Raw genomic sequence first — 72,089 nt, 5'->3', positions numbered from 1 at the left:
AATCCAGCTCATGTCTGTCTTATGCCCCTATTGTGAGTTGGAAGAGGAGGATACGACACACGTGCTATTCCGGTGTCCACTGGCATCAAAGGTATGGGAATATGTAGGTCATTGGTGCAACATTCCACATCTCCAATTTCAGAATGTTGAGGAAATGGTGAAATATGTAACACAATGGGGTACATGTTCAAAGAAAAGAAAAACTCTAACCAGCATATGCTATGGGACTGCATGGAGTATTTGGAAAGCTAGGTGTGATTGGATCTTTAAAAAACAAAGAACAACGCCACCCAGACTAGCAGATTCGGTGAAATCCATTGTGTTTACATGGATTAAGCATAGGAGAGACCGATGCAACATTAGTTGGATAGAGTGGTGTGTTAGTCCTTTTACAATTATGTAATTTTTCTTCTCTCTTGTATTGTACTCTCTCCCTCCTAGCACCTTGCTGGAGTTGTTTGCTTGCTTTAATAAAATTATTTGCCAATTCCAAAAAAAAAACCTAAAAAATATCGTCATTACGGTGGTCTATTAGTGATCGCTTTATATAAAACATTTTAAAATGGAATTGCCGCTGCCTCCAATCCCATATTATTCAACATTGGAGTAACATTTCATTAAAAATATTGAGTATTCAAAGAAATATAAAAACATGTAGTTCTACGTTACTCTTATATTTTCTTTCTCTATGATAAACTATTTTCACTTGTCAATTGTCTTTCTTATATCTACATAACTTTTCTTCATATACAATGTTTGTTTCCTTTAATTGATTATTAGGAAAGCAATCCAACCAAATTAGACCACATAAAATATGTGAGTCATATCATAATACAAATTCTAAGTTAAAAATGTTTATTTCTTAATCACTTAGAAGTTGTTTGATAGTTGTTGATTGGGTTAGAGCTGACTAAGTTAGAAGCTGACTGGATTAGAAATACTGATTGAGTTTACATTTGACTGAGTTTATGTTGTTCGATTATTTATCTGACTGATTGTGCTGAATAATAAAAATGATCATATTATCCTTGTATTGTCCCTTGTGCAATAATTATAAAAATACAAATTATTACATAAAATCGAAATTAAACATACATCATTTAGAATCCAAATACAAAGTGTAATACAAAATCCAAATACACATTCTCATGCATAAAAAAAATACATTTATCGTGAACCCCACACACACACAGATATATATATATATATATATATATATATATATATATATATATATATATATATATATATATATATATATATATATATATATATATATATATATATATATATATATATATATATATATATATATATATATATATATATATATATATATATATATATATATATATATATATATATACTATCCTTTTGGTTTGTTTATTTTTCAGTTCTCATTGTTGATTTTAATTAGGTTTCAACCTACGCCAGACTAAAATGAAGTTAAAAAACCTCTATTTTCCCATCTAAGTCAAGTCATGGATGATTTCTTTTTAAATTAACCACTCATCACTTTCACAAATCTCTATCTTTAGTAAATCTTTAAAAACTATAATTATAATATTGTATTCAAATTTTATATGTAAAAGCAAATCGAATAAAGCATTATACTGTATCAATCATATGCATGTTGCATGCATACAAAAGACGTTTGCAGAACACGTTTGCATCCATTATTTTCTACTTCAAAGACTTGTATAATAATCAATTGTTAGAAACATTTATATAAAATTATTTGTGACAAAAAATCGTTTGCAGAAAAAATAAGGATAAAAAAAACCTTTGGTGTTGTTGTAGATCATGGTAGCAGTTGATATTAGTTGATATTGTTGCTGTTGATGACGGTTGCTCCACTGTTGCTTTTGATCGCCAATGAAAGTTTTCTTGCTTCGTCGATTGGAGGTTAACGGGGGAGGGGATGAAATCAAAACCTCAGTCGCAATGATATGTAGGGCAACGAGCTGTTTTTGGTTTTTTTTTCTCGGTCCATCAAGTAGAAATCAAGGACCGAGTCTTTACATCTAGAGGTGGCAAAAATTGACCCGACACGAAATAAACGGGTTTGGGTAAGATATTTCAACCCGTTTAAATAAACGAGTTGACACGACACGGCACGAAAATTAAACGGGTAAGGTTAGGGTTGAGAATTTCAACTCGGCTATGACTCAAAAATGACCCGTTTATTTATATGCAAGTTTTTTTAATTCTTTAAATAAAATAGAAAGATACAAAACCAAAACAATAGCTAAAAGAAAACCTTTTGATTGAGTTATTTTGTAACTAGGCGAATGTCCGCGCGTTGCGCAGAAATACCTATATAGTTGAAGTCTTTACAAATATATGATTTTTTAAATATACCAATAACGTTGTTGTTAAATTTGACATAATAATTTGTATATACTAAATTGATATAATTATTGATTATTTTGAATTATATGATAATATATGCATTTATTATAACTTCTTAACCTCAATCGTTTGAATGACTTCTACCCGCAAGTTACGCATGAATAAAATTAAATATAATATATGATTTGATGTTATTTATAGTTGTTTTTATTGTTAATTAATTTTTAAAATTTATTTGCTTAATGTTTTAATTTCTATCATTATAATTATTTAAAATATCAAACATTGTTTTTTATTTTAAAGCTAACAATATAATCCTTTATATAGAGTTGTTTTTAACTATTGTTATTATAAGTTATTTTAAGCTACTTATTTGGAAATTTTTAACGATTATAAAAATATATTTAAAAAATATTTTAGTTAAATTGAAATTACAATTTAGTTTTTGTTTTTATCACTACAATTTATCACTTTTAACTATTTATAAAATATTCTTTAGTGTTTTTAAATGGAACTAAAATTTATATTTGAGTTGACATTGTAATGCGCAGAAACACCTATATAGTTGAAGTCTTTACAAATATATAATTTTTAAAATATAACACTAACGTTGTTGTTAAATTTGATATGATAATTCGTATATTAATTTGATATAATATATTAACTATTTTGAATTATATGATAATATATAAATCTATTATAACGTCATAATCTCAATCGTTTAAATGATTTCTACTCGCGAGTTACACATCAATAAAACTAAATATTATATATGGTTTAATATTATTTATAGTTGCTATGTTTAACTAATTTTTTAAAATATATTTGCTTAATGTTTTAATTCCTATCATTATAATTATTTAAAACATCAAACATTATTTTTTGATTTTAAAGGTAACAATATAATCATTTATATAGAGTTATTTTTAACTATTGTTATTATAAGTTATTTTAAGCTACTTATTTGAAAATTTTTAACGATTATATAAATATATTTAGGAAATATTTTAGTTAAACTAATATTACAATTTAGTTTTTGCATTTATCACTATTATTTATCACTTTTAACTATTTACAAAATATTATTTGGTTTTTTTAGTGGAACTGAAATTTATATTTAAGTTGACACTGTAATGTTATATTTAAATTAACAATTTAAGTATTTTGTCCAGACTGTTCAAAAATTGTAGCTTTAAACTGATAATGGTTTACATGCAACAACATTTTAAATCTAATAAATTAAGTATAATATGTTAAAATTTAAAGACATAACTTTATAAATAGAAGTAAAAATATTATTTTAAAATTAAAATTTAGTCTATTTATCTTTACACTTTAGGTTTGATATTTATTTAACCTTATTAACCAACTTACAATTATTATTAGAAAGACACTACAATTTATCACTTTTAATTATTTATAAAATAATATTTGGGTTGTTTAAGTTAAATAAAATTTATATTTAAGTTGAGCCTATAATGTTATATTTTAATTAATAGTTTAAGTGTTTTATACAAATTGTTCAAAAATTATACCTTTAAAATGATAATGGTTTACATTCAACAATATATTAAAAGTAATAATTTAAGTATAATATGATAAAAGTTAACAAACATAATTTTATAAGTAGAATTAAATATATTATTTTAATATTGAAATTTAGTTTATATATGAATACACTTTAGATTTGATATTTATTTAACCCAATTACCAAATTATAATTATTATTATAAAGAAATTGAAAAGTCATGGGAGTTTCAAATGAATGTGGTGAAAGTAAAAAAGAATGGGGGTTTCAAATGCATGAGATTCAAGAAAAAATGTTAGCTTTATAAGTATGTATGATGTTGAACTGACTTAGTCATCTAGATTAAGATTTCAATTTCAGTTTTTTCATTATCTCTCAAATTATATAGTCCCTTTAATCACTCTCTCATCCTCATGATCTTGTCCTCCACCTCCCCAACTCATACTCTTTAAATTTTGTCATTTGAACTTGCTATGACTTCATCTATCCCTTTCAAACTATTAGCTTTTTCTTTCCACCTACCCAAATCCTACTTTTTCAACATGCTCAATCTTTTAACCTCACATGATACGACATATTTCAAGGTATACTTCTAACCCGAAACCTGACACGAACCCGACACGAAAATAAATGGGTTAACACGACACGACACGTTAATTAAACGGGTTGGGTTAGAGTCAAGCACTTTCAACTCGTTTAGCGTTTCGACCCGACACGACACGACACGATTGCCACCTCTATTTACATCTATAATCCCTATCAAACATGTTAATTGGTATTTTATGGACCCAATCTCTCTTTGGACCCAATTAGATACCATATCAAACGACACCTTAGATTGCATAAGATGTGTTTTTCGAACTCATAATGAGAATGATGGTATTTGAATTTGTCATCAATGCCACAGTTATTCAAAATCACTATGGACTAACACGAGATAACTATAAAAATAAAATGTTAATCTATTATAAGATTAGTAGCATATTAGAAAGAATATGAATTCTAAAAGGGTGTATAAGATGGCTTTGTGGAAACACTTCAAGGTGCCTAGATGAAAAAATTGTGAGCCTATTTTTTGGAGCCAACTCATAGATGAAGGACTGCAAAAATTAGAGACCAATTTTATTTTCCTTCTTTTAAAATATTGTCAAATCCGGAGGCGCTTTCCTTTATAAAAACTATTCCCACGCTCCTCAAAGGCGTTTTGTTTTCCCATGCGCCCGAATGGCATTATGTTATCCAGGGTGGGACGTAGTGGCCTAGTCTTGATTGGTTGTGGTTCTAACCATGACCGAGTAAAAGTATAGTAAGATGACATTGCGGTAGAATCAGATTTTTTTTTTTTGTTAAAGATAACACAAAAAATTTCGACATTCTATTCATACAAGCGATCTTAGGGAGGAGGGAGTCGTTTCCACTGAACCCACTAAACCCACTGTCACATCAGCTTTTTTCTCTTTGATTTTTCTTCATTTTTTCGAACTCACAACACACGGAAATCCTATCTTTTTCAACCCACTCAATTAAAAAAAATACTAAACAACTAAGGTACAAATCTTAAAACATATGGTACAAGAGAAAATGAGAGAGAGAAAGTAGAGAGAGAGGATGAAGTGGATTCGTGAAACCAATTAAACAACCTGTCGAAGAGGAAGTGGTACCGGCGGTAACTCTATTGTTAATTAAGATTTTACCTTGATTATTTTGTATATTTTTTTAATTGAGTGGGTTGAATGAGTTGAGAAAGATAAGATTTACGTGTGTTGTAGGTTCGGAAATATGAAGAAAAACCAAAGAGAAAAACTGATGTGGAAGTGGGTTCAGTGAGTTCGATGGGAACAACTCCCTCCTCCCTTATACAAATATGCAATTTTTAGCATATAGATGACAAATTTGTCAATTTACACCTTAGAACCACATACTATCTAGGCTATTGATTTTGAGCGGAATTTAAGAGTTAAGGACATATGATTTTGTGGCTTTATTTTCTACACTTCAATCATAAATATGGAAGCAAGCAAAGAATATGGAGTTTGAAAAGAAAAAAAAAAAAGTTACAACCGGGTTTGTCAATTTATGTTCTCACTATAAACATCACTTTCCATTGTTAATAACAAAGTTTGTAAGGTGAAATTTACAAGTTAAAGGCTAATATAATTTATCATTATTATACATTTATACTTGAATATATGGATTATTTATGGTGAAATTTAAAAGGCAAAAGGCCACCGGATGACTTCAAATTGAAAAAACAATAACATCAATTTTTTTTGGAAAGAGCAACAATAACATCAAATTTAACTCCAAATCAAAGTAATTTAATAGAAGATGGCATTAAACAAATAGACTCTGTTCATTACTTTGAACTACACAGTAAACAAATAAATCCGCATAAAGTTTGAATTGAAATTAAAGCAATTCAACAATCTTCTCTGTCCTTTACCCCAGAATATTTATTTTAATGTGGCACAACAACTTCATATGTCCTCAATGGGGAGCACGTGGAATACGATTATAACGTTCCAAATTCTATAATAAAATTTTAATTTTTAAAATAGAATAAACACTCATTTTTAAGTCAAACAAATGTTCTTAAACCATAAGTCCAAAATCATAATTATAAGGAAGACAATGTGGAATCTCGAATCATAAAATTGTTGATGCTATCCAGAGTGGGACCCATGGTCCAAGGCGTTTTGAGCGTTGTGAACATCACCCTGCTGACGATGTAGTCGACGTGGTCGTGGTTGGTTGTGGTTCGAACCATGACCGAGTAAATGTATAGTGAGTTGATGTAGTGTAACATCCCGTTTATTAAATAAATAAATAGATAAATTAATAAATGAATAGTAGCCCTAAATTTGGAAAAATTTAGCAAGGTATTGGTTTGGGGGGGGGGGGGGGGTTTAAATGATTTGATTTGGACGTTGGGGGTTAAAAGTGTAATTTTCGGACTAGTTTGTAAGGAACTTTGAAGGTTGAGGGTTGTTTGGTAAATTATGGATTGAATTTGAAAAGGATTTTAGAAGTCAGGGTATGATTGGTAATTGTTGGACTTATTATGAAATGAATTATAGGAGCAGGGGTATAATGAGTAAATATAGGAACTAATTCGAAAATACTTCAGAAAGGGGGGACCAATTGTGCCATTATACGATTTCATGAGTCGGGGTATATAACCTGTCACCTCCTGGTAATCCTAACCCTAACATTAAGATTCATCCACCACCTTCTTTCTCTACCTCCAGCCGCCGCTATCGGCTCTAACTACCTAGCACCATCGAACGACTCTTGTCACCGACAACAATGAAGACCGACAGGAAACGAGAGTGAAGCTACACCAGTTGGAGATCGGAGAAGCAGTGACGTCGTTAGGAGCCGCCATCCAGCACCGTTTCTACCCCTTTTCCCGACGACGACGAGGACCGCAGACGGATGTCCCTTCCTTTGTTGCTGTTGCTATAGCTCGCAGTCGCCGCCTCCTTTCTCCGTTCTTCGCTTGTTGCGCCTCAACCATGACCACCGCTGCTATTATCGGTTGAAGACGTGCCTCCTTCCTCTTCCGTGTCGCCGATAATCACACCACCGGTCCTACTACGTGTGTACGCCGTCGCCACCGCTAGCGTTGTTGTTCTGCCGTCCTCCAATCGTTGCGCCCCACCAGGTGGGTGGTGGTGTCTGTTCTTAGCGCATGAAGTAGAGTGCAACTGCTGCCAATGGTGTGTGCGAATTTTCTGTTGGCCGAAATCTGTAAGGGAACCACCATGGCGGCCAACCATGGTGGTTGCCACCTTGTACCACCGTCGGCCGCCACAAGGATGGTTGTATGTGTATGTGTGTGTGTTACATTGTATGTGTGTTTTATTTTGGATAAAATGTTGTATAATGCATTTGTATGGCTGGAAAATCCGAAGAAACCCACCACCACCACCATGAGGTGGTGGTTGTCGCCTTCTGCCGCCACCAGTTGCCATGTTGGATGGCGATGTGCATTGTGTGATTGGATTGCTAGTTTAGATGCTTGAACATGTTTTGGTTTAGAATCATAACAACCACCGTGAGGTGGTGGCGACCGTCGTGAGCCGCCATTAACCACCACTACCTGAGGTGGTAGTGGGTTGTACCCGACTTAATTAACAATTAATTAACCTAAAAGCTTAACAAATGGACTAATTGGAACGCGATTGGGTTGGAAACCCTAATTAGGGTTTAGAAAACCCTAATTTTTGGATATGCTAATTTGGAATTGTAGGGACCCGCATGGAATTGTAGGGACCCGCATGTTCGGACCATTGGATTGGAATTATGAATTAATCCCGACCACATTGTATGTTTGACCTACTAGAGTGATGGACTTATTGAATTAAGTCCTTAATGGGTTAAGTAAGAACACTTAACCCTAATCGTCATTTTATGTGAAAACCCTAATTTTGCTTGGGCCTTGAGTTGGGCCTTTCCATTGGGCTTTAAGGTAAGGCCCATGTGAGGGGTTTTGGCCTAATTTGGAAAATTAGGCCATGGATGGGCCATAACTAGGCCTTGATGATTATGAGACATTGGACCATCGGAATGCCAAGTGTTGGGACTAGAATAAATGGTTGGGCCTTAGGGTAAGACCATGTAAAGGTTTGGGCCCAATTTGGAAAATTGGGCCATATTTTGGGCTTTGGTTCATTGTTTGACTTTTGGGCCTTTCGATTGGGCCTTGGGATTGAATCAAGCTAAGTTGGGGGTAAAGTAGTATTTTACCCCAAGCATGGACTTATGGTTATGTGTTGGAACCCAATTATTAATTAGGTGTTATTTTGATGTTGACAGTTCGGGAATCTGTCATCTAGCAGCTAGAGTTTTGTCTACAGGACTTCAGCAGTGTGAGGTGAGTTACCTTCTAGTAGAAGTGGGTTGAAGGCACCAATGTCGGCCCACTGGTAGTTGTTTATAGTTGAGATGATTGTCTTTGTGATAATTGTCTGGTATGCCACTATCTGTTATGTTTTATGTGTTATATGATATTATGTGATAGTGGTAGGAAGGGTGAAATTGTCCCCGTTACCGGTTGAAAGAGACCGAAGGGGTAGGCCAACACCCAGATATGCTAGGCAGTATATGACTTATATGTTTATGTACTAGGATGATATGTGGTAGTGGTAGGGGTGAAATAGTCCTCGTTATCGGTTGAAAGAGACCGAAGGGGTAGGCCAACACCCAAATACGCTATACAGTTACTGGTTGAAAGAGGGCGAATGGGTAGGCCAACACTCATATATGCTAGGTGGTTACCGATTGAAAGAGACCGAATGGGTAGGCCAGCACCCAAATATGCTAGGCAGTATGTTATTGTATGGTATGTGGCAAGGTTGTAAAAAGCGCTCGGCGAACGCTCGATGGTTGACTGGTGCCAAGCGATTAATCGGTGTTGGCGGCGATTAATCAAGGATTAATCGGAGAGCCTTAATTATTAATTATTAATTATTAATTATTATTATTATTTTATCCATAAAAAAGGCATAATATACTATTTTAACATTCAAGAAATAAACCATCATAACATATGTTTTAGTTGCTCCTTTTTTTAGATAAACTTTGTAATGTTAGAAAAGCAGAAGCAAATCTCGTGACTCCTGGTCGAATAAATTTCCCTTTTCTTGGTGTAGTTTCTCATCATAGCCAAGGTTTTTTGGTGAAAATAAATGAATATGGTTAGTTTCTTTGCTTGATCTAGGACTTTCTTAAACCTTGGAAGTCCACCAATACCTTCAAGAAATAAACACGATTAAATAACAAATTAATGAATTATAGTATAAAATAAAACATGTTAAAACTAAAATACTAAATAATATAATAAACAAAATATAATACATTCGAGCATAAGGTTAATGGTGTGTGTCGCACATGACGACCAAAAAATAGTTGGTCTTTTCTCTTTTAGTAACTTCGCCGCTCCTATGTTATCTGTGACATTATCGTTCACAACTTGAACAACATACTCGAGACCAACTTGTTGAATGCAAGATTCCACATAATCATATATGCGTTGGATTTTATGTGCTTCGCTTGAACTTTCTTTTGATGATAAAAACACAATACCCATTTTTGAATTTACACATAAATTCGTAATGCTCCTTCTCTTCCTCTCGGACCAAGCATCCGTCATGATTGAGCATCCAATCTCTTACCATTCTTCTTCATTTCTTTTCAAAAAAAAATGTCTTTCAACCTCAAGCTTTAGAAGTGGGTCGCTCAAAGAATATATAGTAGGAGGTGGAAGCCCGGTTCCAAATTGGCCAACAACCTCCAACATCATTGTACAGCTATCATCTTCCAATGCATGAAACGGAATCGCAACTTTATATGCCCACCTACTAATGAATTTATGACATGCTAATACTCTATCTTTCCGAACAATATTGCTAAGATCAACTTTTTTTCCCTTTCCCTTCTTCAAAGCTTCTTCGGGGTTTATTTTGTTCGCAAAGTCATCCATGGGGCTTATAACATTTGGTGCTTTAGACCCCAAAAAATCTTCTATTTCATCCACGTCAACACTGTTATGTAATTCTTGCATCACCTCTGATCTTAAGGACTCATCATGTGTGCGTTTAGCTATCTTATTTAACTTCCCTTCATTAAGATAATTTCGAATTCTCAATTGATCATCTTTTGTAGAGTTTGGACATGAAGAAACATTTCCCGTCACATGAGCAATATGTTGTTTAATTCTAGAAATCCCTCCGCTAACGACTTTTCCACACAAGTTACATTTTACTTTATCCAACTTATTTTTATTCGGGCAAAAACCATATTCCCAACCAATATCATCATAATTCCGTTTATGAGTTGCGGTGGCTGTAGATTCCACCGATGGTGAAGTAGAATTTTTAGATGTCATTGGTTAATCCACAACTGTTATATATTGAAAAATAACATCAGAATTCAATTTTTAAACAATGATGGTGAAGTAGAATATGCTTCATGTTCAAAATACCAATCATCATGTTCACAGTTCAAAATATAATTGAAGTAAACACGAAACATTTGTTAATTGAATTCCTATCGTTATTTTTAAGATATATAAAAATGGGACGTTATATCTTACTGCACAAACCACTACTTGCATTTCACTATTTTTTTAAAAACTAGTTAGATATCATTGGTTAATCCACAACTGTTATCAGAATTCAATTTTTAAACAATGATGGTGAAGTAGAATATGCTTCCTGTTCAAAATACCAATCATCATGTTCACACTTCAAAATATAATTGTAGTAAACGTGAAACATTTGTTAATTGAATTCCTATCTTTATTTTTAAAATATATAAAAATGGGACGTTATATCTTACTGCACAAACCACTACTTGCATTTCACTACTTTTTTCAAAACTAGTTATACATAATTCTTCTTTCCATATCCTCGAAGGGACAGTAATCCAAAACAGTCACACATATATACCATATACAAAAATTAGTTAAATGCTTCATGGAGCTAGTTTATTTAATATCGAAACTAGTTGTAACATATAAACTTTATTATTTTCAATACTAAATGAGCTACTTCTTTGAAATTATAATCTTTATTATTTTTTTCATGGCGGACCTAACCACGAAGGCAGTATGTGGTATGATGGGGAACTCCCTAAGCTTTGTGGTTACGGTCTTCAGCTTTGGTTTCAGGTATTTCTTCTTCAAAGGAAAGGAGCCGACATGGTCGCAGCGCATCACACTATGTTTTCCGCACATGAGATCTTTGAGATTATACTCTGATATTGTTTCATTATGACATGTTTTGATTATTGACATACTGGTCTTGATATGGGATGACACTATGGATGTTTTTATACTATTGGTTTTATAATTATTAAATTAAAAATGAAATTTTTGGTCTTAAATTTTGGGGGTGTCTGGACTCAAATCGAGGGTTTGAAAGAGTTTTACAAGAAAATATTTTTTTCTAAAATTAAAATAAAGAGTTTTTGATAAAGAACAAGGAGTGTGATGCGTGTAATCAGCCGAGCTCAAGTAAGTTTTCCCCAAGATACCCATACATGTTATGTTATGTTATGTTATGTTATGTTATGTTATGTTATGTTATGTTATGTTATGTTATGTTATGTCATGTTATGTTACGTTACGTTACGTTATGTTATGTTATGTTATGTTATGTTATGTTATGTTATGTTATGTTATGTTATGTTATGTTATGTTATGTTATGTTATGTTATGTTATGTTATGTTATGTTATGTTATGTTATGAATTGAGAATATTTGAACTGCATGCTAGATTAGGGCTAAGGATCTAGAAAGGATGCCTTATATGCCTACTGTATGTGTTTGTAGATATGCATGCTAGTCCTGATCAGTCAATGATAGGATGGCCTGTTTAGGCTATGCCTAATTTTTTGAGCTCTTGGAATTGTCTGTTAGTATGGTTTAGATAATTGAATAGAATGGCTTGATTGGAGTATGTTGGTTAGTTTTTTCGTTATCTGAATGTTGTTTGCTTTGTGCTTTGTGGGACTCTTAGCAATGTGAGCTAGCTATTAAGTGAATATGCTAAGTCACATGTGGCACATGCTGGATAATCTCAGAGTAATGGACTTGGCCCGATTGTGCAACTCTCGTTTGAGTCCAACCGTTCTAGGATTGAGTCTTTTACTCGAAGGATTATCTGATCTCTGTTGCATGTGACTATATTCATGAGGTAGCTAGTTGACATTACCGAGAATCATTCAGCAGCTGAGGACTAGGTGGGTTCAGGAACCTAGGAAAGCCTAGGATATGCTTCAGTGGGTTAGTAGTGAGATTTAGTGAGACTTGGGTGCATCGGTTTGAGGAAGTGACTTGGAGGATTTGAGAGGATTTTTGAGGAAAGTATGGAATCCGATAATTAACAGAAAAACTGTAAAGCTCACATTTCTTGTGAGCCATTAATAAGATATGTAATTGACATTGGTCAAAAATTGTAATCTTTACATGAATAAATGAAAGAAATTTGTTTCAATATACGTGAGTTATGTGTATATATAAGTTTATAAAATAACTTAATAATTATAGCTAAAATAAGTGCCAAAACTAAAAGATTATTTAGGACTAATAATCTAAATGGAAATTGCAGTAGTCGTAACTGTGATTCCATATATATAAAGATTATTTATGATCCAATGAAGTTTTGTGTTCAACCCGATACGAAAGAGAGCATCGTAAAAAGTAAGTTTTAGATAGTGTAACTGATGGGTTTTATACAAACAATCCTATGTGTGCATGCAACCCTAATTCGGATCTATGTTTTCACTATTAGACATACAACTTATGAACACAAAAAAAAACCTAGCATGCATCTACTATTTTCGAAATTCACAAAAAAAGAATAGAATACATACCTTTTGTTGATATATATTAATAACAACTAAATCTTGAAGGTCCTTTGCTCTTGAGAACAAGTACCACAATTGTAGTACCTCTAATGGCTCACAAACACACTTGAGTGAGAGGATGAATATGAGAGAGGGTAGGGAAGGTAACAAGCTCCGAAAATTAGGCTCTACTAGGGTTTCTCCAAGGTTGGACGAATTCTAGTGCCTAAGGGGGTCTATTTATACTTGAGGCCAACTAGGGTTTCAGGGTGGGAACCCTAATCCCTTAGCTTAAGGCATAAGCAAGTCCATGGACCTCCTATCCTTTAGCCTTGGACAAAAACTCCTAGATCCTTCTAGGATTTTCGGCCCTTGCCTAATAAGGTGATCCATTGGCCCAAAGCCTCAACTATCAAACAGTTATAAAACAGCCCCTGCACTTTTAATCAGTTCATTTCATCCCAAAATTAATTCCAAATTAATTTATGATTAAATACTAATTAATAATATGACTCCAAATTAATATATTATTCATATAATATATTAATAAATCATACTTATACCCCAACTTATATTTATTAACAATAAATCAGTCTCTCTCCTCAACAGTCATCCTATCTAGTCACCAACTTATATTTATTAACAATAAATCAGTCTCTCTCCTCAACAGTCATCCTATCTAGTCACCAGTGTGAAGGCAACCCAAAAGGACCATACTACTATCGGGTCAACTACATCCCAATTATAGTTACAGGCTTAGACACTTAATCCAACAGTCTCCCACTTGGATAAGTCTAATAACTATAACCGCCAATGTAACTTCAAAATCCGATTAGCAATCGTAGCTCTCAATAGCTGTTGTCGAACTATGACCTAGTCAATGACACGTCCTTTAGATAAGGGATCGTATAGTCCTCCGTTCTCAAGATATCGTGCGTACAATCACATGTAACATGGTCATACTTATTGTCCAGCAGTTTGTTTCTCGATCTCTGGTATGTATGACATAGAACTTAATTAAACACATCAACTTAGTCATGACCGGGCCCGACACATAAGTCAAACCAAATCATCGAGGGGCCCAAGATATCAATTTTAGCCTCGTAGGATAAAAGGAACAAATAAACTTCGACTTATATGCATTTACTATTCACTCATCAAATCATACACAACAATGTGTTTTATAACATCAAGTTACTGATACGTTTACGCATTATCAATGCACAACCAAATTGCAAACAATAAACCATATATCTAGGTTTAAAGACTATATGATATTATCATCTCACAATCACTCGTGATTAATTCCATGAAGTGATTCAAGTGAGTGCAGGTCTTTTCAAATACTCAAATATTATTTCATAAGTACTCATGAACGTTGCAGCAAACTTTTGCTATGTCTAATACACTTTAGACAATCTAAAAGCCAATTCACGACAATCTTCTTTCATACCTACTTCCAAAGTATGAGCGACCGTGGATAGTTTAAATAATCTTATTATTTAGGAAGTTAAAATATGCAAAAAACGAAACAATAGTAAATAATTGACATAAGACAGTAACACTACTTATAAATAATACTCCTTTATTTAATCATCAAAATGTCAATTACAATTTATCTATTAAAAGTTTCCAAAAAACTATCTAATCACTAAAACTAATATCGTCCTTCAGACCAATGCTCCAAGTGTGCTGCAAGTGTTTAACCCTACTCAGTCTCTTTGTAAGGGGATTTGTTGGGTTATCCTCTGACGATACCCTCTTCACTACGATGAATCCCGCTTCTACCCGATGTCTAATAAAGTGATATTTCCTGTCAATATGTATGGATCTGCCATGATCCCTCGGTTCCTTGGTCAAGGCAACCGCTCCTTCATTATCGTAGAAAATCTCCATAGGCTCCTTTATGGGTGGCACAACTCCAAGGTCTCCGATGAAGTTCTTCAACTGTATCGCCTCCTTTGACACTTCGCTCGCTGCTATGTACTCTGATTCGCACATTGAATCAGCTACAGTCTCCTCCTTGGAACTTTTCCAAGTCACTGCTCCTCCATTCAGGGTAAAGACCCAGCCCAACTGAGAGCAGAAGTTGTCTCGGTCGATCTAAAAACTGGCGTCACTATACCCTCGCACTCTCAAGTCATCACTCGCACCGAGAACCTCGACCTGTGCGCCTCCTCCATCAGAATGGTACGTGCCCCACCCGTAAACGGCACCCAAATCTGACCATGAAAGGTCATAAGCCCCTGGCTATAGATAACGAACTCAGATACCTACCCGATCACCCGCTCTCTCTTGCGGTTCTCCGGTCTCACAGCCTCTTCCTGGGCCTCTCGAATGGTATCCAACACCGGAGTCATCACCGTCAACCTCATACAAACGTCTCGTATCAGGGCACTCTCTGCCCTACGGCTTAGGGCATCGGCTACAACGTTAGCCTTGCCCGGGTGGTACAGGATCTCACAATCAGAATCATTTACCACATCCAACCATCTCCTCTGGCGCATATTCAGCTTGGGATGATCCATCAAATACTTCAAGCTCTTGTGGTCGGTGTATATGGTACACCGAACCCCATACAAATAGTGACGCCAGATCTTGAGGGCGAACACCACTGACCCCAACTCCAGATCGTGGGTGGGATACCTCGTCTCATGAGGCTTCAGCTACCTCGATGTGTATGCTATCACGCGCCCTTTCTGCATCAGCACCGCATCCAACCCCGATATCGATGCGTCACAATACACCACAAAATCCTCCATCCCCTCCGGAAGGGCTAACACTGGGGCTTCGCATAATCTCTGGTGAAGTGTCTCGAATAAGGCCTGCTACTCAAGACCCCAACTAAAAGCCATGCCCTTCCTGGTCAACCTGGTGAGAGGAACGACAATCTTGGAGAAATCCTTGATAAATCTATGATAATCGACGACCAACCCCAGAAAAATCCTGATCTCGATGGGGGATCTCGGAACCTCCCATCTCATCACAGCCTCAATCTTGGCTGGATCGACCAATATCCCATTCTGGTTGACGAGATGTCCCAAGAACTGGACCTCTTGTAACCAGAAATCGCACTTGGAGAATTTGGCGTAAAGCCTCTCCGATCTCAAAACTCCAAGAATCTCTATCAAATGCTCCTCATGCTGCTCTCTGGATCTCGAATACACCAATATATCATCGATTAATATGATCACCGAACGATCCAACATCGTCCTGCACACTCTGTTCATGAGATCCATGAATGTCGTTGGTGCATTGATGAGCCCAAAAGGCATCACCATGAACTCGTAATGCCCATAACGAGTCCTAAACGTCGTCTTTTGTACATCCTCATCCCGCACTCTCATCTGATGATATCCTGACCTCAAATCAATCTTGGAGAACCAAGATGCTCCCTGCAACTGATCGAACAGATTATCAATCCTCGGTAAGGGGTAAAGGTTCTTGATCGTCAACTTGTTCAACTCCCGCTAATCAATGCACATCCGGTGTGAACCATACTTTTCTTGACAAAAAGGATCATCGCTCCCCACGACGAGCTACTCGGTCGAATAAACCCCTTCCCCAGCAGCTCCTGAAGCTGCAAGGATAACTCATGCATCTCTGGCGGCGCAAGGCGATAAGGTGCCTTAGCAATAGGTGCCGCTCCCGGAACTAAATCGATGTGAAACTCCCGACAACTCCTCGGGGAAAACGTCCGGGAACTCTCGCACTATCGATACATCATCAACCGAACCCGGCCTTTCCGCGGGCACTCGTGTGTCCATCACATAGGCGACAAACCCACTACAACCCTGCTGTAGACTCTGCATCGCTCTAGTAGCCGAACAGAATGCTGACCGAGAACGGGTACCCTCGTCGTACACCGTAAGAACTCCCCCACTAGGGTCCCGTATGGTCACCAACTGTCGCTCGCAGTCGATAACCGCTCCAAATTTGCTCAACCAGTTCATGCCCATGATGACACAGACATCCTCCATCATAATCAGGACCAGATCAATCGGAAACTCAACACTGAAGATCTCGAGTACACATCCTCGAATCACATCAGTGGCATACACCGCTCGCTCATCAGCTATGGAAACTCATAGAGGTCGACTCAACGCCTCCCGACAGATACTGATGTGCTAACTAAAGGCTAACGACACAAAAGATCGACTCACACCCGAGTCAAATAACACCAAGTCAGGTATAGAACTCACAAGAAAAGTACATACACATATCATAATATGAGCACACTATCTCAAACTAAAAAGAAAAACATGAAAGAATACATACCAACCACAACATCGGGCGTTGCGCGGACCTCCTCCACTGTCAACTGGAAGGCTCTCCCACGAGCCTTTGGTGCCTCGGCCTTCACTGGCTGGGTCTCGGTAGCTCTAGTAGCAGGTGCGTATCCTTGCGCTGATCCCTGCAGTAGCTGTGGGCATTCGGCCTTCCGATGGGCGGTCTGGTTGCAATGAAAGCAAATTGAGAATCCCTTGGGGTAACCCTCGCAAAATGCCCCTCCTTCCCACACTTATAGCATACCCCAGCTCTGCACACCCCCTCATGGCTCTTGCCACACTTCCCACAAGTGCAGCCCTTCGGACCCCCAGATCTCAAATCAGCGGGCTTTGCCCGCTTGGCTGCCAGCTGAGCCTGCTCCGGTCGTCTGTCTCTCCTCTAAGACTCGGCCTCCTCCCTGACCTGAGTCTCCAACTCAATCTCCCTCTTCCTGGCATTTGTCTGGAGCTCAGCAAATGTCCGGTATGACGAGTTCACCACGAACTCACGAATATCCGTCCTCAGTATGCTCAAGTACCGGCTCATACGTGTCTGACACGTGTTCAGGGCAAAACAACGCCCTCTCATGAAATATCCTCGTAATCACTGTCACAGACTCAGTTCCCTTCTTGAGGGACAAGAACTCCTGGGCTAGACGTTCCCTCTCCACAGGGGGAACATACTAATCTCGAAACATCGTGGTGAACCTCTCCCGGGTCACCGCAGTAAGCTCTGCAGTAGTGAAGTCCGCCGTCACAAACTTCCACCAGTCCTTCTCCCCCAAGCGAAGTTGGTTCAGTGCAAACTGAACCCTCACATGCTCCAGACATGAGCATGTGTAGAAGCATCCCTCGATATCAGAAATCCATCTCATTGCAGCAATTGGATCGTGCATCCCATCAAACTCCGGTGGCTTCATGTTGCTGAACTCCCGGTACAGCAATGAATCACCCCCCTGAGGTCTAGCAGCAGCCACAGCCGTAGTAGCTGCAGCAGCCGCAACCTCGGGTATCTCTGTACGGATAGCCGCAACCACCTCATCATGGATCATCTGACGAAGCTCCTCATCACTCACATTGCTCGTCTCTGGTTGGTGGCGTGTCCCAACCATGATGTCTATGAAATACAACATAAAAATATCAGAGACTCGCTCAAGTATACTTGCACTCGATAACTCAACCCTACTTGTTCCTTAGTAACTTAAGGATTCTTACTTGGACTGTGCACTAATCCGGTGTTTTCAGTAGTACGGGCCCTATACTACCTTCCACACCGCATCAACATTCATTCCAAGTCCTCCTCCTAGGATCCTAAATCACAAGTACTTCTATATCTCGCTAAGCATTGGCTACCCTCCAGCAGACCTCTCGTAAGCTCCTCGCTGCTACTTATTCATTCTCAAGCATCTCATAGTAGCAGTAATCTCCTAGGCTAAGGCATCACAAATCAGGCCACTCTAGTCCTAATATGAATACCTAGCCTACTCTAGTATGCATAACATATCATATCATATCTCATAACACATAATGTAAGGGTATTTTGGGAAATCAACGTTCGGGCGCTGGCTGATCATACACACTGCTCTGATCTGCTCGTTTAAAAACCTTTTACTCTTTTAGAAAAATTGTTTTATTGTGAAAAATTTCTCAAATCCTCAATTTGAGTTCAGATACACCCGAAGGTGCATCCGAATCCCTTAAACCAAGGCTCTGATACCAACTTGTAACAACGTATTTTTCAAAACAATTTTTCCATTTCAAATATAATAAAAATTCATATGTAATATCAAAATCCATGTATCAACATCATCTCGACAAACAAATCCCAAGATCTCAATGTAAATAAAACTCCATTTGTGTGTACGGTCATGCCAGCGCCTTCCCGTGATCCTCACTGGTACCTGAAACACATAACACACAACACGGTAAGCATAAATGCTTAGTGAGTTCCCAAAAATACCACATACAACACATACGCCACTCGAGGCTACAGTACGAACCTCCGGTAGATGTGTCTCAGCAGGACCCTCCAGTCCCGTAGCAAGTTAGACCCTCTAGTCCGGTCATAGCTCGTTGGACCCTTCGGTCCGGTCTGTATCGTTGGACCCTTCAGTCCAGTCTATATCGTTGGACCCTCCGGTCCGGTCTATACAACACATAGCATACACATATCACAATGCACATGATCTCATACATACACATTGCACACAAGACCCTCCGGTCTACACATAGATACCACTCTAGGTAATGTAAAGTGAGAAGACTCACCTCGGGTAACTCGGATAATCTCGCACACGAATATACTGATCTAGCCCCCGCCTAATCACATAAACAATATCCTCAAATAAATAATGGCTCTCAAGGCTAGATTAAATCCCTTGCTACAATCCCACAGAAGGGTAAAAGACCATTTTACCCCTCCTTGACCCAAAAGTCCAAATGTTGACAAAAACCCTAAAAGTCAACGAAAGTCAATAGGGGGCAGTACGTGGCGCGTACCAGCTCTTGTACACGGGGCGTACTACGGCGATCCAGAGTCGGGGTCTCAAACCCTTACGCTGCGCGTACTGAGATTTATGCCCAACGTAAGTTTCAGTTTCATGCTCTTATGGATTTTTGGTCTTAAACGGTTAAGACATAACCTTAAACTCCAGATCTGACTTTTCTAAGGTCACTGAATCCATAAAGTTGAAACCTTTAAGCCTTTGCATGGTTGTAAAGGTCACTAATCACTCTAACACATTTCCCCATTCCTCATAAAGCCTTTATCTCATGCATGACTTAATATTCTCGTCCAAGATTGGATTTTTGTGAACCCACAACTCATATTACTCTGAATATACGGCAGATCTATGCTTATGGAGACCATTTGCTCATAAAGTCTCCACCTTGGGACCAAAAACCCTAAAAATTGGTCCATGAAGCACAAATAAAAAATAACAAGGAAAACTTTGAGATTTTTACCTCCTAGTGAAGCTCCTCCCTCTATAGAACTTAGATCCAAGCTTGTACTCCAAATTCTAGCCTCCACAAGAACCTTCTCTTCTTCTTCACTAACACACAAAGGCACTTTCTTGCTCAAGAACACTCACACACTAGCTTTAGAACGATAATATTGCTCTCCTAGGGTTTCTCATTCCTTTTATAGTCCACAAGCCACAATTAGGGTTTGCATCTGGTCCAGCTACGCCCAATGTAACCCTAGGTACACCCAACATACCTAGGCGAGTCCGCGTCCAAAGTAAGTGTTGAGTACGCGCAGCGTACTCTTCAGTACGCCCAGCGTCCTCAATAGCTATACTTTTTCATTTAAGGGCTAAACTTGACAACTTGATAAAGAAGAAGGGTTTAAGAGATGCACCTGAATTTCGGAATGTTAAATTATGAGTTCTCGCTCTCAGTAAACCCCTCTCCTTGCAATGAAGACAACATTATCACTCGGTCTATAGAAGAGATATCCAAAGGATTTCTGTGGGTAACCGATGAAAATACACCGCTCACTATGAGGTTCGAGCTTGTCGCGAGTCTCTCATCTTACGAAAGCCTTGCAACCCTAAACCTTGATATGTGCCAACGAGGGAGCTTTTCCTGTCCACATCTTGTGAGGTGTTTTGGCAACCTTCTTTGGAGGGACTAAGTTACGGATATGGGTGGCAGTTTCTAAGGCATACCCCCAAAATGAGATAGGTAACGAAGCACGAATCATCATGGAACAAACCATGTCCAACAAGGTTCGATTATGCCTCTCAACCACACCATTCAACTGCGGTGTCCTAGGGGGCGTCAATTGCGAAACAATTATGCATTCCTTGAGGTAGTCGTAGAATTCTAGACTAAGGTACTCACCACCTCGATCGGATCAGAGCATCTTAATTTTCCTGCCCAACTGATTCTCCACTTCTTACTGAAACTCTTTGAACTTTTCAAAGGTTTCTGACTTGTGCTTGATTAAGTATATATACCCATATCTGCTATAATCATCGATGAAAGTCACGTAGAAGCGGCTTGCATCCCTTGTGGTGGATCTAAAGGGCCCACACACATCGGTGTGTATGAGATATAATAAACTCTCACCCTTTTCACAAGTAACGGTGAAGGGTGACTTGGTCATCTTTCTAAGTAAACAAGACTCGCACACGTCATCGTCCCTAAGGTCGAATGACTCCAACACTCCATCTTTTTGGAGTTGGGCTACGCGCTTCTTGTTGATATGTCCAAGACGACAATGCCACAAGCATACTTTGTCCAAACTATTGTAAGAATCGATATGCAACACATCATTTCCTAAGTTGTCTACAACCATCACAGTTTCATATCTTCCATTACAAGGCAATGCTTCAAAATAGAAAGAACCATTCAAGAAAGCATTATAGAACCTTTTTCATTATCAAACGAAAATCTAAAACCTTGTTTATACAAACCATGAAAAGAAATAATGTTTTGTGTCATTTCTGACGAATAACAACAGTTATTCAAATCTAAACATAACCCACTACTAAGCACTAAAGAGTAAACTCCAATCTTGGTGACAGACGACGCTTTCCTATTCCCCATGGTCAAGTTTATCTTCCCATGCTCCATATCCATACTTCTTCTTAGGCCCTGCAAATCAGAACAAATGTGAAAACCACACCCTGTATCAAGGACCCAAGACATAGCATGTGAAGAGTTGTTGGAATGAATAGTATAAATACTTGTGAAAGACTGCTTGATCTTTCCATCCTTGATATCTTGCAAGTACTTCGGGCGGCATAGTTTCCAATGCCCTTTCTCACGGCGGTAGTAGCATTCTACATCCTTCGGGTTGGAGGAGGGTGCAGTGGGACCAGCCTTGGTTCCACTAGAAGAGGTGCCATCTTAGGACTTTCCCATTGTGGTGGCTCTTATAAAGAGCATTCCTCTTTTTACATTTCCCTTGCCCAATAGCCAAGATGGGGACAACAACAATAGAATTTGATGCAACAGATTTGTCTTTGAGGTTGCTTTCAGCAGTCCTCAGCAGGCCTTGAAGCTTGCTCAAAGTGACCTCCTCGTTGTTCATGTGGTAGGTCATGCGGAACTGATTGTAACAAGTAGGTAAGGAGTGAAGAATGATATCAATTGCCAGCTCCTCATCGAAGTTTTCATTTAACTTCAGCGGGCGATCGACATATCTCTGCATTTTCTACAGGTGGGTCGTGATGGACTCTCCGTCCCTCATCTTGGTAGTGATCATCGAAGTAATGATCCCGTACCTCTTCTGCCTGGAACTTTGGTGGTACATGTCCAGTAAATCCTGATGCATCTCATAAGGGTAGTAGTCCTCGTAGGACTTTTGGAGTTCGGAAGTCATAGTCGCGAGCATGATGCAATGGACTTTCGTAGCATCGGGCTCATGAGCCTCAAAGGCAGTGATCTCCTCGGGAGTAGCAGTGTTGACATTCACTTCCTTCAGCTCCGTGTCGAGTACATAATCCTTGTCCTCATAGTGGGTAACCATTCGAATGTTAAGGATCCAATCATTGAAATTGGACCCATCGAAAATTACCCTCCCACAGAAATTCATGAGTGAGAATGAGCCGGAAGAGTTCGAGCTAGAAGCTTTGTTGTTGTTTGAGTTAGACATCTGAAAAAGAAAAGAGACAAAGCTTGATTAGATAAGAATCCCCAATTAAACACCCAAATGAGAAATTAGGGCTAGGATCCAGCAACATTAATTGCAATTTAGAAGAGGGGTGCCGTAATCTAAACAACAAATAATTTGAAGGTAAGTGAATGATGATTCACTAATTTCCACCATGAAAAACGAAACAGAAATTAAGTTTTAAATGTATTGAAAACTACTAGATCTTTTGAGATTCATTGAACTTTTCAATGGCATGTTTAAATCTCGATATGCCCTTCAAGTTTGTGACTAGGATACCGATGATCACAAACAAGGTGTGAATAACCCTACAAATGTACTTGGTACTCTCGATGTTACAAATCACCTAAGAAATGTGCCGGTTATCCACATACGCTCCATTGATCTATGATAAACATCGGGTCACCCTTTGCCAACATTGCTAGTCCATATTAGTGTGTCGGTTATCCATGCACGCTCCACTAACGACTTGACAAGGGTACAAAGTGTAACTTAATGGAAGAACATCATTTTCACATTTTTCCTAAAGTAACTAAGATTGAGAATTTTATAAAAACATTTAGCTACTTTATTAATCATTATAGTTTTAATGAGGAATTAGTTGCCCTATCCTACCCGTTCGGCTAACGACCCTCCACCAATCAAGGAAGTGGTGGGTGAAAGTAAACACCCATTAAACTATCATTTTATAAGCAGCAACCTTATACCCCCTTATAGATTGGCTTCGTGAATGAGGCCTACTAACGCTAAGACTAGCTTAATCTTATATATATATATATATATATATATATATATATATATATATATATATATATATATATATAAAATTAATCTTATAATATTATAATAGTATAAAGGTATATTTTAAACATTTCAAAATACTAGGGTTTTAATCAAATTTAAAATTTTCAAAAATTAATACCTTTTAATTTTAAAATCTTAAATATTAAAACTTTGATTTAATAATTATCCAAATCTAAACAATTAATTTAAGTTATTAAATCTTGGAGGATTATCTATTAAATTAAACAATTAATTTAACCTAATCCCTTCATCCCCTAAAATTCGAAAATTTGGGATGGGATAATTCAAAGATCTTTAATTATCTATTTAAACAATTAAAGGGATAATTACAAAAGATGGCATTATCCTAATCCCTAAAGTCTTGGAATCTTATCTTGGGGAATAAGGCATTTTCAAAAACCCTAGGGTTAGACAACCTTAATTTCGAAATCTTGATGCCAAAGGAAAGAGTTTAAAAGACACTAACAAAATTCGAAAACTAGGGTTTTGGAACCCTAATTTCGAAAATCCAAGCCCTAGGGTTTATTAGCCATAAACCTTAATTTGTCAAGTTCCTACTATTGTATAAAATCCAATTGAAAACAAAACCAAAGGCTCTGATGTCACTGATGAGTTTTATACAAACAATCATATGTGTGCATGCAACCGTAATTTGGATCTATGTTTTCACTATTAGACATACAACTTATGAACACAAAAAGAAACCTAGCATGCATCTACTATTTTCAAAATTCACAAAAAAGAATAGAATACATACCTTTTGTTGATATATAGTAATAACAACTAAATCTTGAAGGTACTTTGCTCTTGAGAACAAGTACCACAATTGTAGTACCTCTAATGGCTCACAAACACACTTGAGTGAGAGGATGAATATGAGAGAGAGTAGGGAAGGTAACAAGTTCCGAAAATTAGGCTCTACTAGGGTTTCTCCAAGGTTGGACGAATTCTAGTGCCTAAGGGGGTCTATTTATACTTGAGGCCAACTAGGGTTTCAGGGTGGGAACCCTAATCCCTTAACTTACGCCTTGTTCCCGAGTTCCACTTAAGGAGAGAAATGGGAGGATACGGAGGGAAAGTGAGGGGTGTCAAAGGAAAATCGTGTTCCTGAGTTTCATTAATGGAAGGAAAGTGAGGGGAGGGGAAGGATTTTGGAGTCATATTTTCCTTCCAAATTTTCCTCCCAAATTGGGCGGATTTGGGAAGAAAGTGAGGGGAAGGAAAATTTTAAGTTTTATTTTATTTTTCCTCCTAACTCGGGAACACAAAAACTAAAAATTTTCCTTTAATTTCCTTTCTTTTCCTTCAAAATCGGGAACACAGAATAATGAATATTTTCCTTCACCTCCCTTTCTTTCTGTCAAAAATTTTCTTCCCTTTCCTTTAATGAATTTACAAAAAAACTCGGGAACAAGGCGTTAGGGTCTAAGCAAGTCCATGGACCTCCTATCCTTTAGACTTGGACGAAAACTCCTAGAGCCTCTAGGATTTTAGGCCCTTGCCTAATAAGGTGATCCATTGGCCCAAAGCCTCAACTATCAAATAATTACAAAACAGCCCCTGCACTTTTAATCAGTTCCTTCAATCCCAAAATTATTTCCAAATTAATTTCTGATTAAATACTAATTAATAATATAATTCCAAATTAATATATTATTCATATAATATATTAATAAATCATATTTATACCCCAACTTATTATTCTTAACAATAAATCAGCCTCCTTCCTCAACAATCATCTTGTCTAGTCACCAATGTGAAGGCAACCCAAAAGGACCATGCTACTATCGGGTCAAGTACATCCCAATTATAGCTATAGGCTTAGACACTTAATCCAACAGTAACATCTATTTTTCCAGGTATTTGCTTTTAGACCTTTGAGTTATTTGTTTGCAAAATGGGTCCCCAAGGGCAATTCCATGACTTTTGGGTGTAGCTTGAGACTCCACCCTCGCGAATGACGATGGAATGTTATTGGCTCTTTTTCTCCACTACGCCACCCACTACTCATCTTTCCCTTGGTCCCCTACACACCTCACATGATTTAACTTTGGCCAATCTTCTTCAAGCTTCAAATGGATAGTTCAAGTCCATCTTATTTGATCCATGACCTATCTTCATAAGCCCACTTCATCCAAGTTTTCAACATTTTAAGCCTAATTCCTATTTGATGGATCCGCAAAACCCAATGAAGCCTCTAAAGCCCACAAAGCCCATCTCCAAGCTAATCCACAACCACAATGAGCTTCAAAGCCCTGCAAAATACCTCATGCAAAATAGAAAGTACCTGACATGATCCATGATAAAGAAAATAAAGAATATACAATGCAATACTAATAAAATGGGATAAAAATTCTAAAATAAACTATAAAAAAGAAGATAATAAAATAAACTATCAGTTGTGGGGCTCGTCAATTTCTTTCCATGCATATAAAGATCACCGAAAATGGAGTTGAAATGAAGAAGTTATGATAGTTTGAAGTTGGAGTAGATTTGGGTAAAACCCTTCACCACGAGGTGAAGAGCATATCCTCATGATGTGACGAGTCATCACGAGGTGATAAGCAGGTTGCCACGGGGTGATCATTGGGCAACCCATGCCCATGAATTTTTAGGGTTTTCTATGTATTTAAAGGATGGTTCCATGTTTTTAGGGTATTTTTCTATCCTCCATCATATTTAAAACCTCTTGAAAGAAACCCTAGCCTCCCTTTCACCACTTTGAGCCTCCCCTCTTCTCTTTCATCCATTTATGAGTTTTTATGGTGCCTTGAAGAAGAAGAAGATGCTCTTGGTGTATTGCTTCATCTAGGAACCTCTCCCTCATCATCTTAAGTAGCTTTTGGACCCTTGTACGTTCTCAAGCTTCCACCTTTTGTGTCCAAGCATGCTAGATCTAGGTTTTTGTTTATTTCCCTCCATGTTTGAGGTGATTTGAATGAGGGGGTCTCATAAAGTTATCAACTTTATGAGTCCTTAAGGTTCCTTGGTGGCCTCCTGTCACAAATCTGGAGGATTTTTGAGTTATGAGTTCCATGCATAAGATTTGATCTCATTTTTCTCCATTTTAACCTACTTTGAGTTATAGACTTGCATTGGACATGCTTGTTTGTAAAGATACGATTTTTATGTTGGAATAGAAGAAAGAAAACCTTCTAGAAAGTATGAAATGGTTGCTTGAAGGATTAAGATCCTAACCCATTAAGCTATGAGAATTCAGTTTTCACGACGTGACAGTCTGCTTGCCACAATGTGACGATTGGTGTCACCACGACTATTTTGTCGTGAAGCTGCTAAGACATGACCAATGGGTAGCCACGACATGGATGTCGTATAGGGTTGAATTTGACTGTTGTGTTTTGATCTGTTTGACTTTTGGTCAAACTTTAAGGAGGTGTTAAGCTATAGTATGAGGTTTAGCTTGTGTTTGGTTTAGCATGTTTGTGTAGCTGATTCTATGAGACTTTGGGTAGTGGGTTTTAGCTCTCCATTCAGGTGAGTTTTTTCATTGTATTACCTACGTCATAGTGGTGCACATGCTAGACTTGTTGAGTCTTATTTCCTGATAGTTGTTATATGTGTATGTGAGTTGTTAACAACTCCAAGACTACTAACAGTCCGTTGGGTTGTTGATAACTCATAGGGCTATTATGAGCCCATAAGACTGTTGATAGTCTCATGGTTGTTGATAACCCATAGTTGTTTATATTATTGTGTTGTATGTAATATTTAGCACTATTGATATTCTCAGGGTTGCTGATAACCCATAATTGATTATTATGTTGTGTTGTATGTGATATATTGGAAAACCCACTAAGCTTTGTGCTTACAGTTGTATATTAAATATTTTTTAGGTACTTATCAGATTACGAAGGCAGGATTGTACACACACCTTAACCGTTTTATGATTCGATATTACATATTGTCTTCTTATAACTTGTGATTTTCGAATTATGGTTTATGTACAAGTGGTTTGACTTCAATGTTACTTTAATAAAAATGAACGCTTATTCTATTTTAAAAATAAAAAATTTATTCAGGAATTTAAAATGTTACAACTTGAGCAAGAAGTATTGTCAAACTTTGTAACACCGAAAAATTTTAAAATTTATTTTTCACTATTATAAAAACATTTCTCTTTTAATTTAATAAAACATCAATTTCAAATTCCAATATGTATCATACAAATCCCAAGATCACATAATTATATCCAATTCCTCCACGTGTGTACAGATCAAGCCGGCGCCTTCCCACGGTCATCGCTAGTACCTGAAACAACAACACTAACACTGTAAGCACAAAGCTTAGTGAGTTCCCCAAAATACCACACATAAAACACTTATTAGCCACTCGAGGCCATAACTCTATGGGTCCGTGCACCCAACTCTGTGAACCCTCAGGTTCTAACTCTATGAACCTTCCGGTTCCAACTCTATAAACATGCACAGCATAGATCACATAGAAATAATGCAGTACAACACATAACATGCACATAACATACATACACTAACACATAACTCTGATTACCGACTCAAGGTAAAGTATAGTGAGAAGACTCACCTCGCGTGTCTCAGTATCTCACGATCTCTGGAAATCCCTCGCACCCGATCCTCCGAGCTCTACTCCTCCTATAACATCACAAGACTCTAATTAACACTTTTATTTCTAAGGTTGACCATCCCTAAGAAGTCAACACAGGTCAACGGTCAACGGTCAACTTTGACCGGACTCGGCGAGTGCCCGCGGCAACTCGGCGAGTCTAGACGTTCTCACCAACTTTCTAGGATTCCCTTTCTACACGTCGAGTACTCCCCCTGACTCGACGAGTTCCACCTGGAAGAATCGCGGGACCACCCCGACTCAACTCGCCGAGTCTCAAGAAGGACTCGGCGAGTCCCAGCTCGACTCAGACCTCATGACAGTCCTCTCCAACTCGCCCTGACTCACTGGGTCAACTCCTGACTCGTCTGGACCACTCACTGGCCGGTCCAAGGCAATCTTCAAGCTACTCGCCGAGTCTGCTCATCGGACTCGGCGAGTCCATTCCATGCAATCACCCAAACTTGCTCCTAAGGTCAGATCTACTCCAACAATTCATAGATCTGGCCCTCCTAGACTGATTCATCACGTAAAGTCCCAGTCTTGATGCATGAACAACCTCTATATGACTAATTATGAAGAATCTTCAACAAATCTTACTACACAAGGTCATGACCTCCATTACTCTCTATAAAGCTTGAAGAATGAGACTCTCTGGACCTCTATGGATCCAGATCCGAAGTCTCATCACTAGCATGGGACTATTTGGCCATCAAATCAATTCAACAAAGCCACAAGAAACCCTAAAATCGGTTATACTTCATAAAACAGGAGATGGGTCGAAATTTTACCTTTAGATTGAAAGATCAAGCTTCAAATTCACCAAATAGCAGTCCCCTTTGCCTCCCCTTGGCTAGAGCCTCCTTCTTCTTTGCTAAACAACACACAAATGTCAAGAAATGCCTCCTTTCACTCTCAAATCGCTAAAATGCTTTTAGGGTTTCTCTCTATGGACTGATGGATGCAAATGACGGCCATAAGGCCATTTAAATAGGTCCCAAACCCGAGAAATTAGGGTTTCATTAAACAGCGTGGACTCGCCGAGTCCATATCCTGGACTCGCCGAGTCCGAACGAATCCCGCGTCCAGAATCGCGACCCTACTCGGCGAGTCTGAGCTCCAACTCGCCGAGTCCCTTCTCAAAACTTCAAAATATTAAAACAATAAAAATACCTGGAGATCCGAGCTGTTACAATTCTCCCCCACTAGGATTAGACTTCGCCCTCGAAGTCTCGCTCTAAAATAGCTCCGGATGCTGAGCCCGCATCTCGCGCTCCGGCTCCCAGGTCATCTCTGATCCCTTCCGGTGTTGCCACTGAACCAACACCAAAGGTACCTCCTTGTTCCTCAGAACCTTGATCTTCCGATCTCTGATGGCTACTGGTCTCTCAGCATAATTCAGGCTCGCATCCACCTGAATATCCTCTAATGGAACTACTGCCGACTCATTGGCAATACATTTCCTCAATTGCGACACATGAAAAGTGTCGTGGATTTGCCCCAACTCTGCTGGCAACTCCAAACGATAGGCTACCCGGCCTACCCTCGCAATCACACGAAATGGCCCAATATACCGGGGCCCCAACTTGCCCCTCTTCCTGAATCGAATCACTCCTTTCCAAGGAGAGACCTTCAGGAGAACGTAGTCGCCGACCTGAAACTCAAGTTCGGACCGGCGTCTGTCTGCATAACTCTTCTGTCGACTCTGGGCGGTCAATAACCTCTGTCTGACCTGCTGAATCTGCTCTGTCGTCCGAAGCACAATCTCGGTACTGCCCATCACTCTCTGCCCAACTTCTCCCCAGCAAATGGGGGTCCGACACCTCCTACCATACAACAGCTCAAAGGGTGGCATGCCAATGCTCGAATGATGGCTGTTGTTGTAGGAAAACTCTGCCAAGGGTAGATACGCATCCCAGCTACCCCCAAAATCCAACACACATGCTCGAAGCATGTCCTCAAGCGTCTGAATCGTCCGCTCACTCTGTTCGTCTGTCTGGGGATGATATGCTGTACTAAAATGCAATCTAGTACCCAACTCCTCATGAAATTTCTTCCAGAATCTGGAAGTAAAGCGCACATCACGGTCTGAAACAATCGAGATCGGCACCCCATGCCGAGATACCACTTCTCTCACATATAACTCTGCCAACTTTTCTGCTGAAGAACTCTCACTGATGGCAAGGAAGTGAGCGCTCTTCGTCAACCTATCCACAATCACCCAAATTGCATCAACTCCCCTGGCAGTTCTCGGCAATTTGGTGATGAAATCCATAGTGATCTGTTCCCATTTCCACTCGGGAACCTCCAATGGCTGCAACTTGCCATGCGGTCTCTGGTGCTCGGCCTTAACCCTACGGCAGGTCAAGCACCTCTCAACGAACCATGCGACGTCCCTCTTCATACAGGGCCACCAATACTCTCTCCTCAAATCCAAATACATCTTCGTAGCCCCCGGATGGATCGAAAATTTCGACCGATGAGCCTCCTCCATCAAGGAAGTGCGCGTACCACCCACGAACGGTACCCAAATCCGACCCTGAAAAGTCATAAGCCCTCGCCCATCCGTAACGAATTCTGAAACCAAACCAACGACCCGTTCCCTCTTCTGCCTCTCCGGCTGCACAGCCTCGGCCTGTGCCCCACGAATGGCCTCCAATACCGGAGCTATCATGGTCAATCTCAAACATACATCTCGCAAAGGAGTGCTCTCCACCCTGCGGCTCAACGCATCGGCCACCACGTTGGCCTTGCCCGGGTGGTACAGGATCTCACAATCATAATCCTTGACCACATCTAACCACCTCCTCTGACGCATGTTTAGATTGGGCTGATCCATCAAGTACTTCAGGCTCTTATGGTCCGTGTATATCGTACATCGAACCCCATATAAGTAGTGACGCCAAATCTTGAGGGCGAACACTACTGCCCCCAACTCTAGATCATGCGTGGGATATCTCGTCTCATGAGGCTTCAGCTGCCTCGATGCATATGCTATCACATGACCCCTCTGCATCAACACCGCACCCAACCCCAAAATCGATGCATCACAATATACTACAAAATCCTCCACCCCTTCCGGGAGAGCTAATACCGGGGCTTCGCACAATCTCTGGCGAAGTGTCTCAAAGGAGGTCTGCTGCTCGGGACCCCATGAGAATGCAACACCCTTCCGGGTCAACCTGGTGAGCGGCACTGCGATCTTGGAGAAATCCTTGATAAATCTCCGATAATACCCTGCTAATCCAAGGAAGCTCCTGATCTCAGAGGGTGATTTTGGCACCTCCCAACCCATCACCGCCTCAACCTTGGCCGGATCGACCAGAATCCCTTCCTGGTTAACGAGATGTCCTAGGAACTGGACCTCCCGTAACCAGAAATCACACTTGGAGAACTTTGCATAAAGCTTCTCCAATCTCAGTACCCCAAGGACCTCCCTCAAATGTTCCTCATGCTGCTCCCTAGATCTCGAATACACCAGAATATCATCGATAAATACAATCACCGACCGATCCAACATCGGCCTACATACCCTGTTCATGAGATCCATGAACACCGCCGGGGCATTGGTGAGCCCAAAAGGCATCACCACAAACTCATAATGCCCATAACGCGTCCTGAAAGCTGTCTTCTGGACGTCCTCATCCCACACCCTCACCTGATGATATCCCGACCTCAAATCGATCTTGGAAAACCAAGATGCCCCCTGCAACTGATCAAATAAATCGTCGATCCTCGGCAACGGGTAACGGTTCTTGACCGTCAGCTTGTTCAACTCCCGGTAATCAATACACATCCGGTGTGAACCATCCTTCTTCTTGACAAACAGGATAGGTGCTCCCCACGGCGAGCTGCTCGGCCGAATAAATCCCTTCCCCAGCAACTCCTGAAGCTGTGAGGATAACTCTTGCATCTCTGGAGGTGCAAGACGATAAGGCACCTTAGCTATAGGCGCAGCCCCCGGAACCAAATCAATACCAAACTCTACTTGCCTCACAGGAGGTACTCCCGGCAGCTCCTCGGGAAAAACATCTGGAAACTCACGTACCACCGGTACCTCCCCAACTGAACTCGGTCTCTCGGAAGTCGCTCGCGTATCCATCACATACGCCACAAAACCCTTACAGCCCTGCTGCAGACACTGTCTCGCTCTGGCGGCCGAACAAAAGGCTGATCCCGAACGGGTACCCTCACCGTACACTGAAAGAACTCCCCCACTAGGGTCTCGTATAGTCACCAGCTGACGCTCACAGTCGATAATCGCGCCGAATCGGCTCAACCAGTCCATGCCCACAATGACACAAACATCGCCCATCGCAATAGGAATCAGATCAATCGGAAACTCAACCCCGAAGATCTCTAACACACATCCCCGGAAAACCTCTGTGGCACAAATCACTCTATCATCAGCTATGGAGACTCTCAGAGGCCGACTCAGTGCCTCACGACTAGCACTGATATGCTGGCTAAAGGCCAAAGATACAAAAGACCGACTCGCACCCGAGTCAAATAACACTAAAGCAGGTACGGAATTCACAAGAAAAGTACCTACACATAACATAATATAAGCATAACATCATATATCAAAATAAATACACGAAAGGAAACATACCAGCCACAACATCGGGCGCGGTGCGGACCTCCTCCGCAGTCAACTGGAAAGCTCTCCCTCGAGCTCTCGGCGTCTCGGCCTTCACAGGCCGACTCTCTGTAACTCTGATGGCGGCGGGAGCAGACCCCTGAGATGCTCCGCGCAACTGCGGACACTCGGCCTTCCGGTGTCCAGTCTGGTTGCAGTGAAAGCACACTGCAAACCCCTTGGGGCAGTCCTTGGCCATATGCCCCTCCTTGCCACATTTGTAGCAAGACCCTGCTCGGCAGACGCCGTCATGACCCTTGCCGCACTTTCCGCAAGTGCGGCCCTTCTGGCTCCCTGGTCGGAGATCAGCAGGCTTGGCCCGCTTGGCGGCCGGCTGCGACAATGCCGGTCGCCGATCCCTCCCCTGAGACTCCGCCTCCTCCCTGGCCTGAGTCTCAAGCTCAATCTCCCTCTTCCGGGCATTTGCCTGAAGCTCGGCAAATGTCCGGTACGAGGAGTTCGCAGCGAACTCCCGAATATCCCTCCTCAAGATGCTCAAGTAGCGGCTCATACGTGCCTGCTCAGTGGACACGTGCTCAGGGCAGAACATCGCCCTCTCGTGGAACATCCTCGTGATCGCTGTAACAGACTCAGTACCCTGCTTGAGGGTCAGAAACTCCTGTGCTAAACGCTCCCTCTCCACCTGGGGAACGTACTCATCTCGAAACATAGTGGTGAACCTCTCCCAGGTCACCGCAGAAAGCTCAGCAGGCGAGTAATGCGCTGTCACAAACTTCCACCAGTCCTTCGCTCCCAAGCGAAGCTGGTTCAGCGTGAACCGTACCTTCAAATGCTCAGGAGACGAGCAAGTGAAAAAGCACCCCTCTATATCAGATATCCACCTCATAGCTGCCACCGGATCCTGAGTACCATCAAACTCTGGTGGTTTTGTGTTGCTGAACTCACGGAACAGCAACACATCCCCACCCTGCGGCCTCGCAGCAGCAATCGCTGCGGTAGCCGCTGCAGCAGCAGCCTCAGAAAGAGCGGCATAGCGCTCATCAAACGTCTCAATCAAGGTGGTCTTTATAGACCCAAACATCTCTGGTATCTCTGCCCTGATGGCCGCAGCCACCTCCTCCTGAATGATCCGACGGATCTCCTCCTCACTGGTACCACTGCTCTCGGGCATCAAACGTGTCCTCACCATGATCTACCTCTGAAATACAACATATAATAAATTAGAATCCACACGAGTATGCTCACACTCGACAACCCTTTTCTCCTTGATTCTTGGCATTCCAAAGATTCTGACTTGGGCTGCACACCGCTCCGGTGCTTTCAGTAGTACGGGCCCAATACTACTGTCCGCACCGCACCAGAATACACTCCAAGTCCTTCTCTTTGGATCCCAGGCCTCAAGTACTTTATCATGCATAGACTACTCTCTAATAGATCTCTCATCAGTTCCTTGCTGCTACCTACTCACTCTCAAGCATCTCATAGCAGCTCACCCCTCCCTAGGCTAAGGCATCACACATCAGGCCACTCTAGTCCTAATAGCAATACCTAGCCTACTCTAGCATGCGGATACATCATATCAGTATGAATATCACATAATATAAAAAGATATTTTGGGAAATCACCGTTCGGGCGCTGACTGATCGTACACACACCTCTTGCTCTGCGTTTTTCGAAAATCTTTTATTCTTTTTTGGAAAATACATCTCGAATCCTCAGTTTGAGTTCAAATACGCCCGAAGGTGTACTCGAATCCCTCAAACCAAGGCTCTGATACCAACTTGTAACACCGAAAAATTTTAAAATTTATTTTTCACTATTATAAAAACATTTCTCTTTTAATTTAATAAAACATCAATTTCAAATTCCAATATGTATCATACAAATCCCAAGATCACATAATTATATCCAATTCCTCCACGTGTGTACAGATCAAGCCGGCGCCTTCCCACGGTCATCGCTAGTACCTGAAACAACAACACTAACACTGTAAGCACAAAGCTTAGTGAGTTCCCCAAAATACCACACATAAAACACTTATTAGCCACTCGAGGCCATAACTCTATGGGTCCGTGCACCCAACTCTGTGAACCCTCAGGTTCTAACTCTATGAACCTTCCGGTTCCAACTCTATAAACATGCACAGCATAGATCACATAGAAATAATGCAGTACAACACATAACATGCACATAACATACATACACTAACACATAACTCTGATTACCGACTCAAGGTAAAGTATAGTGAGAAGACTCACCTCGCGTGTCTCAGTATCTCACGATCTCTGGAAATCCCTCGCACCCGATCCTCCGAGCTCTACTCCTCCTATAACATCACAAGACTCTAATTAACACTTTTATTTCTAAGGTTGACCATCCCTAAGAAGTCAACACAGGTCAACGGTCAACGGTCAACTTTGACCGGACTCGGCGAGTGCCCGCGGCAACTCGGCGAGTCTAGACGTTCTCACCAACTTTCTAGGATTCCCTTTCTACACGTCGAGTACTCCCCCTGACTCGACGAGTTCCACCTGGAAGAATCGCGGGACCACCCCGACTCAACTCGCCGAGTCTCAAGAAGGACTCGGCGAGTCCCAGCTCGACTCAGACCTCATGACAGTCCTCTCCAACTCGCCCTGACTCACTGGGTCAACTCCTGACTCGTCTGGACCACTCACTGGCCGGTCCAAGGCAATCTTCAAGCTACTCGCCGAGTCTGCTCATCGGACTCGGCGAGTCCATTCCATGCAATCACCCAAACTTGCTCCTAAGGTCAGATCTACTCCAACAATTCATAGATCTGGCCCTCCTAGACTGATTCATCACGTAAAGTCCCAGTCTTGATGCATGAACAACCTCTATATGACTAATTATGAAGAATCTTCAACAAATCTTACTACACAAGGTCATGACCTCCATTACTCTCTATAAAGCTTGAAGAATGAGACTCTCTGGACCTCTATGGATCCAGATCCGAAGTCTCATCACTAGCATGGGACTATTTGGCCATCAAATCAATTCAACAAAGCCACAAGAAACCCTAAAATCGGTTATACTTCATAAAACAGGAGATGGGTCGAAATTTTACCTTTAGATTGAAAGATCAAGCTTCAAATTCACCAAATAGCAGTCCCCTTTGCCTCCCCTTGGCTAGAGCCTCCTTCTTCTTTGCTAAACAACACACAAATGTCAAGAAATGCCTCCTTTCACTCTCAAATCGCTAAAATGCTTTTAGGGTTTCTCTCTATGGACTGATGGATGCAAATGACGGCCATAAGGCCATTTAAATAGGTCCCAAACCCGAGAAATTAGGGTTTCATTAAACAGCGTGGACTCGCCGAGTCCATATCCTGGACTCGCCGAGTCCGAACGAATCCCGCGTCCAGAATCGCGACCCTACTCGGCGAGTCTGAGCTCCAACTCGCCGAGTCCCTTCTCAAAACTTCAAAATATTAAAACAATAAAAATACCTGGAGATCCGGGCTGTTACAAACTTTAAGTATGTGACAATGTCATAATCATCTTATTAAATCCTTTCTACTTAAGGGCGTGTTCGGCAAAACTAGCTGGTAGCAGGTAGCTTGTAGCGTTTTGTTAAACGCTACATGAAGTAACATTTGGATTTGGAGCGTTTTGTTTAACCTAAACGCTAGAAGCTTGTAGTGCCAAACGAGACTTTTTGTTCAAAATGGAGCGTTTTGTTAAACGCTAGAAGCTAGAAGCTCTCAAACGCTCCGTGCCGAACACGCCTTGAAATAAGATTTCACATATACATTTAAGCGCTCTATGATTGATTAATGTTTTAATTTAAAAACAATAATTTAAGTTGTTTCTGATGCATTAGGCTATGTTTGGTGTACTAGTTAAAAAGTTAGTTGATAGCTGAAAAACTAGTTGTTAGCTGAAAAGCTAGCTGATAGCTGAAAGATAAAAAAATAATGTTTGGTAAAACTAGTTGAAAAGCTAGTTGAAATATATAAAATTACATAAAATGACATGTAAGAGTATGTGTTTCTATAATTAATTAAGGGGTGTATTTGAAATTTTTTAAAAAAGCTAGTCTAAGATTGTGTTTGGCGCGCTACGGCTAGCTAATAAACTAGTTTATTTTTCGAGATTTTTTATGTTGTCGTGTTTGGTAAGTCAAAAAGTAGTTTTTAAGCTAACTTATAAGCTAGCTTTTTGAAAAGCTACTTAGACTAGCTTTTTAGAAGTTTTTTTAAAAATTTTCAAATACACCCTTTAATTAAATATAGAAACACATACTCCTACATGTTCTTTTATGTAATTTTATATATTTCAGCTAGCTTTTTAGCTAGTTTACCAAACGTTATTTTTTATCAGCTAGTTTTTCAGCTATCAACTAGTTTTTTATTTAGTTTTTCAGCTATCAGCTAGCTTTTCAGCTAGTACACAAACATATTAAAAAAGCTAGCTGATAAGCTACTTTTTGGTTTACCAAACCCGACAACATAAAAAAGCTCGAAAAATAAACTAGCTTATCAGCTAGCTGTGGCGCGCCAAACACAACCTTAAGCTTAAAGTTTTGAAATACCTTCAATTTTTAACATGGAAGAATTAACTGCACAAAGTTGTTTCACGATATAATTAATCCATCAAACTGATCTTTTACAATCTAAAGAAACAAATGCCATTTTTTTACGATTTGATGTATCATGCTTATAATTGTTTTCCTTTTTAATCCTAACCTCATATATGGTTTGAGTAAAAAGTCAAACCCGCTTTCACTTTGTGATAAATCTCGTTATTGACAATTATAATCCGTGGTTAAACTATATAATTAAGTCGTCAAGGAGGGTTAAGATTTTCTATTTTAGACTTTAGTTCATTCGAAGATTTTGACCTGTATCTCTTAACATGGTTACAATATATAATATATTTTTTTTCACATTTAACAATTTTACTTTTTTATTTTATTTTATTTTTTGTATTTATACATATTCATTCTTTATAACCGGATATTGCATGTTAAACCGAGAAAAATAATTTAATAGGGTAGTATAATTTTTAGTTTGTACATATTTAATCATTAATGTTTTTGTACACATCCAATCCTTATGTTTGTTTTCTTTAGCTTTTGCTCATGACATCGTACATGGGACAATCATTAAGGATGTGTTCTAATATGTGACCCGTCTTTTATTTATATCAATAACCTAATTCACGAATCAGTCAAATAATGTTGGTATCCTAGTTTTCTCCAAACAAAATGTTTTCGACTTTAGTTTCATCTATTTTCATAGCAAACCATAAGTTCAGGGGCGATTAGGTCGAGGGGGGGGGGGGGGGTGCAAACCTAATTCACGACTCTTAGCTTTTTGTCAGAGTGTTCTTTTGTTTTGAAAGTATAAATTCAAGTTAAGAGAAAACAATCGTCAAGAATCTCGTTGTCTAGTGAGAGGGGAGACGAATAGAGAAATACATAGCAGAACTAATAAGTGCTTTCTGGTGATGTTAGGAACATAATGGTGAGGAAGAAAAAACTCATGAGGAAACGTTGAGAGGGGAGGGGGAGAAGATCGTGTGAGGTAAACACTAGGTTATAAGATTTTCTTTTGACAAAATTGCAAGAATGGTCCCTGTGGTTAGGTGGAAATTGCCACTTTGGGCCAAAAAGGTTTGTGCTAGCACTCGTGGTCCACAGGTTTTCATTTTGTTGCGAGTTTGGTCCATTTGTCTTGATTTTTTTATAAAATGACGATTTTACCCTTTGTTTTTTCTTTTTTCAGCTTTTTTATTATAAAAATTAAAAAAGGAAAAAGAAAAAAGAAAGTAGCCCTCCCCTCTCTCTCTCTCGTTCTTGATTTTGATCTCCGACGAAGAAAGGAGGTTGCCGACCACCACCTTCGTAGCCCCTCCCTGCCTCCCTCCGGTTGTGCAGGACCACCAAACACCCATCCCTTCACCCTCCTATCTCCAACAAATCGACCCCAGTTATCTCCCCCTCGATTTTCAGTCGTGAAACGCTCCCATCATCTTCTTCTTGAACTTGTTCCTCACCTGCACCACCACTCTACCATTCAAGACCACTAAGTTTTGGAAAATCAAGATTTTGAGATTAAAAAAAATCAAAACTAATATTCCTCCACCAACACCGACTCAACATCCAAATCGACCACCATCTGAACCCTTAGTCTTAATCTTGCCATCGCAGATCCACCTGCAACTTGAGAACCAGAAGCAGAAAGAGGAAAAATCTCTAAAAAAACGATTATCATTGTAAACCATTTGTGTGTATATGTGTTCAACCCTCCAAACACATACACACCCCCCCACACACACACAAAAAAAATTCCTTTTATCACATCAAGATTCATGAACAAAAATCGGACATAGAAATCGACCAATCGAAGCTATCCTGAAACTCTTAACCTATTCAATTTGCTAGAGGTGGTGGTGACGAATCAGATCTGAAAAACAAGCTGAGAAATAATCTCATCTTCGGGAGGCTGTCAAACTCCGGCAGATTGCCATGACCACCACTGCCTTTACCACCGGACTTCTCTTCCTCCATCGGCAACTCAATGGTTACAGAAAGAGAACAAAGAGGTCGGCGTCGTGGTTTTTTATAGGGGAAAGGTTGGTCTGCAAATTTTGTTTCTGATTGAAGAAAGAAATTAGGAACAGTAAATCTAATTGGATCTGTTATATTGTTTTCTTATACTGATTGAAGAAAGAAATCAAAAGGGTGTTCTATTAATTAAAGAACCCTAAATCTAACTATATTTTTCGATTTCTTTATGGGGATGATGAAGAAGTTGCAGGTGAAGGATTTTGAATAAGAAAATGAAGGTAGGTGGGTTCTGATGAAAAACAACGAAGAGAGAGAGAGAGAGAGAGAGAGAGAGAGAGAGAGAGAGAGAGAGAGAGAGAGAGAGAGAGAGAGGAGGACAACTTTCTTTTTTCTTTTTCCTTTTTTAATTTTTATAATAAAAAACTGAAAAAAAAAAAAAACAAAGAGTAAAATCGTCATTTTATAAAAAAATCAAGACAAATGGACCAAACTCGCAACAAAATAAAAACCTGTGGACCACGAGTGCTAGCACAAACCTTTTTGGCCCAAAGTGGCAATTTCCACCTAACCATAGAGACCATTCTTGCAATTTTGTCTTTTCTTTTAGACTTTAGTTCATTTGGACATTTTGACTTGTATTTCTATTTTCTAGAGAAGGTTAGGTGACAATAGTTAATATAAAAATATAAAAATATAAAAAATAAAATGATATTTGAAAACTAGGGGTCAAAACTATAAACTAAGAGAAGTGTAGTGTCGTGCGGACTGCGCAGGGAAGTATATAGATTAGTACGGTGCACACAGATTCCATTTGGAAACTTAGAACCATTTCGCTGCCAAATATAAGTCTTTGTGTACTTGGATTTCTATCAATTCAATTGATTCGCAGAACAAATGGCTCTTCGAACACTAGTCAGTAGTGGGAAAACCCTAGGTCGATTCTCCAGGTTCCAGCAACAGATTCGTGGACTGCAGACGTTTACGCTTCCGGATCTCGCCTACGATTATGGCGCTCTGGAGCCGGTGATTAGCGGAGAGATTATGCAGCTCCATCACCAAAAACACCACCAGACTTACATTACCAACTACAATAAGGCTCTCGAGCAGCTTGATGACGCCATCGCTAAGGGTGATGCCTCCACTGCCGTCAAATTGCAGAGCGCCATTAAGTTCAATGGCGGAGGTTCGATTCTTATCCTTTTCTCCATCCAATTATCTTATTTCCAGTACAGATATTTTATCTTTTTGTCGGTAGTTTCCGTCGAACCAGTTCAACAACTTCTTACAGCGAGTTGTTCTAAAATAGGAAGCTGCATATTGATCCCTAACTTGATATGGATTTCAAGTTCTAATAGCTGCTACCTACAACATACTTGAGAACAAGAACGTCAAATAGAATATTGTAGTTGAACTTGCAACATGATATATATCAATTCATAGTATGCAGTTACTGATATGTTTGATTAATTGGTTCTAGGGATTTTTATTGAAGTGAATTATACATTGCGTTTTCTGGCTGTCCTAGATTGATTCATCCCCTTTTTGTTTGTGTAATCAGGTCATGTGAATCACTCAATTTTTTGGAAGAATCTTGCTCCTACAAGTGTAAGTCTCTGTTTCCTGATAGTTGAAGGATGATTCTGAGTGAAAGGCTGAATTTTGTTTTTGTTTGCAGGAAGGTGGTGGTGAGGCACCACATGGTTCTTTGGGGTGGGCTATTGACCAACACTTTGGTTCAATGGAAAAGTTGATTGCCAAGATGAATGCTGAAGGTGCTGCTGTGCAGGGGTCTGGATGGGTGGTATGTTATGTTCATCTATTATTTCTCTTATCAATCAATCAATCAATCATCTTGGGATATTATTATTATTATTGTTATTATCATCTGTTGGTTTACTTTTTTAAAATCGTGATATAATATGACTACTACTGGCAGTGGCTTGCAGTGGACAAGGAGTTGAAAAGGCTTGTGGTTGAGACAACTGCAAACCAGGTATACATGCAATTCACATTAAGTGATTATAACAAATCTTGTTGAGCCTTTTACTGAATAAATTATCTAAAAAAATTTCTACATTAATAATACAAGTAGTTGATAGATTAGATTATTAAGTATGTATCTGGTTGTGACTTGTGGTGCAGGACCCCCTGGTTACAAAAGGTGCAACTTTGGTTCCTCTGCTTGGCATAGACGTTTGGGAGCATGCATACTACTTACAGGTAGTTAGTTAATCATCATATAAAATTTTTATTGTCTAGCAAATAAAATTCTCCTGTTTGTTCCACTTAAACGATCAATTGATGATATAGTTAAATGTTTGAATGATGCAGTACAAAAATGTAAGACCAGATTATTTGAAGAATATTTGGAAAGTCATCAACTGGAAGTATGCAAGCCAAGTCTATGAGAAAGAATGCCCTTAAAAGGAAGAGTTTTGACACTTCACCTACTACACACACGATGGCAGGTGTATGCTTCATTTGAACATGCATGTAATAAGTAAAGTCCCATTTTTCCTTGGGACTTGGCCTTTGTGTATGTATGCAAATTGCAAAACATGTATAAACCCATGTCCTGTTGTTTTGCTTTTTGCTTCTTGCTTCTTGTAAACTCCCTTTTCTAGTTTCTGTTCGTTCAAAAAAACTAACAGTTGATCCTGGTTTATGTTTGTTGGGTGTTGGTTACAAAATCATCCTACTGATACTGTAAACATTTGGGTTACTTGTTTATTCCACTGATTTCAAGTTATTATTATTTTTTCTTTCTTGTATTTCTATATAGAAATATTCTCTCTCTACTCTTTAACTAAATATATGTTTTGTGGTTTGTTATTTAATATTTGTCTACCAAACAGATATTTAGAGGAGATTTCCATTTCCTGCCAACTTAACACACAAGTTATTTCAATTCTTTCAAATTGCTGAAAATGTTTTTGTTTCCTGAGGTTGTGATTGTCTATTGGCACCCGCAGCACCAAACCCTAGGTTACCTGGGGTTCAATCCATCACCATTGACCATTGACCATTGAGAAAGAAAGCAACATCGACTCTATATCATATTCTTGTATATTCTGATCAAAGTAACCATTCCCAATCAATGTCTGTTTCTCTACAACATCTTTGGTAAAAAACTCACAGCTGTTGCTGTTGGAGTCCCTTCACGATCCTAATACACTCCGACATGGGACAATTTGTCTTGATCGCATTATTCGAAATGTGGGATCTACTAACACCATATCCCTCCTACAATATAAAGTATAAAGTAGTATATGAGCCATAGCAATATCAAAACATCATATACTGACATAACAAAGATAATAAGATGATAATATATTTACATCTCTTTGTGGGAGTACCTGGTGAATGGCATTCATTACTGTCACAATAGGAGGAGAATTGACCTTAGCACGACTTGCTATCTGTTACATCCATCCATCCATCCATCACAAAACATAATATCACAAGGAAAGATGAAAAATAACAGTATGAAGAAATATGAGCCTACCTCATCAAGTTTGATGAAACCAAATGATAAATCGGGATTACTTTCATCAATCATCCGCTTCAACAGCTTATCAAGATCATTTATGGTGTCATTGCCCACCCATCCCCATTCTCCTGCCAAACTAAGCATTTCTGCAAGAAACTCTGCACAATGAAGAGGCCCTGTCCAAAGTGGCCCGCAAACAACCAGTGAATCAGGGACCTGTGAGTTGTAACATCTTCAGTGATACATTTAATTTAACCCACATCATAACAAACTAAAAAACAAGAAAAAGATGAAATCATACATACATCTGATCCACAAGGACACTTTATCTGACCAAGCTTGTCCCATGAAATAGCTTGAGAGTTTCCACAACAATCACAGTAGCAGATAAACCCATAATGCCTGTTGGTGTTGCACAAAAATATTAGAAGCTAAGCTATGTTGTAGAAACACAATTGCACTAACAGAAATTACTGTAACAAGTAGTAGTAGTACATGCCATGGGGCGGCTTTCCTCGGTTTACACGTAGCAAAACTCTGAAGACAGGACCATGATATGAATAATATGAGAAAAGTGGTGATACATGATAACCCAAAACAGAAGCCTCACGCACTGCACCTCCTATTAGCATCCGTAACCCGATTTCATTTGAGTATGGCAGCGGCCGAATATACGCTCCATAAGCAGCTAAAGAACTAAACCATAATAATACGAAACGAGCTTAATACAATGATAGTCTAAAAGATCAGGTATTGTTATGAGGTAAAAACTCACTGGTTAGGACGATGGCCACCGGAAGAGAACCCGTCGGTTGACGTAACGTAAAGCAATCCACCAAGCTTAACAACATCAAATGCACACCTGAAGAAACTGGAATCACTCCCAAACGAATCAACATCAATGAAATCGAAATAATCCCTCTCCACATATCTCTCCGCCAAAACTCGATTCGCAACTGAATGAATCACCTTCCACCTCCCCTCCTCCTCACTCGAAACTGTCGATAAATTCGATACTATAACACCGTTGCAATCTTCATTTGCGTCGTTGGCCAACACGAAATCCGCTTGGGCTTCAGATAAGTAACGCAGGGATCGAATTCCACAACCGCACATTGCATCAAGAACTCGTAGGTTATCGTTTTTCTTCTTATATAGAGCAGCAGCGAGAACACCGAGATCCCGGCCGGTAGCACTTTCGTGCCTGAAGAAGGTGTCTCCGATTTCAAAATCGAAACCCCTTTCGGTTTCATAGCCAGACCTCGAAGCGACAGCGGAGAGAGGGAGAAGACTAAATGGTCTGTGGTTAGCGTTTTGCGGATATGAATTGAGTTTTAGGGTTTTGGAGTGGAAAGGGGATGATAGGGTTGTTGGACACAGAGATACCATGGCGGGAAGAAAACAAGTTTTTATGTCATTTCAACGGGCTTTGTTATGTTTATAAGCATTGGAGTACATTTATAAAAAAGACAAAACGGATAATTTTTATGCTTACATTTTGTCCCTAAATTATTTTTTCGTGTTTTATTAACCATGAACATGTACATTATACGAGTATAATCGGTAATAATGGGTTTTGTTGGTTTTCGACGTTTTTTCCGGTCAAATATGAGTTTTTCGGTTATCTTTTTTCCAACATTGTAAAACCTTGGATTTGCATTCAAATCAAATCAACGAAAGAAGTCTGCTAAATTCTCAGCAATAACTCCTCCTAATCCATAACCAGAAACTTTCATCTCTTTAATCCCAAACAACCCAAAGATCTCTCCAGCAAAATTACAGCAACTTCAATAAATGTTGATATTGTCTTGAAAAACCCTTACCGATTGTACACCTTTCCTCCTTCAACTTCACTTTCTTCTTCACACAACTTGTCAATAAGAACCCTAAGATCTTCCTTGGTAAATTCCAATCCCTCCTATACCCTTTGAGTAAACCAATCTCATTTAATATAACCCAGAAATTTTGCATTATTTATCATATGAATGGAACCAGAGGATCCAACAGTGATATCAATCTTTTGTTGGAGAACGTTTTCGATTAGCCCTGATTCTTTAACGACAACCCTAATTTGCTCATTCATGGCGTCGATTGCATTGTTTCTTACAATCATTTGGGTCAAGTTATGTTTCCTAGTTCAGAGCTTGGTGTCTGCAATCGATTTTGAGAGAAGAAGAGGGAAACGGCGACCTTACCGGAGAAATCCTAGACGAGATCGGAAACTACAGAAACCTCACGATGAGCTCCCATCGGATCTTGCCGACTGTGCAAAGCTCCCGATAGTACAACTTCGTCGAATCAATCCTTGTAGAAATCGGAAGGAAACATATCGACCAAAGAAGGGAGATGGTGTAGTCGGTGACGGAGAGGGGCTATAAACCGGAGATATCGTCAGAAACAACGCCGAAAAACCAAGTTTGACCGGAGAAGATGACCGAAAAACTTATTTTAACGTCGAAAACCGGCAAAATTCATTATTACCAGTCATACTGGTATAATGTACACGTTTCAATAAGTTCAAGGGTTAATAAAACACAAAAAATAATTTAATGACCAAAAAATAAGCTATCTATTAGTAATACATTATAAAAAAGCAGTACATTATAAAAAACCTTTTGATAAGATGCTCTAAGTTACCTTATATCCCTTCATGCCTTCATGGAATTAATGAAACTACTACATAGCTTCAAAGCAGAACAAACTCATTTTTTATTATCATGAATTTTATATGTTTTACAGATGATATAAACAACAATTTTGTAATAAATATAATTGCAAACCAACCAAAAATCATCAACATAACACGGTTTGGTTTTTTATTTACCTAAAAAGAAAATGAAATACACAACTACATAATATAATAAAAGAGTTGGATAAATAATTAAAAAGGGTAAGGTTGAACTCGTGCATAACCCATTTGCCAGATCTTGAGAGATGCCTTCACACTTGTTCCAGTTGCATTGTTGAACAAGAAGATCTTTGCTCCATCGTATATTGCCTTTGTGGGATACACTCTTGATGTCATTACTATCCTTCCTCCCATTGCAAACCCCTCCACTACCGAATGATCCACCTGATTTTTATTATAAAACAAAACAACAAATATTATTAAACAAAAAGAAAATCCATATTAGAACTACCATAACAATCTACTTACAAAAAAAAAAATGATATATCATATATAACTACACATACCAGTAACCTCATTGTGAGTTCTTCACCATCAAGAACAGGTACACTGCTCCCATATACCACTCTCTCTCCATCATAATCCAGTGATGACCTGTATTATATAAATTAGACCAAAAAAACTTACTTAATTTCAACATTATATATATAATGGTTTTTCGTAAAATTAATGTTTTTTATTACCTTAGCTTATCGGTACAAAAATGTGTTGTGACACCACCATCATTACTTTTTGCAATGTAGAAATAAACCGGTGTTAATTCTGAACGTGCCTCGTCAGCAAGAACCGCAATCCCAAATGGTCCCAAAATTCCCCTATCGGTTGCACCCGAGCTTGTGGTGCAACCATATTCACCGTTTGTGTCACTTGTCAGGCTTAATGACTTTGGATCCACCTCAAATGTCGCAACTATGTCTAACTGTTACATTATTGTTTTTCAAATTTTAATATATGATATTTACAAACTTTACTTTTATATTATATATAAGCATAGAATATAATAAAATTGACATTTATTTATGTCTACCTGTGTAGCCTGACCAATATCAAGTGGAACGATCGAACCAGGTTCGAGCCCAATCTCTTTGAATTCATGAACATCGGATCTCAAAGTCTCGATTTCCTCAACGGGCCAATGAAGTAGATGGGTTCTGGTTTTTCTATCTAGCACCACAGTTCTTGCAACATTCTATTAAAAAACAAAATATTAGAATAAACACCATGTTATTATATCTTATTATGTCACGTTAAAATAAATAAAATATGAAAAAATAAAACGTACGTAAATAGTAGCCCATCCTCTATTAAGGTCCTGATCTGCACTGTCCGATTCTGCAACATAACCCCAGGTGACCCTCCGTTTCTTCAACGGGTCATAAAGACTCTTCGATGCAAAAAACCTCCCGTAATCGACCCGCAACCCAATACCCACGTCTAGTTCCGGATTATCCGGGGTCCACTTATCCTTCATTGCATCATATGTCCCAATGGAATACCAATCCATCCCGTGTCCCTCCCAACTTTCTTTAATCACGTGCTTGATATCGCTGCCATAGGCAGCAATATCAAGCGCGCTATCATTGATTGTTGACACAGGATAAAAGTCAACACATTCCCACATATCAGTATTGGGAACCGAATGTAAAGGCTCGTCCAACATCACGTAGTTTACAAAATCGGTTGTATGGTAAACAAGTACAAGTCCGGTACGATTTATCTTAGTGCCCATGATCATCCGATGTTTTCCATCGGGACCCGTCCAGACTGTAGACGGGTCTCGATAGTCCTTTAACCCAATCCCTGGTGGAGTGTATAGGATTGGGTTATCCTCGTATTTGACCCACTCTACAAGGAGTGGGTCAGACATGTTCACAGGAACAGCTTTGCATTGTAGTTGCGAGAAATCGTTTGCATTTCCTGTATACAATGCAAAGATTTGACCATTGGGGAGGGCAGTGGTGGACCCAGATAGGACTCCCTCGAAATCATACCATTCGGTTGGGGTCAAGGCAACAGGAAGCTCGAACCAGTTGATCATGTCTTTGGTCACGGCGTGACCCCATGACATATTGCCCCATATTGGAGCGTACGGATTGTATTGATAGAAAAGATGGTACCAACCCATGTGAAATAATGGCCCTAAAATGGAAAAAAAGTACAAAATTACAAACCATCACGATTCATGAATTCGTCATATCGTCTAATTAGGGAAAATTAATATATATAAATAAACAAATAATCAAGATTAATATCATAAACTGTTGTAAACATAAACAAAAGATATTATATTTTACATTTAACCCATGAATATATTAAAAATGTTTACGAAAGAACGACATACCATTGGGATCTGAAGCAGGGAATCCACACAGCAAAACCATCGAGAATCATGAAATAATCCAAGAAAAAAAAATGCAAATTACGACTGGAAATTTCCATGAATAGTTATACTTTAAATCGACATTTGACAATAAATAGAGAGTTAATTCTAGAAATTGTAACGTACCGTAGATGAAATTTTTTTGTGGCTGAAAATGGTAAGCTGTTCTTTCCCATGTCAGGCGATCGGACTGAGAGTATCGTCGGGAAGATTTATCCTCCGGCGGGGATGAATTAGCAGCGGTGGTGCTGGTGGAATTTTGTTGGTTCAGGACGATGAGTACAAAAGCTAAAACAAAGAACAGAGAGACCAAAGTGATACTGGAGAGAACCCTGACGAACGACTGTTTTCTCACAGCGCCTTGTTGTAGTTCGGGGTGGTTTAGTAGCGTAGTGTGGTGGTTTGGTGAATGCTCAAGGTCAGTAAAGGGTTCGGTGATGGTGGTTTTCATGGTTGAAGGAAATGGCCAAGTGAGTCGGTGAGTGTACTCCGCCAGTCCGCCTCAGCCACTACTTTCCAGTTACCTTGATGCGCTCAATATTATAAGTAGATTTTTTTAGGGAACTTAGTAATCTAACCATCTATTTGAAAAAAATAATTAAATTTTTTTTAGCAAAAATAATTGGCATTCTAAACCAAAGTCAAAATATTTTTTCTAGCAAGAAAATATATTTCGAACAGAATTTCGGACCAACATTTTGAATTCCAAATTGAAATTTCGGATTTCGAAAATATAAAAAAACTTCAAAATTTTAAGAACATATCCGAAATCCGATCAACAATTCCATAATTTCCAAAAAAAAAATTGTTTTTTACTTAAATATATCAAAAAAATAAACAAACATGATAATGTGAACTATATACGATATTTAATGTATAAACTAGATATTTTATTGAAAAATAGTGATATTAAACACTTCAAAATTTACCATCGGAAATTCAAAAGTAAATTATTTAAGAAAAAAAATTAAAAAAGTAAAAGTCTGAAAAATAAACAGTATTCCGTGACAAGAAATTGTGAAGAAAATGATTATTTTTCTAACACAAAAATCCAAAAAAATAAAAAGATAATAAAATTCAAAATTCAAAAACAAAAATCTTTAAAAAAAAAAATAAAAGAAAATTCATAAACAAATTAAAATATTATTTTCTTTAAAAAGAAACTCATTTGTAATGGTTAGATGACCTTATGTCTTTTATTATTACAAATTATTTTATTTGACGGTTAAGATTTAACCCTTATAAGTTAATTAAAATATTAATTTCTAGTAAAATTAATTTCGACCGTGATTTAAAATAACTTTTGAATGTCGACTTATTATTAAAAGAAATTAAGGACTTTGGACTAATGAGTGGGAGATTACTGTCATTAAATATAAGATCCACTTTAATTTGATAATCTAAGATCTAGAAACCATAAAACGTATCTTCTTCAATTATCTAGGATATGGAGTCGTACGGAATTACAATGATAGAAATATATGATTGTTTATTAATTATTTTCCTGTATAAACGACCACTCCTAGTTGATAGGCATATTGTTGAATTTGATTGTCAATATACAAATCACTTTAAATTTACTGGAGATTAAATCAATTTTATCTTCATATGGTATTACCCATCTTTCGATCCTCTCAATCTTTTCTACAGCCGATCCTGCCATTCTTCTTTTCTTCGTTCATTCTTTCCGATCCCGATGGCAAACGGTAACACATCCACTGATGGTACTCTCTCCCTCAACACCATCTTGCATATGCTTACCATTAAGCTTTCTTCATCCAGTTATCTCTTATGGAAAAATCAGATCGTCCATCTTCTTAAATACCAGAACCTATTTTCTCATGTTACTAGTGCTTCTCTTCGTCCTTCTGAGACGATTCTGATTGAAGACAGGCAATCTCCCAACCCCCTAGTAGTAGTTTGGGATGAAGCAAATCAGCGGGCCCTCCTTATCCTTCATGCCTCTCTCACCAAATAGGCTATGGCAAAAAATTTAGGCCTCTCAACAGCTCGACACTATAGTCGGCCTACAACCATGATTCAGTTGAAAGAATGCAAAACCTCAAAGACTCCTTAAGGCAACTTCAGAAAGGTTCATCTTCTGATTATGATTATGGTAAAAAATTTAAGTTACTTTGTGATCAGCTTGCAGCAATAGGCCAACCAATGGAAGAATCTAATAAACCCTACTGGTTCCTCTGTGGTCTTGACCCCTCTTTTGAGACATTTTCTACAGCACACATGGCTGTCAAATCGAGACCTCCCTTTCGTGATCTTCTTTTACAGGCTGAAGGACATGAACTTTTTCTTCGTTCTGTTCATGGTACTTTTTCTCCGTGATCATTCTCTCGTGCTAGTCGCGATGGTTGTTCTGGTGGACGGGGGTGTGGCCGTCGCCCTCCATATTGCCACCTGTGACATCCCCAAAATCACGGCCAGAAAAGACCGGTTTGTTTATGCTTTGTTTAAAAATCAGAGTTACATTTTAAATGAAAGTGTTGCGGAATTTGTCCCAAAACAAAAATATGATAAAGATTTATCAAAAGCATTTCCATAGAAATGTATTTCATTAAAAGACTCGGGATGTCATGTTCGTACAGATCAAAAGCATAAACAATACAATATAAGCCTTACTACATTATTTCATATCTACAGGCCTATATCCGTAATCCCTCGTCCAAAACATCACACCTATGCTCATGCGCCACTACCTGTAATACATAAAACTGAGTGGGTCAGGCTTGGGAGCCTGGTGAGCACATAGGGTTTTCAACCCACAATAAATAAGTTTATTAATTTCATCGATCAACAATAACCCGATTACCCGTTCCCGTTATCCTCACATTACGTCCCTAAACACCTATCATAAGGGACCTAGCCTAAGGATCATCATCGGGACGGACACTACTGCTAAGGGGATTCCTCAGCAATAAATGTCCTAAAGGCAACCATGTGGGGGATGGAGTACACCGGTGAACATATCGTTCACAAACACCTACAGGTTGCGAGCCTGCTAGTGTTCCACTGGACTGTCTAGAAGAGTCCGTGGTCGTCATCCATACTCCGCTAGATGACAGAATCAACAACATCAACATCGAGGCCTCTCATCATTTTATCACACATCACCTATTGCATCTACCCATGTTTTACCCCAACATTTTCGTAGATATAAAATACATATACAGTTTAAATCATTGAAAACATGTATAACAACGTTCATCTAGCATAGATAGCAAGTATTCAGATAATATGCACACATAGCACGTAATTTATATAAAATACTTCATATCTATGTGTAAGTTGAAAGTAACTATGCACTCACTTGTTAAAGTGATGATTCCAAAATCGGGCAACACTTGCTTCTAACGATTCTATTTTCCTTCAACGAAACCTAGCATTATTATCGCTAAATTTTAGTCTAATATTTACCGTGACCAACTATTAGTCTTAGTATTATTATTATTATATAAGCGTTAAACAATATTTTTCAACCACTATGTACAGACAGGGGCCAGACATAAAACACCGGAGGGCAGGACCATTTTGGCATATATCACTTCTGAAATCCAACAACACTATGTGACCCTTTAAACCAGATTCCCCGTACCACGAGTAGTTAAAAAAAAAATATTATAACGACACTTATATAAGTTATAATAATAGCTCAAATATTTATTATAAGTTCATAATAACAATACTAATTTTAAATATAAGCTATATTAAAATAAGGTAAGCATAACTTACTTACAAGGGGGTTTTAGCTAGGAGTCAGGCTCTGCAGGGGCAGAACTTCGCCGCTGAATCTTTCTAAGAAAGATTCGTGCAGCGCTTCAGCGCTCACCTTACTATACTAAGCTACAGAAAGAGAAGTCGAATCACGAGGGACCGAAATGTTCGGGGGATAAGGAGAGAAAGACTCTTGAATCAAGAGAATGGTGCAAGAAATATGAGAGCCCAAGGCTCTTATTTATACTAATTGAATTTTCAAAAACTACCCTCCATAATTACTTAATGACCTTTTAGTTATATAAACAACTAAACACCCCTCTACAATACTATTATAAATGGATTTAATGATATTTGTACTAAACTAATGTCGAAAGAACTCAACATTAGTCTTATAATTACCGCATCGTCGATACCTTTCTAATGATATATACATATGTATATATATATATATGTGTACGTATACATGATTTATAGTTTATTTTAATACGTAAATATGCTATTATAATTTGTAACTCGTTCATACGAACTCCGTTTTTGACGTTCTTTATATCCACGCGTAGGTGAAGACGTACTCTACAACTTTCGTTTAGACTCTGTCGGCTAATTTTGAATTTATTTTTAAAGTTATATTTTTAACAAGCCGGGACATGATTGGTCTGTTTAAAATCTCATAACTTCTTCATACGAAGTCAGATTTGGGCGTTCTTTTTATCGATGTTCTTAGTTTAACATATTCTACGACTTTCGTTTAGATCACTAAGGCTAAATCTCGCTCTATCGTAAATTCACTATTCACGCTTCCCGGTATCGTGCCGGTTCTGTCGTGAAACTTCGACGGGTCATAACTTCTTCGTTATAACTCGGATTTCGGCGTTCCTTATATGCACGGAAACCTTGAGACATATTCTACAACTTTATGTAGAGATATCGGGATTATCTCACACTTTAATTTTGACGCTCATTTTTATTCTTTATTAATTATACATTTATAATTAAATAATAAACACATATAATTCACATAATACTCAAATATTTCATCTTTATTACTTCAAAAAGAGTTACAAGAGTTGACCTAGACTATTACATTGACAAAAATGCTTAGCCCTGAAACCCGGGCGTTACAATTCTCTCCCCCTTAGGATGATTCCGTCCCGGAATCATGCATCAGCAAACAGATGTGGATAGCGACTCATCATGTCATCCTCTGTTTCCTAAGTGAGATTCGGCCCATTCGAATGTTTCCATCGGACTAGAACCAAGTCGACCATCTTGCGTCGTAACTTCTCAGTCTTACGGTCAACAATTGCCTCAGGCTCTTCGATCAACCTTTTATTTTCATCCATCCTTAACTCTGAGATTGGAATTATGTCGGGAACATCTCCCGTGAATTTCCTCAAATAACACACATGGAAGGTGTTATGAATACCATTGAGTTCTTCGGGCAATTCCAGTTTGTAAGCTTGGTTCCCTATCTTCTGAAGAACTTTGAACGGTCCAATAAACCTTGGACTCAACTTTCCTCGTTTCCCAAATCGTATAAGTCCCTTCCACGGTGAGACTTTAAGCAAAACGGAATCCCCAACTTCGAAAGTTATCGGTCGTCTTTTCTTGTCAGCATAGCTCTTCTGACGATCCTGGGCTGCTAACATCCTTTCCCTAATCACCTTCAACTTCTCAGCAGTCTCATGGACTATCTCGGGGCCCATAAACTGCTTCTCTCCAGCTTCAAGCCAACAAGACGACGTACGACACTTCTGGCCATACAATGCTTGATAAGGAGCCATCTTGATGCTCGAGTGAAAACTATTGTTGTCAGAAAATTCTACCAGAGGTAAGTGCTCGTCCCAATTCCCTTGGAATTCGAGGGTACATGCTCTCAGCATATCTTCCAGCGTCTGAATCGTTCTTTCGCTCTGACCATCAGTTTGCGGATGATAAGCAGTACTCAAACACAACTTTGTACCTAACTCCTCTTGTAGACTCCTCCAAAACCTTGACGTGAAACGACTATCACGATCTGATACAATCGTAAGAGGGACACCGTGAAGTCTTACAATTTCCTTCACGTAAGCATTTGCGAGCTTATCCATAGACCACTTCTCGTTGGCTGCTATGAAGTGTGCACTCTTGGTGAAACGATCCACGACTACCCAAATCATGTCGTGACCGTTCTTCGTCCTGGGCAGTTTAGTCACAAAATCCATGGTGATGTCTTCCCATTTACCCATGGGTACAGGTAAAGGTTCCAAACTCCCATACGGTTTCTGATGTTGTGCCTTAACCCTCGCACATGTTACGCACTCGGCCACATACTTCGCAACATCGAGCTTCATCGTCGGCCACCAGTAGTAGGGTTTTAGGTCCCTATACGTTTTAGTGCTACCGGGATAAATCGAGTACATGGTCTTGTGTGCTTCTTCCATCAGAAGATCTCTTATTCCTCCCGTCTTAGGTACCCAAATTCGATCTTGGAATACCTTCAGTCCTCGACTGTTTGTACCAAACACTAACGTTCTTCCTTTCTGTCATTTTTCTCTAAAGCTTCTTCTTAAGCTTTCCCGATACTTTCCACAATCGTCGAGACGACTTCAATTCTTAACGCTCTTGGCCTTTTCCTTTCCAGATTGACTTTCCGACTGAGAGCATCAGCAACAATATTTGCTTTACCTGGGTGGTAAAGTATCTCACAGTCGTAGTCCTTGAGAAGTTCTAGCCAGCGTCGTTGCCTCATGTTCAACTCCTTCTGATTAAAGAGATACTGGAGACTCTTATGATCAGTGAAGAGCTTGCACTTCGTGCCGTAGAGGTAATGCCTCCATATCTTTAAGGCAAAAACTACCGCTGCCAACTCCAGATCATGAGTGGGGTAGTTCTTTTCGTGCTCTTTCAATTGTCGAGATGCGTATGCTATCACCTTTTCTCTTTGGGTCAGAACACAACCCAACCCAACTCCAGAAGCGTCACTATAAACCGCGAAATCTTCGACTCCATCGGGTAGAGAAAGTATCGGTGCTTCACATAACTTCTTCTTTAGCTTCTTGAATGCCTCATAGTGTTTCTCACTCCACGTATACATAGCTCCTTTATGAGTCAAAGCTGTTAATGGAGCAGCTATCGAAGAAAAGCCTTGGATAAATCGTCGATAATATCCGGCTAATCCTAGAAAGCTTCGAATCTCCGTGGGACTCTTTGGACGTTCCCACTTCATTACAGCCTCGATCTTTGCGGGGTCAACCATTATTCCCTCGTGGTTAACAACATGACCCAAGAATTGGACTTCCCGTATCCAAAAGTCGCATTTGGAGAACTTTGCAAAAAGCTTCTCCTTCTTCAACACTTCTAATACTTCCCATAGATGCTTACCATGCTCCTCTTGGCTTTTTGAGTAGATGAGAATGTCGTCGATGAACACTATCACGGATTTATCGAGGAATGGTTTACAAACCCTATTCATCAAATCCATGAATGCTGCGGGAGCATTGGTTAGCCCGAATGACATAACCAAGAACTCGTAGTGTCCATATCTCGTTCTGAATGCAGTCTTCTCAATATCCTGCTTTCTCACCTTTAGCTGATGATATCTTGACCTAAGATCGATCTTTGAGAAGTAGCTCGAACCTTGCAGCTGATCGAATAGGTCATCAATCCTCGGCAATGGATACTTGTTCTTCACCGTTGCCTTATTCAGCTCTCGGTAGTCTATACACATTCTCATACTTCCGTCCTTCTTCTTCACGAATAACACCGGAGCTCCCCAGGGTGATGAACCAGGTCGAATAAAACCGTTGTCCAACAGCTCCTGAAGTTGCGTCATGAGCTCCTTCATCTCCGTCGGTGCTAATCGATAAGGTGCCTTTGCTATCGGTGTTGTTCCTGGTAACAAGTCTATACGAAACTCCACTTGCCTATCAGGTGGTAATCCGGGAAGATCTTCAAGAAAGACTTCTGGATAATCACACACAACCGGTATATTTTGCACCTCTTTCTTCTCCTTCTTGGCATCGATTACGAATGCCAAGTATGATGCACATCCTTTGGACAAACATTTCCTGGCTTTCATCAGGGAGATGATTCCAGAATTCACTCTGTGTTTGTCCCCATACACCATAAATGATTCTTTTCCGGGTGGTTTTACCTTTACTATCTTCTTTCGGCATTGAATCTCAGCATCGTTGGCGCTAAGCCAATCCATACCCAAAACGATGTCGAAACCGTTTAACTCTATGGGTAATAGCTCTTCGTGGAATTCGTTTCCGTTTAGGTCAATGACGATGTTCCTAATACGATTACTAACAGGTACGAATTTGCCACTGGCAACTTCTATAATCAGGGCATTATCTAGTTTTTCTACAGGCAATGCTAATTTCCCACCAAATTTATGCGACACAAAGGAGTAGTTGGCTCCGGAATCAAATAGTATATTTGCAGGCAAACCATTTACAAGAAAGGTACCTGAAGCGACGTCTGCTGCCTCCTTTGCAGCCTCGAGCGTCATCTGGAAGGCTCTCGCCTTCGGCTTCGGTGGTATGTTGGGTCTTCCCGTCTCCTTCTTCTTCGGGCAGTCCTTCAAAATGTGCCCTTCTTCATTGCACCCATAACAGACTTTCTGGTTGAGGGTGCATTCATTGGCGAAGTGCCCAGGCTTTCCGCACTTGTAACAAGTGACCCCTCCGTCACACTTCCCAGAGTGCTTCTTCTTGCACTTGTCACACCACTTCGCTTTTGATCCTCCTCCCCTCGAACCAGACTTCGAGAATCTACTCTTCTTGTTGGACTTCGAGGATCCATTGAACTTCCGTTTCTCACCAACCTCAGCCCTCTCCAGACCTCTTTCCTTTTGTTGGGTCTCCACGTTCTTAGCTGCTCGAACAGCTGATTTCAGAGTGGTTGCCATCTTGACTGTTGGGCCAAAGTCAGCCGGCAGTCCGTTTGCGAATTTCTCAATTTTGGAAAGTTCGGTTGGCACTAGGTATGGAAACAACTTCATCTTTTCCGTAAATACAGCAGCATAGTCATCGATGCTCATTCTCCCTTTCTTCAAATTTTGGAACTCATTGTTCAGATCAATCAGGTCTATCTCTGAACAGTACTGCGCCTTCAGTTGTTCCAAGAACTCATCCCATGACATTTTCAGAGCTTCTCCCCGTGGCATTGTATCTGCCAATAGCTTCCACCAGCTCAAGACTCTAGTTTTCAATTGTCTCACAGCGAAGACAGTCTTCTGCTTCTCGCTGCAGTCGCAGCTCTCAAACACCATCTCCATCTCGGAGATCCAGTCCATAATCTCAGCAGGCTTTGGGCTTCCTGAGAGACTTGGTGGTTTCGCACCCAAGAAATTTTTGTACATCCGCCCATCCTTGTTGTTTCTCCCTTCTGGGCCATCCTTTTTCTCACCTTGAGTCCCTACTTGACTCACTTGGCGGCTATAGTTCCCTTCCTCAGATGGCTCGGGAACTGGCTCCGTCGGTTCAACATGTATGGTAGGTTCGTCCCTATTTTCGTGGAGCATCCGTCTCATTTCTTCCCTTTGTTCAGCTATCATAGCCTGAATCAAGGCTTGAACTCCAGCCATGGTGACTGGCTCAGGTGCAACTTCTTCAACAACAGGTATTTGCTGAACCACTGGGGGTTGGTTCCTACCTCCATTTGCGTTCACGTTTCCGCTACGGGTCCTTGCCATCTTGATCTATACACCGAATAAGGTGAATTTAGATCTTTATTTAGGATAGACGTTTTAAATCGTCCTTATCACTCCGAAACGTTTACATGCTAGTTCTAATATCGTAGTCGTACGTTTAGAATCCTAAACACATAAGGTTTCCAGATCCGGTCGGCAACAGACCATAGATCCGAACAATTAACAGCATATTATGCACAAAGCATTTAGCACATAAAAGCATTTTAGGCACAATTCCTAAAATAAGCTAGTGCTCACACCTCACAATCATCGCTTAGCATTCTAAGTTTAAGTCTAGAAATCCTACAAATTCCTAGTTCGCTTAAACTAATGCTCTGATACCAACTGTGACATCCCCAAAATCACGGCCAGAAAAGACCAGTTTGTTTATGCTTTGTTTAAAAATCAGAGTTACATTTTAAATGAAAGTGTTGCGGAATTTGTCCCAAAACAAAAATATGATAAAGATTTATCAAAAGCATTTCCATAGAAATGTATTTCATTAAAAGACTCGGGATGTCATGTTCGTACAGATCAAAAGCATAAACAGTACAATATAAGCCTTACTACATTATTTCATATCTACAGGCCTATATCCGTAATCCCTCGTCCAAAACATCACACCTATGCTCATGCGCCACTACCTGTAATACATAAAACTGAGTGGGTCAGGCTTGGGAGCCTGGTGAGCACATAGGGTTTTCAACCCACAATAAATAAGTTTATTAATTTCATCGATCAACAATAACCCGATTACCCGTTCCCGTTATCCTCACTTTACGTCCCTAAACACCTATCATAAGGGACCTAGCCTAAGGATCATCATCGGGACGGACACTACTGCTAAGGGGATTCCTCAGCAATAAATGTCCTAAAGGCAACCATGTGGGGGATGGAGTACACCGGTGAACATATCGTTCACAAACACCTACAGGTTGCGAGCCTGCTAGTGTTCCACTGGACTGTCTAGAAGAGTCCGTGGTCGTCATCCATACTCCGCTAGATGACAGAATCAACAACATCAACATCGAGGCATCTCATCATTTTATCACACATCACCTATTGCATCTACCCATGTTTTACCCCAACATTTTCGTAGATATAAAATACATATACAGTTTAAATCATTGAAAACATGTATAACAACGTTCACCTAGCATAGATAGCAAGTATTCAGATAATATGCACACATAGCACGTAATTTATATAAAATACTTCATATCTATGTGTAAGTTGAAAGTAACTATGCACTCACTTGTTAAAGTGATGATTCCAAAATCGGGCAACGCTTGCTTCTAACGATTCTATTTTCCTTCAATGAAACCTAGCATTATTATCGCTAAATTTTAGTCTAATATTTACCGTGACCAACTATTAGTCTTAGTATTATTATTATTATATAAGCGTTAAACAATATTTTCCAACCACTATGTACAGACAGGGGCCAGACATAAAACACCGGAGGGCGGGACCATTTTGGCATATATCACTTCTGAAATCCAACAACCCTATGCGGCCCTTTAAACCAGATTCCCCGTACCACGAGTAGTTAAAAAAATATATTATAACGACACTTATATAAGTTATAATAATAGCTCAGATATTTATTATAAGTTCATAATAACAATAGTAATTTTAAATATAAGCTATATTAAAATAAGGTAAGCATAACTTACTTACAAGGGGGTTTTAGCTAGGAGTCGGGCTCTGCAGGGGCAGAACTTCGTCGCTAAATCTTTCTAAGAAAGATTCGTGCAGCGCTTCAGCGCTCACCTTACTATACTAAGCTACAGAAAGAGAAGTCGAATCACGAGGGACCGAAATGTTCGGGGGATAAGGAGAGAAAGACTCTTGAATCAAGAGAATGGTGCAAGAAATATGAGAGCCCAAGGCTCTTATTTATACTAATTGAATTTTCAAAAACTACCCTCCATAATTACTTAATGACCTTTTAGTTATATAAACAACTAAACACCCCTCTACAATACTATTATAAATGGATTTAATGATATTTGTACTAAACTAATGTCGAAAGAACTCAACATTAGTCTTATAATTACCGCATCGTCGATACCTTTCTAATGATATATACATATGTATATATATATATATATATATATATATATATATATATATATATATATATATGTGTGTGTGTGTACGTATACATGATTTATAGTTTATTTTAATACGTAAATATGCTATTATAATTTGTAACTCGTTCATACGAACTCCGTTTTTGACGTTCTTTATATCCACGCGTAGGTGAAGACGTACTCTACAACTTTCGTTTAGACTATGTCGGCTAATTTTGACTTTATTTTTAAAGTTATATTTTTAACAAGCCGGGACAGGATTGGTCTGTTTAAAATCTCATAACTTCTTCATACGAAGTCAGATTTGGGCGTTCTTTTTATCGATGTTCTTAGTTTAACATATTCTACGACTTTCGTTTAGATCACTAAGGCTAAATCTCGCTCTATCGTAAATTCACTATTCACGCTTCCCGGTATCGTGCCGGTTCTGTCGTGAAACTTCGACGGGTCATAACTTCTTCGTTATAACTCGGATTTCGGCGTTCCTTATATGCACGGATACCTTGAGACATATTCTACAACTTTATGTAGAGATATCGGGATTATCTCACACTTTAATTTTGACGCTCATTTTTATTCTTTATTAATTATACATTTATAATTAAATAATAAACACATATAATTCACATAATACTCAAATATTTCATCTTTATTACTTCAAAAAGAGTTACAAGAGTTGACCTAGACTATTACATTGACAAAAATGCTTAGCCCTGAAACCCGGGCGTTACACGACCTCTGTCGGAAAGACGGGCATTATGCCTCCCAATGCCCAGATCTTTATACTTTTGCATCTCGCAACCCTATCGTTGATGCCAACTTAGCCCATGCCTTCACTGCAATGTAATGTTCATGACAAATCTTCTAATTGGTATGTTGATTCTGGCGCCTCTGCGTACCATCAACTTTTAATCTTACGACCTCCGCTCCATACAATGGGAATGAACATGTTGCCTTTGGAAATGGTAATATTCTAAATATTTCACGAATTGGTAAACATCCCTTACAAAGGATATTAATCTAGCAGATGTTCTTGTAGTTCCAAAACTCACCAAGAATCTTCTTTTTATAACTAATTTAACATCCGATTCTCCTGTTGATGTGTTATTCTCTAATGAAAATTTTTCTATTCATAAAAGACTCACAAAGGAAGTGCTAGCAAAGGGCAGGGTTGATAATGGACTCTATGTGGTTGAGCATGGTCATAAAGCTTTGGTTGCTCAACTAAATTCAACACGATTGAAGGCATCTTATGAGCTTTGGCATAGTCGTCTAGGACATGTTTCATTTTCAGCTATTTATTTATTACATAAACATGGTTATTTGTTTGTTACTTCTCTTTTACCTAAACCTGGTCTTTGCTCATCTTGTGAGATTTCCAAAAGTCATAAGCTTTCGTTTCCTTTAAATGAAAAATGATCTTTGCATGTGTTGGACATGATTCATTGTGATTTATGGGGTCCTGCACCAATTTTATCCACTGATGGTTATATGTATTATGCTATTTTTATTGATGATTTCTCCCAGTTTACTTGGTTTTATCCTTTGAAGCACAAATCTGATTTTGCAACAGTTTTTAATGATGGGTTTTGGCCATATGAACATTCCTATGTGCACATGCAAACCCTAATGCTTGGATGTAGGTTTCTCTAATTAAACATGCATTGGATCCAAGACTTCTAATGACTAATGGAGTATAAGAACAATACAAAATCAGAGTTAGAAGCTTACCTTGAAACACTTGTTTGATCTTCTTGTTCTTGGAGCTTTAGAGTCACAAATGTCACTCCTCTAATGGCTTACAAACACCAACTAGCAAGAGGATGATTTGAGAGAGAGAAGAGGGAATAGAAATCGACCGGGGTTTCTTTGCTTTAGCAGAGGTGTCGGTTTCCCTTTCCCCAAGGGTCTATTTATACTTGTAAGGCTCCTAGGGTTTCACCCTTAAACCCTAGTTGGATAATCTTTACTCAAAGCAATCCAAATCCTTTCCAAGATAAGCCCTTGGACGATTTGTGGCTTATCCCAAGCCCTAGAAATCGTCCAACCCTATCCATAAAGGATTTACAGCCCAAAGTGTAACTATCAAACAATTGACAGTTTATACCCTCTTATTTAATTAATCTCTTTAAGTCACCAAATTAATTCTAATTAATTTATGACTTATATTAATCAAATAACAATATTATTATTCCTTATATTATTCTCATAATATATTAATAATATTTATTCTCTCATAATAAATCATCCTGTCAAGTTGCTATGGTGAAGGCAACCCAAAAGGACCATGCACAATCGGGTCAAATACTTGCCTAATATAGTTGCAGCCTTAGACACTATTCCAACACTTAAAACTTTTTTTTGCATTTGTTCAAACTCAGTTTTTATGCAAGGTTAAGGTTTTCCAAAGTGATGGTAGCACTGAATTCTCAAACAACCAAATCAAGACCCTATTTGTTGAAAATAATACTCATCATCGTGTTTCATGTCCTTACACACCCGAATAAAATGGGCGTGTTGAGCGTAAACAATGACATATCACCGAAATTGGCCTTGCCATGTTATTTAATGCAAGTGCACCTGCCTCTTTATGGGTTGATGCTTTCAATTATAGTGTATACATTATTAATCGATTGCCTTCCCCCGTGGTAGACAACAAGTCTCCATTCGAGCTTCTGTTTCACACTTAGCCAAATTTTCACGTTTTTCGCACCTTTGGATGCCGGGTCTTCCCTTATTTAAGGAACTATTCTGATCACAAACTTTCTCCATGAAGCATTCCATGTGTTTTATTGGATATAACACCCAATACAAATGATATTGGTGTCTTTATATGGCTACTTCCAAGATCTACACTACTCGACATCCTAAATTTGTTGAGATACTTCCAAGATCTTCATCACACTCTGAACCCATCTCTCCTACACATACATCACCTCCCTCTACTGTCCAGGACTTGTCTCCGTCGGCTAATTCTCGACCGATATTAAATTTAACAGTAGGAGGAGTTTATACTGCTAAATGACCGCGAAGAATTTGTAACTCCTTCATACGGACTCCGTTTTCGTCTATGTTTTTACCGTTGAGCTCCTATTAATGAGATCTTCAACTCTCATTTAGGCCGCATAAGCCAAAAACCGCTCAAACTAAAATTCGAGTTTCGGCTGTATACTGCTAAACCGAAACTTTGAAAAATCATAACTTCCTCATACGAAATCAAATTTGGGCGTTCTTTTTATGGATGTTCTCGGTTTAACATATACTACAACTTCAGTTTATATCACTAAGGCTAAAAAGTCCTCCATCGTAAATTCACTATTTACGTCTCCCGGTGTCGTGCCGGTTTTGCCGTAAAACTTTGACGGGCCATAACTTCTTCGTTATAATTCGGATTTCGGCGTTCTTTACATGTACGGAACCCTTGTTTCGACCACTACAACTTTATGTAAAGATATCAGACTTATCTCTCACTTTAATTTTGACGCTTATTTTTATTCTTTATTAATTCTATATTTATAATTAAGTAATAAGCACATAAATACACATAGTTCACATAGAATTCAAATATTTCATTTTTATTACTTCAAAAAGAGTTACAATAGTTGACCTATACTATTACATCGTCCAAAAATGCTTAGCCCTGAAACCCGGTCGTTACAGCAATCCATTGTTAAGTCGTTATCTCATTAAGCCAAAGCACCAAACTTCAGATCCAAATAAAAAGGGACGTCTTAATGGATAAAGTCACCGACTTTATCCATTTGCATGCATACAAGAGGGTATAAACTCAAACCCTTGGTCCAAAGGTCATCCAAAGCTCCAAGTCTCTTGTATGGCTTCATGAGAGTGTACAAGCTCTCATTTTTATGAATCTATGAGTTCAAACACACATGAAACTACATTTCAAGGATCTGGAGGAGATCGTACTCCATTAGACCAAAACAATGGGACCAAAAACTCACACAAACTCTAGACTGGAAAGATCTAAGCAAATATCACATCAAGATCCAAGCTTTATACCTTCAAACGATTCGCAAAAAATGTGTATTGATTTCAAAAGTGCACCATTTAAATAAAGATCTCTCTTCTTCAAGTTTGGCAATGTTCTGGGTAGCATTCTTCAGCTTCTCAATAAGAACCTTGGTTTTCTGCGTTTGCTCTGCCAGTGCAATCATAATCTTGTTTTTAGCAACCAAGTCATTTTGTAACTTGGTGAGCTGTTGAGAAATTGATAGATTAAGATTAGTGTTATCAAGCTTGATGTTTTCCAGGAGTTTGGAGAGAGCTTCTTTCTCAGACTTCAATGAAGTACAAAAACCTTCGATAATCTTATCCATATCAACTGCGTTCTTGTTTAACTCCTGATATACTTTCGGTTTCGAACTACCCTTCTGATACCACTTGTTAGGATGAAAAACAAGATGGCAAATGCGGAATCTAAAAAACAATCATGAATCAATCACCATAAAGTTGCAAGTAATCTGTCAAATTTTTGTTTATCATTGATTTTGAAATTAGACATACAAAGAAACCTTTTTGAGGAAAAAAACTTACCTAACAAGCTAAACTAATGGTTATATATAGGGAAAATAAAACATTTACCAAAAAATACAAAACCCTAAAAAGTATTCAATAATTAACAGAAATGCCAAATCAGTTTCAATATCTCACATACTCAACAATCTCCCCCTAGATGTTGAAACTGATGAAAATCACGATTTCCAATCTTCATGGCATTACTCCCCCAAAATTGTGAGACTCATTAGAACATGGGGTCTTCAACGAGTGAAAATCAAATATCATCTTCCAAATGCGAACTCCCCCTTGACTAATCATCACTCCCCCTTGAATCTTCAACAAATACCATGGACAAAATCCCAAAAGTTTAGAAATATCACCAACAACCTACTCCATCACAAAGAGAAAGTTCGCTAATATGGATCTCTAACAACCTACTCTATCACAAAGAGCAAGTTTGCTAATATGGATCTCTAGCAACCCACTCTATCACAAAGAGCAAGTTCTCCAATATGGATCTTCAAAACCCATCAGATTTGAACAAATGAAATAAATTCTTTTTGGAATTTCGGGATTTTGAGGTTTAAACAAAAAGAAAATAATAAGAAACAATTATAAGAAGGGTTTGGAAATAATTAGACCAAGAAAAAGATAAGAAATAAAAATAATTTTGGGTAGAAAGTGGTAAAACCCATGAAATTTTGAAGAATTTTGAATATTGGGTTAAATCTGTCAAAAGCTCAACGATGAGGGATATGAAAGATAAAATGTGCCCATCTTCTTCAATCAATTGGAGAAAGGCACGCTCCTTTGACTTTTCATAGTCAAAATTAGATTACGACCGAATCTTCAATCTTAAAATTCTGATCAAGATTCCGATCATAAGGTCCCAAAAACAAACTCTTAAAATTCTGATGTCCTGTTTTGTTCATACACACAATACCAATTTTTTTTAAATTCGATTTTGGTTTATAATGGCCAAAATTCTAATTACAAATCTCCATGAAGTTTGAATTTCAATTTTTGTATCGATGCTCTGAATAGAATATTACCGATTGGCCTAATTCCGATTTCGATGTCGGATTTTGATTATGATGTTCCGATTTTACCTTCTTGCAATCATAATTTGGTTTCTTTGTTCAATTCCAAATCCAGAACTCCGAAGGCGACACCAATTCCGATTGTTCCCAAGTTATTCCGATTTTCGATTAGAAATTTCGATTGAAGCTTTGTAATTTCAGATTCTGATTTATTCAGAAGCTCTTAATCAATCGGAAGATGAACAATACATTCTGATTCGAATTACTTTTCCGATTTGTGGTATCCAATTCAAATTCCGAACAATTCCGATGATCGGAGCTGTTCAGAAAATGAACAGCGAAATCCGATTTCAAAACTTCCGATTTCGGTTTCTGATGTGAGAACACCCAAACTGCGAGAAATTCCTGATGGGTTTTGAGCATTACAACATTCCTATGTGCACATGCAACCCTATTTGCTTTTGATCTAGGTTTTTCTCAAGTTATACATGCAAATTAATTTTCAAAAGCAAGAACCCTAATCTAACATACATAAAAACGAGTTCTACATAGTATTAGGGTTAGAAGAATACCTTTCTTGTTTATAGCTTGATCTTGACCTTCAAGAGGTTAGTGCCCCAAACGTTGCACTTCTAATGGAGTCACAAACACCACTTAGCAAAGGATGAAAGAGAGAGATGAAGGCTCTAAAAAAATTCGGCTAGGGTTCTATTAGAATAGCATAGGGCCGAAAACTATAAGCCAAGGGTCCTTTATATAGCTGAGGCTGCTAGGGTTTCCAGGTGAAACCCTAATCTGATTGCTTAAGCCTTAAGTCATCCATGGAACCCTTCTAGAAATCCTATGGACGAAATCTCTATGGGCTTCCCATGGATTTCGTTCACTCCTTCTTTAGGAGTCCATTAACCCAACTTGCAACTATCAATGATTTGTAAATCAGTCCCCGTTCCTTTTAATTAGTTCGTTTAATCCCAAAATTAATTCCAAATTAATTTTTGTTTAATACTAATTAAGGAAATGATTTCTTAATTAATATATTATTCTTATAATATATTAATAAATTATCAATTAACCTTTTTCTCTAAAGCTCATCATGTCCAGTTGATATGGTGAAGGCAACCCAAAAGGACCATGCTACAATCAAATCAAGTGCACACCAGTGATATTTATGGGCTTAGACACCTAATCCAATAGTCTCCCACTTAGATAAATCTAATAACGATAATTTCAAGTATGACTTCAAAATCCGATTAGCAATCGTAGCTCTCAAAAGCCGTTGTCAAACTGACCTAGTCAATGACGCGTCCTTTAGATAAGGGATCATATAATCCTCCATTTTGCAGGATATCGTGTGGACAAAGACATGGAATAGAGTCATACGCAATGTCTAACAATTTTTTTCCTGACTTCCGATTTGTTTGACATATAACTTAATTGAACACATCAATTCAGTCCTGACCGGACCCGGCACATAAGTAAACACAAAATCATCGAGGGGCCCAAGATATCGCTTTTACCCTCTTAGGATAAAAGGAATAGATAAAGTTTGACTTATATGTTTGTACTATTTACTCATCAAATCGCACACAACATCACATTTTATAACATCAAGTTACTGATGTGTTTACGCATTATCAATGCATAATCAACTTGTAAACAACAAATCATATATCTCGGTTTAAAGATTATATGATATTATCTTCTCACAATCACTCGTGATAAATTCCTCAAAGTGATTCATAAGAGCATGGGTTTAATCCAATACTCAAATCTTACTTCAGAAGTACTCATGAACGTTGCAACAAACCTTTGCTATGTCTAAGCACTTAGACAATCTACAAACCAATTCATGACAGTCTAACCTGATAAGTTAATTCCAAAGTATGATTGACTGTGGATAATTTAAACAATCCAATTATTCAGGAAGTAAAACATGCAAAGTGAAACAATAGTAAACAATTGACACAAGATAGTAAACAATACTTATATATAAATCTCCATTATATAATCACCAAATGTCAATTACATTTATCTATTACAAGTTTCTAAACATCTATCTAATCACTAAAACTAATATCGTCCTTTAGACCAATGCTCCTCGCATGTTGAACGTGCTTGATCCTACTTAAATCCTTTATGAGGGGATCCATAGGATTTTCTTATGATGATACCCTCTTGACCATGAGGAATCGTTCTACCCGATGATTGATGAAGTGGTATTTTTTGTCGATATGTCTAGATTTGCCATGATCCCTTGGTTCCTTGGTTAACGCAACCACTCCTTCATTATCGCAGAAAATTTCCATGGGCTCTTTTATGGCTGGTAAAACTCCAAGGTCTCCAATGAAGTTCTTCAACCATATAGCATCCTTTGATGCTTCGCTCACTCTTATGTACTCTGATTCGCACGTTGAATCACCACGGTCTCCTGCTTGGAACTTTTCCAACTAACTGTTCCTCCATTTAGGGTAAACAACCAACCCAACTGAGAGCGGAAGTTATCTCTGTCGGTTTGAAAGCTGGCGTCACTATACCCTGTCACTCTCAAGTCATCACTCCCATTAAATATAAGGACCCAATCCTTAATCCTTCGCAGGTACTTAAGAATGTTCTTAACTGCTGTCCAGTGAGCTCTACCCGGGTTCCCTTGATTTCGGCTAACCATGCTCAACGCAAAAGCCACATCAGGGTGAGTACATGTCATAGCGTACATGATCGAGCCAACGGTGGAAGCATATGACACTTGACTCATTTCCGCTATCTCGACATCGTTACTCGGACTCTGAGTCTTACTCAGCTTGGTATTGCTTTGGATTGGCAGCTCACATTTCTTGGAATTTTCCATGCTAAAACGTGTCAGGACTTTGTTCAAGTAAGTACTTTGACTAAGTCTTATTAGTCTTTTACTCCTATTTCTCAAAATCCTTATCCCTAGAATATAGGCAGCCTCTCCTAGATCTTTCATAGCAAAACATTTCCCAAGCCAAGACTTAACTTCCTGCAAGTTTGGAATGTCATTTCCTATGAGTAGTATGTCATCCACATACAATACTATGAAGCTAACTATACTCCCACTAGATTTGACATATACACAAGACTCATCCTCTCTTCTCGAAAATCCAAACTCTTTGACTTTCTCATCGAAACAAAGATTCCATCTACGAGACACTTGCTTTAATCCACAAATGGATTTCTCAATCTTGCACACTCTATTGGGGTACTTCATGTCTACAAAACCCTCTGGCTGACACATGTAAACATCTTCAACCAACTTCCCATTAAGGAAAGCAGTTTTAACATCCATCTGCCATATTTCATAATCATGAAATGCAGCTATGAACAACATAACCCTTATAGACTTGATCTTGGCCACTAGTGAGAAGGTCTCATCATAGTCAACCCTCAGGGTTTGAGTAAAGCCCTTCGCAACCAGTCATGCCTTGAACGTGTGTACTTTCGCATCCATGTCGATCTTCTTCTTAAAGATCCACTTGCACCCGACCATCTTACAACCTGGTACATTGTCAACCAAGTTCCAAACTTGATTGTCATACATGGATTGAAACTTGTTGTCCATTGCCTCCTTCCATTTTGCAGACTTCGGGCCCGCCATGGCTTCCTTGTGGTTGTTAGGTTCATCCAAATTCATCAGTATACTATCATTGATAAACATATCACCTTCAGCGGTTATATGGAAACCATACAACACAGGTGGCTATTGGAACGTCTCAGAGGTAATGACTTGTCAACTGGTTCAACAAGAGTCTCCTCCTCAGGTTGAGTGCTAGTATTGGAGGTTCCTTCATTGTAACGCCCCGTTCTAAGAGTAAATTATTCATGGATCCCCGGGATCAAGAGTAAGGTCATTTTGGTTATTTATGGGCAATGGGTTTTATTTGAGAAGGTTTTGGACCGGTGTATGTTGATAGAATCATAGGGCTTCTCGCCACCTTCGCGTGGATATAAAGTTCGTCGGGAACAGATCTAGAATGAAGGAGTTATGATACTTTTAAGTTATTGTCACTTATGGAACTTATTAGAAGAAGTTGGCAAGGAGAGGAAATGCATGCATGGGACACACGTGGGTACGCCCAGCGTAGGCTGGGTTATGCCCAACGTAGAGTGACCAGATGAACGTGGAGTCCCTCGATGTACGCCTAGCGTAATAGAATTACGCCCAGCATACGTCTGTCATCCAGATACTGTATTTTAAGGTCCAACCACTATAAAAGGAACATAATGGTTCCAACCCTAGCCTCCATAAACACTCTCTTACCCTCTGAAAACCCTAGATAGTCGTCCCACCTCCATTATTGGGTTTTTTTTTACCTTGGAAAGCTTGTTTTGGCAAAGGAGAACCAAGAAGAAGAAATAGGAAGTTTTCAAGGAAGGAGTGGGGAGGCTGGAGCTTGTGGATCGGGAAAGGCATCATCTTATGGAGCCCTTTTGAGGTATAAAGTCTCTTGCTTTACATTTATATTGTGTGGATCTTGGTGTTATGAAGGTTTGACATCATTCTTGTCCCAAAAATCTCATCTTGATGCATGATTCGAGTTGGTTGAGATTAGCTGTCCTTTTAGACCTTAGGAGAGGTCTTGAGTAAGAAAAATGAGGTCTCAAGGGCTTTGGTTGTCTCATATGTGATATAGATAGGTCTTAATGGATTAAGACCTTGGATTGAGAGCTTTATGGACGTCCCAAGTAATAATGTTTGAGACTTTATGGATCCTAGGCATATTTGGTCTATGGATCTGAAGTTTGGGCTTAAGAGCTTAAGCCATTAAGACCTTATGAGAAGTTGTAGCTCAGCGGAATTACGCCCCTGCGCAAATGAGGGTACGCCCAGCGTACACGTCATGGATCTAGTACGCTAAGCATACATGGAGTTACGCCCCGCGTAACGTTGCCAATTGGGCTTTGAGTACTTGGGCCTCGGTGTGGGCTGCGCTTTAGACTTTGGGTCTTTGGGCCTTAGTGGGCCATCAGGAGTCAGGGAAGATGGTCCAAGTATGGGTGTTGGGCTTAGGGTAAGGCTCAATAAGGAGGATGGGCCCAATGTGGCAGATTGGGCCATTAATGGGCCACTAGTGGGCTTGAGAGTTTACCTGGTGTTAGGCCTTTCATATTTTGATTATGGGCCTTAGTCTTGGATCAGATTTAGTCAAGGGTAAATTGGTAAATTTACCCTTGGAAGGATATTGTGCTTGAGCTAATGGTTATTTGTTGCTTTGGTTAGTTCGGGATTCTTGGTAAGGCGGTGGTTCGGGAATCTGCTTCTTCAGTTCAGAGTTTTGGCAGTTGCAAGGTGAGTTATCCTCAATATATCGACAGGGTCTATGGCACCAAGGCCGACTCTTTATCGGATGGAAATCCGGGTAGTTGTTTGTTATGTTGTTGCTTTGTTATGTTTGCATCCTGGTAGTTAGGATGGTCTATGTTAGAGACCCGGTTAGGGTCGGTATCCTGGTTTATAGGATGATGCTATGCTAGTGACCGGTTAGGTCGGAATCCTGGTAGGGAAGTGCTATGTATGTGATCTGCTAGATTGGTTAATTTGTTGTGAATTGTTATATGATTATATGTTTATGTGCACATGGTTGTTGACTGGGGTTGAGTTGAGGCGGGTTCTGCTTTGTGCTGTAGGCCAACACACCCAGGGCGGACCGGTTATCCCAAAGGCCCAGCGAGCGGTCCAGTTAGGCTACAGGCCCCAAGAGGGCGGACCAGACATGCCAAGGCTCGGAGAGTGGACCAGGCCGACAGAAGGCCTGGTGCGGGCGGACCAGTCATATTGTAGACTCAGAGAGTGGAATAGGTGGATTGAAGGCCCGGTGCGGGCGGATCAATCACACTGTAGACTTGAGGTATATGGTTAGACTCGGAGGGTGGACCAGGTGGACTGTAGGCCCGGTGCGGCGGACCAGTCGCATAGTAGACCCGAAGTGCATGGCTGTTATGCATTCTGTTGCAATATGGCATGTTATGTGTATGGTTATGTGGTTGGTATTTTGGGGGTATCTCACTAAGCTTTCGAGCTTACAGTTGTGGTTTAAATATTTCAGGTACTTCAGGAAACCGTGGAGAGGCAAAGGCATGATCGTACTGCTCCTCATGTTATGTGTTTATGATGTGGTTCTGGGAAATACTCTGATAATAAATGTATTGAAAACCTTTTTGTAATAACTTTATGAAATTGGGTTGTTGTTGAAGAGTTTAAATTGGTCAGAATTTTTAGAGCGTTACATTCACCAGTTGACTCTTGAAGCTCTTCAAGATCAATTTGCCTCCCACTTTCCTCTTGGAATATGAGTTCTCTTTCGCGGAAAATCCCTCTCCTTGCTATGAAGACCACATTGTCACTAGGTATGTAGAAAATATATACAAAAGATTTTTGTGGGTAGCCAATGAAAATACATTGTTGACTACGAGGTTCAATCTTTTCGTGAGTCTCTGGTCTTACGAAATCCTCGCAACCCCAAAACATGATATGTGCCAACGAGGGAACCTTCCATGTCCACATCTCGTGAGGTATTTTGGTAACCTTCTTAGTTAGGACTAGATTAAGGATATAGGTGGCAGTCTCTAAGGCATACCCCCAGAATAAGACTGGTAGCGAAGCTCGACTCATCATGGAACGAACCATGTCCAACAAGGTTCGATTGCACCTCTCATCCACACCATTAAGTTGTGGTGTCCTAGGTGGCGTCAATTGTGAAACAATTCCACATTCCTTAAGATAGTCGTGGAACTCGATACTAAGATACTCACCACCCCTATCGGATATGAGCATCTTTATCTTCCTGCCCAATT

The 72,089-nt window shown here is 39.1% G+C and overlaps 4 protein-coding genes across 4 annotated transcripts; 1 reads left to right on the top strand and 3 right to left on the bottom strand.

The window, feature by feature from the left end:
• Positions 1-9,452: 9,452 nt before the first annotated feature.
• On the bottom strand, positions 9,453-10,034 carry LOC128132482 (uncharacterized). Its single transcript, XM_052769078.1, has 2 exons — positions 9,740-10,034; positions 9,453-9,634 (listed from the first exon to the last, which is right to left on the bottom strand). The coding sequence occupies exons 1-2, from the start codon at positions 10,032-10,034 to the stop codon at positions 9,453-9,455; spliced, it is 477 nt and encodes a 158-aa protein (XP_052625038.1).
• A 30,393-nt stretch (positions 10,035-40,427) lies between these two features.
• LOC111883997 (superoxide dismutase [Mn], mitochondrial) lies at positions 40,428-42,415 on the top strand. Its single transcript, XM_023880322.3, has 6 exons — positions 40,428-40,843; positions 41,219-41,265; positions 41,336-41,461; positions 41,597-41,653; positions 41,803-41,880; positions 41,992-42,415. The coding sequence occupies exons 1-6, from the start codon at positions 40,555-40,557 to the stop codon at positions 42,082-42,084; spliced, it is 690 nt and encodes a 229-aa protein (XP_023736090.1). The 5' UTR covers positions 40,428-40,554; the 3' UTR covers positions 42,085-42,415.
• Positions 42,186-44,602, bottom strand: LOC111883996 (uncharacterized). The gene is made up of 6 exons (XM_023880320.3): positions 43,926-44,602; positions 43,646-43,846; positions 43,456-43,552; positions 43,166-43,366; positions 43,017-43,079; positions 42,186-42,903 (listed from the first exon to the last, which is right to left on the bottom strand). The coding sequence occupies exons 1-6, from the start codon at positions 44,537-44,539 to the stop codon at positions 42,793-42,795; spliced, it is 1,287 nt and encodes a 428-aa protein (XP_023736088.1). The 5' UTR covers positions 44,540-44,602; the 3' UTR covers positions 42,186-42,792.
• Positions 44,603-45,835: 1,233 nt separating this feature from the next.
• On the bottom strand, positions 45,836-48,770 carry LOC111883991 (beta-fructofuranosidase, soluble isoenzyme I). Its single transcript, XM_052768709.1, has 6 exons — positions 48,181-48,770; positions 47,122-47,978; positions 46,867-47,028; positions 46,523-46,758; positions 46,346-46,433; positions 45,836-46,223 (listed from the first exon to the last, which is right to left on the bottom strand). The coding sequence occupies exons 1-6, from the start codon at positions 48,218-48,220 to the stop codon at positions 46,032-46,034; spliced, it is 1,575 nt and encodes a 524-aa protein (XP_052624669.1). The 5' UTR covers positions 48,221-48,770; the 3' UTR covers positions 45,836-46,031.
• Positions 48,771-72,089: the final 23,319 nt, after the last annotated feature.

This window comes from Lactuca sativa, chromosome 2 (genome assembly GCF_002870075.4).
Source record: "Lactuca sativa cultivar Salinas chromosome 2, Lsat_Salinas_v11, whole genome shotgun sequence".
Lineage (NCBI taxonomy): Eukaryota > Viridiplantae > Streptophyta > Magnoliopsida > Asterales > Asteraceae > Lactuca > Lactuca sativa.
Note: the sequence above shows the minus strand (reverse complement) of the source record. Positions and strands in the feature narration are given on the sequence as shown.

Coding starts and splice junctions, on each gene's coding strand:
- LOC128132482 (XM_052769078.1), bottom strand. CDS start 10,034: ATGACGGATGCTTGGTCCGAGAGGAAGAGAAGGAGCATTACGAATTTA. Junction 9,635..9,739: donor CATTAACCTTATGCTCGAAT/GTATTATATTTT, acceptor TATTTCTTGAAG/GTATTGGTGGACTTCCAAGG.
- LOC111883997 (XM_023880322.3), top strand. CDS start 40,555: ATGGCTCTTCGAACACTAGTCAGTAGTGGGAAAACCCTAGGTCGATTC. Junction 40,844..41,218: donor CATTAAGTTCAATGGCGGAG/GTTCGATTCTTA, acceptor TTGTGTAATCAG/GTCATGTGAATCACTCAATT. Junction 41,881..41,991: donor AGCATGCATACTACTTACAG/GTAGTTAGTTAA, acceptor TGAATGATGCAG/TACAAAAATGTAAGACCAGA.
- LOC111883996 (XM_023880320.3), bottom strand. CDS start 44,539: ATGGTATCTCTGTGTCCAACAACCCTATCATCCCCTTTCCACTCCAAA. Junction 43,847..43,925: donor GGTGGCCATCGTCCTAACCA/GTGAGTTTTTAC, acceptor ATTATGGTTTAG/TTCTTTAGCTGCTTATGGAG. Junction 43,080..43,165: donor GTTTCATCAAACTTGATGAG/GTAGGCTCATAT, acceptor TGGATGTAACAG/ATAGCAAGTCGTGCTAAGGT.
- LOC111883991 (XM_052768709.1), bottom strand. CDS start 48,220: ATGGTTTTGCTGTGTGGATTCCCTGCTTCAGATCCCAATG. Junction 47,979..48,180: donor CCCTGCTTCAGATCCCAATG/GTATGTCGTTCT, acceptor TTTCCATTTTAG/GGCCATTATTTCACATGGGT. Junction 46,759..46,866: donor ATATTGGTCAGGCTACACAG/GTAGACATAAAT, acceptor ATAATGTAACAG/TTAGACATAGTTGCGACATT.